Source organism: Papaver somniferum, chromosome 7 (genome assembly GCF_003573695.1).
Source record: "Papaver somniferum cultivar HN1 chromosome 7, ASM357369v1, whole genome shotgun sequence".
Taxonomy (NCBI): Eukaryota; Viridiplantae; Streptophyta; class Magnoliopsida; order Ranunculales; family Papaveraceae; genus Papaver; species Papaver somniferum.
Window position 1 is genome coordinate 206,956,307 of NC_039364.1, and position 72,089 is coordinate 207,028,395.

Below are 72,089 nucleotides of genomic sequence, written 5' to 3' on the forward strand. Positions count from 1 at the left end.
TTCCCTCCCTAAGACCAACCTTTCTCCTTCACTTTGTGACCGAAGCAAGCCTGGAACGACCATTTCTTGGTTTAGGCCAGGATTGTACAGATTGATCTCTCGAATCAAAAATACTCCCGTACAGTGCATTGTTTAAGGTTTAGATTCGTTTCTCATCCACACACCCGAAATTGCCAAAATCAGCAGAAACGGTTTTCACCCACAAACAATTGGCGACCACAGTGGGATATTAATCTCTCTGTTGAAATATCAATTTCCAATTTCCAATTTCATTTTTCAATCCCGATCTCAAGATGGTAGAACTCAGGTCCGTATCAGCAACAAACCCTGAAAACACTAGCGCTGAGATTACTCTTGGTATTAACGTTTCTTCCAGTGGCATTAATACGCCACCTGTCAACACAAGCGGTGCGGAAAACGTTCCTTCAGATGTTACACCTCCAGTCACTAGAGCCAGAGCCGCTGCCGCCACCCCCAATGTTTCTTCAAGTGTGACACCTCCAACAGTCACCAGAGCCGCTGCTACTCCACCATCAGGACGAGAGACTGGGCGAGACGATCCCTTATTACCATTGCTGATTTGATGGAAATACAAGAAGTTTTTGCTAAGGCTCAGACGGACATGTCCAAAACTCAAAAGGAGCGAAACAATGAACATCCGAACGATTAGTCAGGGGATTCAGAATTCGGGCGTTAGATTTTCATAAACCAAATGTGACCGAGCATCAATTGGTGGAGTTATGCATTAATTCTTTCTGGGGACTCTGTTCACAAAACCATGTAATCTATAACGGAGCATGTGTGTGAGACTTTTTATTTCTCCAAGGTGTAGCGCCGAGATATATTTTCAAGCTCTCAGCCGTGTTGCGTTGGCACTTCGAACTTCGCTCCAGGAGCCTCTTCAACGTTTCGGTCCAGAAGCTGTTCCGCTTCAACGTCTCACCTCCAGAAGCCGCTCCTCTTCAACGTTTCGCTCCAGAAGCCGCTTCAACGTTTCTCTCCAAGATCCGCTCCGCTTCAACGTTTTCTCCAGAAGTCGACACTTCTCCCTGTCAAGGATCGTGATCACAGCCAACCAAGGTTTGTAGTTGTGGCCACTTTTTGATCCATCCCGCCAAACCTCGTGGCCGTGGACAATTTACTCGCTTAGCATCCAGCCAATCCCTTTGCTTCCATGGACGCCCATGCAATTTTAGCCAACCTATTTTGGTTACCACGACGATGCAGTCTCTTCCGATCACATCTGCTGCCAAGAACTGTTGTTGATCGTTTGTCAGAGCTTTACCATAGCAACAACCACTACAAAGGTAATCCATACTTCTCCATATTTTAGTTTCACGTGGAATAAGTAATACAGTCACCAGTACGGATGCAAGATGATGTATTTATCGTGGTCAACTCACCGATCATACAAGGTAGAAACATATAAACCACACTTGGGGACTGAGGCTCTACATGGGATCCCCTCACTGTCAAAGCTCAGAAGACACGGTCAACCAAAAAGTCATAGCCACGACAAGGTCATCCACCCTTCAAAGGTATAGCGTAAGAATATCATCACCTCTCTGTCTAGAAGGCGCCTGCAACACTTTACGAGGCCGCGGTGGATCCCAAGCCTACTCAGAAAAAACAACTTCAGTAGCCAAAGAGAAGTGCGACTGTGGATCGCTCATCACGGTCCATCCCCGACAACAATCAAGCATTCGTGAGATAACTCCAGAGACGCGGCTGAAACATTTTCTTGAAGAGACATAGGGAGCCACGATTAACGACATAACTCTCTCACTTCCACCTCTTCGTTATCCATAATGTTTCGTCCATGTGATATTCCAAGCATCCCATCATCACATCCAGGAGAGTATGATAAGATTGTATCAAATCCCATAGGCGTGGATTCAAGGCGGTGCAATTAAAGTATGCTACACTTGGGGACTGAAGCCTCCTTCATGTTTAGAATCTTAAACGCAGTCACCATCTTGCCAGTGAATGCAGCAGAAGCACATCTTCCACGAGAAAAAAGGCTCAGGATAATTACACACGGGGACTACCAGAATGGGATGCCTTCACTGCCCTCAACCAGGTTATTTCCGATTTCAACATCATCACTGTCGAAGTTTTACGAGCCGCAAGAATTTCTCAACATGAAGCCGTACACGTGCATCAAAGACCCAAAAAGCACGCCACAGAGATACATTAACATATCCGGCCACGCCATCGGATCTAACAGAAGTATAATTGGAGATTTCTCACCACATCCCATTCCATACAATAGTCCAAAATTCAAGAGATGGTTCAAAGGATGTTGCTTGGAATGAAGTCCTGGTAGCAGCACATCTACAACGAAGCGCCTCTCAACTCATCTATTTCGCCCAATGGTTCCAGAAGATTTCGACCATACAAGCATCCACGGCATATCATCGTCGCAATCACAAAGTCCATGCACCAAATAACCTAACGTCAAGGATGGACCAACAACGCAACCACAATCTCCAAGATTAGCCCTGACATGATCATTGCCGAGCATATATTTCATCCATCCATCCCAAGAGTGTAATGGAGTTTGGTAAATTTTAAAATCCATTGGAGAGGTTAAATACTCATTCTTCTGGAGTTAGAACCTTATCACACATTCTGGAGAAGATCGATGGTACTTTTGGGTGGCTACATGCGAGAGTACCTACTTTGAGTTCTCCTGGCTCGCCTTACTCCTGATTATAACTATTGGATATTGCTTTGTTGCCGTTAATACTCGCTCTAACACCGCGAACAAACGACGAAGAGAAGCCAGACGCTGCAGACGAAAGCACAGAGCCGGACGAACAACAAAACAGAAGAGAGTCGATACCCCTTTTCATACGAACGCAGTTTCTAGAGTTTGAACAGAATAAGGATTCCTTATTGCTCCATGAACGTGAATAGATGACTAGGCGCACCACACTCATGATTCATAGTCGAATAAGTAGTGTGCCAATATCTCCGCTCCATGACCGAACCAGCAGCGCGCCAGCACGAGGAACACCAGTCGCTCAACCTACAACTCTCCATGGATCCAGCACTCCGTGGTCAAGCCAACTCTCCATGGCTCTAGCACTTCGTGGTCAATCCAACTCTCCATGGCTCCAGCACTCCGTGGTCAAGCCAACTCTCCATGGCTCCATCACTCTACGGTTAAGTTAACGCCAACGCTCCAGCATTCCGTGATCCATCCAGCAAGCCTTCCAAGTGCCATTTCCACCGTTTCACGTACTGAAGCCATCAGCGCCATCATCACCATTTAGTAGCCAAAATTCCAGCGCCATCATCACCCTTTGGTAGCCAAAGTTCCAGCGCCATATTTTCACCATTCCATGGACTGAAGCCAGTTTCCACCATTCCGCGGACTGAAGCCAGTTTCCACCATTCCAAGCTAGTCGCGCCATCCGCCACTCCAAGCTATCCGCGCCCATCCGCTACTTCAAACAAGCCGCGCCATCCACCATTCCAAGGTATCCACGCCATCTACCTTTCCTAGACAACCAGCGCCCGTTTCGCGTGCCAAGTTGCAATGTCACCTCTGCTGATCAATAGCCAAAGCTGCAGCGCTGATGCCAATACCCCATGGCCAAGCCGAATTTATGCAAAACCACCAATACAGGGATCACAGATTCCTCATTCCTTCCGCTAAAGGTTAGTTGAATTTCCTCGGCAATCTCTTCACGTCTTGTCCTTTCGATTTTACTCTTGTCTGTCACCATCTCATGCTTACCCCGCAACAACGCCGATGTTACGTGCTAAGCAAGGGATTTAATGTTGATGGTGGTTTTTAGCTTAGGGTTGAAATCGTAAAACCTTACATCTGATGTAACGTCACTCTGTAAGGAAACGGTGCCGTGAGTGCTAACCTCTCCCCCGACATATTTATTGAGCCGTTCAATATACTTACATGAAATTTATCCAGACTGGCGAATGTAGCAAACATCCCAGATGTTCTGTAAAGTTCGGCGCCTCGCCTATATTCAAGTTCCTTTGAATTCCTTCTATGATATGTTCTCCGGCTGAACCCTTAATGTTGATATGCATGACAATTTGTGTTCACTCGCAGCAGAGTAGCACGAATTTCCAAATATCAAGGATAAGGTATTTGCATAAGGTATTAAATCAGAAAAAACATGTTGCTTTCTGGCAATAAACTTAAAATAACTCTGCGCCAACACATAAAATTCAATCAATTACCTTGAATAACTTGCAAAAGTTAGGGTTTTTATGCCTCGCGCAGTATATCAAACCTTGCTCGTCGAAATTAAACCTAGGCAAACTAGGTAATCAATCCTCCATGGATTAGCAGGTGCAAAACCTTGCTCAAAATCAGAAAACAGGGAGCCGCAGCAGCAAAGGGAGGCGTGGCCACGCCTTAGGCCAACTGGCGCCACTTGTCATTGGTCACGCCCCTTCCTAAACCGGCCCTATTTCTCTCGACCAATCGTGTCACCTAAAATTAGCCACACACACATAAGTTGTGGCTGGGCCCATACTTGTCGGCCCCACTTCCCATCGACCAATCAGGTCGCTCTAAAGCCGCCACACTCTCACCAGAAGTGTAGCCACTCCATGCTTGGCCGACCCTCTTTTAATCGACCAATCAGGTTTCTCTAAAGCCGCCACACTTTCACCAGAAGTATAGCCGCGCCTTATGTTTGGCTGACCCCTTTCCTTGGCCAATCAAGCCACTCTGAACTTGCCACCATACATTAAAGGCCAAATGCACCCTGACGCGCCACCATACTGGCAAGCCAAACGCGCCTTACCACAATAACATATTGATCGGCATGCCAACATGCCACTCTGACGCGGTAACATGCCACTTTAGCCTTGGCCACGCCGCCAAACCCTAATTCTTACCACGGTGCCCAATCCTAGCCTTGGCCACGCCACCAAGCCGTAATTCTTACCACGACGCCAAATCCTAGCCTTGGCCACGCCGCCAATCCCTAATTCTTACCACGGCGCCAAATCCTAGCCTTGGCCACGCCGCCAAGCCCTAATTATTACCACGGCGCCAAATCCTAGCCTTGGCCACGCCGCGAAGCCCTAATTTTACCACGATGCCAAATCCTAGCCTTGGCCACGCCGCTAAGCCTTAATTTTGGCTACGGAGCCAAATCTTATCTTTGGCTATACAACAACGCCACAGGCGTGGCCATGCCACAGCGCTACTTGCATGCCGCCATGCCACGGATACTAGCATGTCGCTATGCCACGGCTACGCCATTGGCATGCCACTATGCCATGGCTCCACCAGGTACTACTATGCCAATGGCGTCACTTCGCTATACAACAAGATGCGGCCATAATCAATGACCACTCTTCCTCATGAGATGCAATCTTAGCCATCCAAGTTCGCCACTGAACTGACGGACTTGCGGCAAGCCCCAGGCAACCCGCTACGCCAGGCGCCACTATGCTAATGGAGTCACTTTGCTACACAACAAATATGTGGCCATAATCAACGACTACCCTTCCTCATGAGATGTAATCTCAGCCATTCAAGTTCGCCACCAAACTGACGGAGTTGTGGCAAGTTTTAGGCGGCCGATCAAGGCAAGCCTAATAGCATCACATGCTATTTTCCTATGGCAAAGTCTCTTGACTTTGACTTGCCACACATAGCAACCTGTTACACGTTTTCCACGAAAACACCCGAGACATCAAACATGTCACAAACTGGGGATACTCATCAGGGTATTGGTCTGGCGGTTTACAGCGTGCGGCGTGCAATGCACCTGTTACAAGAAAGTGTCATGAAGTAGGACAATTAGTGGTGGTGAAAAGTAACGGTGTAAACAATTCATTACCTTCATCATGGAAGCGTAATGACTGATGGTTACACGAATTCACTTCCCTCATCATGGAAGCATAACGTCTGACGGTTACACGTTACTCTATTCTTCCACCACTCAATCGTTTCCACTTCTTGCGAGACCAGGGTACGTTTCAATATGACTTGTATAAATAGGCTTCACCTATTATCACCAAAAACAAGTTTTGGCCGGCAACAATACAGTATCTAGAAATCACCTGGTAGCTTTCCATTCTGCTAGCCAGTTCTACTTTCAGATACAAGTCATAAACAACCACACCTTGAGAATCAACGATTCTGGTCTCAACAGTCTCTTCGCTTCCCTCCCTAAGACCAACCCTTCTCCTTCACTTTGTGACCGAAGCAAGCCTGGAACGACCATTTCTTGGTTTAGGCCAGAATTGTACAGATTGATCTCTCGAATCAAAAGTACTCCCGTGCAGTGCATTGTTTAGGGTTTAGATTCGTTTCTCATCCACACACCCGAAATTACCAAAATCAGCAGAAACGGTTTTCACCCACAAACATCAATATTACGTCACAAATTACACACAAATCAGTGTAATCAACGTCACACCGGGACAACTTAAACTCGGTGAAATTCTTGGAATGATCCTTAGCAATTTTGTCAAATTTTGTGACTGCAACTATGTGTATACCAAGTCAAGCCGAGGCGAACCGAGTCAGACCAAAATTTCTTGTTCAAATCTCGGTAAGTTAGTCCGAGTTAGGGCAAAAGTCTCATTGAAATCACGGATCGCGGAAGTTACATGGATCGTCTCATTTGGACGCCAAAATCGAATATGTTAGCTAGATGTTAGCCGAGATAGCTAAGAATGACTACATTGATACAATTACCTAATAGTGCGTTTGGATACTAGAAGCAGAAATAGCGTAGAAGTTAGAAGCAAAAATATTTTGCTCCACAAAAAGTTGATTTTTCTGCTTTTAGAAGTCGTTCTGAATTTTCCACTCAAAGTAGTTTTCTTATTTTTTAACTTATTGAAGTCGAAAAACTACTTCTAAATAGGGATGCACAAGAACCGGTTGAGATGACCTGGACCGGAGTGGAACCGGAAATACCGGACCGGGACCGGACCGGAACCGGTGTAGCCGGTACAGACACCGGTACTGGAAGTTGAGAACCGGTCTACACCCGTACATACACCGGTTTTTGGGGAGGACCGGAGTTGAAACGGACCATAAGTACCGGTTAATGTGTGCCGTAAGATCTAGATATAGATTTAATCTCAACCGTCCTTACTAGGTATAGTCTAATAGACTATCGAGTTCGAGAATCAATTCATTCATCTTATTCTTCTTTTTTTCTCTCGAAGAGCAGCAACAACATCTCTTCTTAACTCTTCTCTCTGTTCGATACTTCGATTGGTTCTTCTTCCTCACCATATCTGAGTCTCAGGTAACTATTCTGCATCTTCTTGTTCAATTTGTTTGAATCTTCATGGATTGATTTAGGGTTTGAATCGATTTGAAATTGATTAAGGGTTTGATTGAATATTGTTTTGTTTGAGATTGATTTTGGGTTTTTAGGGTTTGTTTGAATATCGTTCTGTATGAGATTGATTTGGTGTTTTTAGGGTTTGTTTGAATATCGTTCTGTATGAGATTGATTTGGGGTTTTTAGTGCGTCTGGCTTGAACTTCTCTTTTCTATTCTTTTTTCATACTAGCGGAGTACCAGTGATGCCCTCGATTTGTAATTTGGTGCTTGAGCTTTTGAATGAAAATACATGGCTGTTTCTAAACCCTTTTAGTCTTGTTTCATTGCTTTTGAAAGCTTTTACAGATTCATTTAACTAGCAGAGTAGCAAATGCAGGGTACTCTACATCTTCTGACAAATTAGTAAATTACCATTATTTAATAATGACTGAAATTTGATAGTCTGAATTTTTACCTCAATTATTGTATGTTCTTGCTTTTCGACAGTTACTCAGTTAATGTTTTTCCTTATATTGCATTATTTTATCTCAGTCTAACATTGTGTTTGTATTTTATGTTTGTTAGATTCCACATCAAATGCAACTCCGACTACAAGTACAACTCAACACATAGAGGTTGGATCATCCTCTCAAGATGCATCTCACACAAATGATGAAACTGAAACTGCAACTCCAACAAGTACAACTGAAGCAGTTGAAGTTGGAGATAGCAAAAAGAAGCACGGCAAAGTGAGATCAAGTGTTTGGTTGGAAATGACTAGGATAAATGATACTCATGCTGAATGTCATCATTGCCACAGAAGATAGGCTGCTCACAATGAAGTAAATGGCACTGCTGGATTACAAAAGCATTTGAATAGATGTCCATAAAATCCCAACAGCAAGGTTGGTAGCTTTCTGTGTAGTCTTTTTTTAAGGTTGTTTTCTTATGTAACAACTTCCTTAAATTTATTCTTGAAAACTTTGTTCGAGACAGGACACAATAACTATACATAGGAGTAGAAACAACTTTCTTTGTATGCATATGAAAGTAGTACTGATTGCAATCTCTTAAGAAATGATGCATTTTTGAAGTTGTTGATGTGGGGATGCTGAGTATGTATTGTGGGGATAAAACTGAATGGTATATATTGTTGTTGTTGCAGGCAGGAAGGTACATAAGGAGTTGGTAGTTGCAGGTAGTGGCTCAGCTTAACAGAAGCAATGCAGTGAAGAAGTGGTGCTTTGATGACTGGATGGATGAGTTGGTGAGAAAATGGTGCTTTGGTTCAGCTGAACAAAGCAATGCAGTTTAGCTGTTTAAGTACTTAGAATAATCTAATTAGTATTATGAACTTATGGAAATTGAAAATATGCAACAGAATGAACTGTTTTTAATATTATGAACTTATGAAACGTTGAACTTATGGAAAATTGGAAACGTTATTTTTAGTATTTTGAATTGTTTCTTTTCAGGTAAAAAACCCGGTACCGGACTTGTACCGGACCGGTACCGGAGTACCAGTACAACACCAGGTACAAGTACAGGTATCGGTACTCAAATTTCAGTACCGGTCAACACCAGGTACAGGGACCGGTTCCCCACCAGGTACATGGACCGGTTCCATAGGAGAACCGGGCCGTACCGGAGTATGTGCAGCTCTACTTCTGAATGTGAATGTGTATCCAAATATGCCGTACGTGACCGGGAATGAGAAAAGAAAAGAAGAAGCAGACCAAAAATAAAAAAAAGAAAATAACAGAAAAAGGAGTGGAAGAAGCCCATGGGCATAAGATATAGACGTGCTACAACGTCTCACCAGCCAGTAGTCACTACCCTTTTGCATAAGGATTGTCGAAAAAACTCTACAATCATGTACCAATCACTCTGTCTTGAAGCCACGAACCTGTTCAACGTCAGATCCATAAACCACCATATTTTCAATTAATCAAACGGTGTACACTTAAAAGAGCATTACAAATATTACTCTTTACGTCTTATGAGGAGGTACCAAATTATCTTCTGTATAACCAAATCTAGGTTGGGTACCACCACAAACAAAATACAATCAAACCCAAAAAAAACATAACCAATTTCAATCAAACCCCATAATAATATCTCCTGAATTTCTAGAGACAGAGTGAGAAAAACAAGAGAAGTCGTCAGATTTCAATGGTGATGAATTCTAAAAGAATCCATTATCAACTATATTCATGAAGAAGTTGATGAGTAGTGTTGTAATTAGTTGAAATGGATGAATTCATATCTGAAACTAAGAATGAGTTGTTGAGTTATAGTTTTCGCTTTGAATTTAAGTTAAATTCGTTATCGATACCAAGAATATGATCCTAACCCTAGAACCCATATCGGATCTCACCTGTGGATCCACTCAATTTTACTTTCAATGGATGCCGCTGCATCTCGTCCTGCTGTAGTTATTGATAATGGAACTGGGTAATTCTTAACACCCATAACCTGTTTGATATAATTTCTTTATGGTTTTCTTTCTTTTGCCAATTTGTTTTTGCCCGTTTTTCACTGAATTGTTTGTCTTAATTTTCAGCTATTCTAAAATGGGTTTTGCTGGTAATGTAGAACCGTGTTTTATAATACCAACTGTTGTCGCTGTAAATGAGTCGTTTCTTAATCAACCAAGAGGTTCAGTTAAGGGAAGTAATTGGTTAGCACAACATAGTGCTGGTGTGATGGCAGATCTTGATTTTTATATAGGGGAGGAAGCTGTATCAAGGTCGAGATCGAGTAGTAGTTATAACTTAAGTCATCCAATTCAACATGGTCAGGTTGAGAATTGGGATGCAATGGAAAGATTTTGGCAACAATGTATATTCAATTACTTAAGATGTGACCCGGAAGATCATTACTTTCTACTTACAGAAAGTCCACTTACTCCACCTGAAAACCGTGAATATACTGGAGAAATCATGTTTGAAACGTTTAATGTTCCGGGTCTTTATATCGCTGTTCAACCAGTTCTTGCTCTCGCCGCGGGTTACACCACTTCCAAGGTTGGTATTGTTTGATTTTTAGTTGTTTTAGGCTTCATATTTGTTTTGCAAAGTTCTATTTCCTTTAAGTAGTGTTTGCAAAAATGGAGGTTCAGAAGAAGTTTATCATAACTAAAAAGGTAGATAATCATATGTCCTGTATATTGAATATGAATTCGAATTAGAACCTGAAAATTAACCAATAGGCAGCTCTATTTGACAATTCCAAGTTAATTGTATAGTATATACCTCAATGATGAGTCTGAATTTACTAGGATGTAGCAGCATAGAATACATTTTGCTAGGTTATGAAATTGCCTCTTTCAGCTTAGAAAAAGGTAGTTTCAAATGATCTGTGTAAGTCAAATGATATGCAAACATTGCCATTCTTCTTAAGAAAAGGTAATTTCAGATTATGTTCGAGTCAAATGAGATGTGTAGAGCGTTTGGTGTGCGGGAAAAATTTGCATGATGCAAACGAGCAGAAGATGCCTTAATTGCGTAGAAGCTATTATAAAATTTGATTGAGTTGCATCTTGATCTCTAAGAGAGAGCATGAGGTGGTGAAGCTTTTGCAGCTACCGAAGGAAGATGGTATCTGAATAGTTCTTTCTATGTACAACTAATTGACAGCTCCTGTTGGATGGTTTAGATCCTTAACATGCCGGACGCACTTACATACACCCTTTCTTGTTATGAATCTCGTATTCCCTGCTGTCTAAAGCTGTTAGCAGTTTCTTGTTATGATCTCGTCTGCCCCACTGTCTAGAGTTGTTAGCTGAATGGACTGTTTGCATAGCAGTCTTGTTGTCGAAGTGCGTAAAATTTCATATGCGTTGACTTATGTTTATATAAAGCTCTACAGTCAAACCTGTTATTGCTTTCTAGTAGATTAAGGTATTTTCATTTGCGCCATGCAAATTTTCCTGGATAGCAGGCAGAGTCTTGTAGTTATCCTGCATTAATAGGATTAGCTTGAAAAATGGATATAGCAAGCTCAAATTAAAGATGAGTTTATTCGTGGGATTGCAAAGATACCGAGCGTTGGAATATTGAGTGTTGGCCCTTTTCAGTTGGGATGCATCATGTACTTCTCTTCCAGTTTTCTTTGCCCTGGGAAAGTGCTTTATGGTTGGGTTTTCCTGGCTATTCTGTTATAGTTTTTATTTCATGTTTGTACGACTTATTAAGTAATTAGGTCCACGCTTTCAGAAATTTAAGATTGTTGATCAGAACTGACCTCCTGTTCGTGTATGTGTCAATCTGTTGTACCTAGGAAATGGTCATTATGTTATACATTGACGAATACCTCCTTCTCAGTGTGAAATGACAGGAGTTGTAGTGGATGTTGGAGATGGTGCTACACATATTGTGCCTGTTGCAGAGGGTTATGTTATCGGGAGCAGCATTAAATCTATACCTATCGCTGGAAGGGATGTTACCCAATTTATCCAGCAGCTCATGCGGGTAAGTCGGCAGAGTCCCAGATTTATTACGAGCTTGTTAACATATGTTTGCTTTTTTTGATAGAGAATGTAATCGTATATGGAATTCTGAGTTTGATGGCATGGTTAACAATATATGGCTGCTTTTATTGTCTTCAGGAAAGAGGGGAGCTTATACCACCCGAAGACGCATTTGAAGTAGCTCGGAAGGTTAAAGAGAACTATTGCTACACTTGTTCAGATATAGTCAAGGTAAGTACTATACACTTCTTTTATTTACCAAAGAAGGATTTTTTTTATTTATTTAGCCGTTCTGTATTCAAGGAGGCAAATGACAACTTTTACTGCATGAGATGTGGTGTTCAGGGAGACACCAGTTTGATATTTTATAGCATTGCTTGTTACATAAGAAATATTGGATAGAGATCAAAAATAGAGCTCCTTTTTCTTTTGTTTCTTTAATATTTTTGATAGACATAAATTTAGAAGAGTACTTTATGATAGTTCACAATCATCACTGGGTCAGGAATATAACAAGCACGACAAAGAACCATCGAAGTACATCAAGCAATGGAGAGGGATTAAACCTAGGACAGGAGCACCATTCTCTTTTGATGTTGGCTATGAACGCTTTCTCGGCCCTGAGGTTTGTTTTGCCTACATTTTTCTTCTTGTCAATGTTGAGAATATCTTCACACCAACAGACATGCTCAGCATAAATTCTTGTTCTCCTATTTGCTTTTTTTTTTCCAGTTAGATTCAGTGATCAAAAAATTGTTATCGAATGCAGATTTTCTTCAATCCTGAAATATATAGTAGCGACTTTAAAACTCCAGTACCATCCGTGATAGACAAGTGCATTCAGTCTGCGCCAATTGACACACGAAGAGCACTGTACAAGGTATGGTAGTTTAATTTCCTCTTTGGATAATCCTGAAGCAAGGTGGTTATTGTGAATGTCACATGTTGGGGATCTCTTGGTAACCAATCTAATTTGTTCTAGTGCGCCACCAACTAAAGTGGTGATGTTCCAGTATTTTACATCTGCTACAGTTCCTGATATTTTAAGAACTTCATACGATAGTTGAATCTATTTAGGTTTTCTCATAAAATGATGGTTAACTCCTTGTCTCAGAATATTGTTCTATCTGGAGGATCTACCATGTTCAAGGATTTTCATAGAAGAATACAAAGAGATGTAAAGAAGATTGTAGATGCTCGGCTCCATGTGTCTGATACAAGGCTTGGTGGAGAAATTAAAGTAAGTTTTATCTTTTGTTCCTGAAAGATTAAAAAAATTATGCTCTTTCTTATGGGAAAGATCTGATTTGTGAATTGCATTATACAGTCACAACCAGTGGAAGTCAATGTAGTCAGCCATCCCATTCAGAGGTTTGCAGTTTGGTTTGGAGGCTCTGTTCTGGCATCAACACCTGAGTTCTATGCAGTATGTTCTCTGCATTCATATTGATCCATTCTTGTTAAGATAAGTTTGCAAGTTTTACTATTATCAACGATAAAACTCAAAATCAATGTTTTCCACAGGCTTGCCACACAAAAGCAGAGTACGAGGAGTATGGAGCAAGTATCTGTCGGACGAATCCTGTTTTCAAGGGAATGTATTAGGTATAAAAGGTGTCTAGTTTCTCTGAGGCCACTAATCTACTTCGGGTATCAATTGATGCATATCTAACATGTACTCTCAATCATCTAACATAGAACCATGGTTAGTTAAAATTTTAGTTGTTCCAGTTATACAAGTGCATTCAGGAACACCTAACTATTAAGTGCTCCTGTTGTAATTAGATTGTTAAAAGATAAACATCTGGGTACCCTTAGTTTTCGACCTTCCACATCCACAATCTTAGTGAATTTGATTGATGTTTAGTTTTCTTTTAAATTTACAATTTGATTTTTAAAATGTAATTGTATATTTAATTTTGTCGATCTTTTATGCATTGTTGTCTGGATATCTTTCTTTCTTGGGTCTGTTGGGAACTTGTTAAGTTTGGGCAAGTTTGAAAACGAGGTCGTTCTTTTTATGGATGAAACAAATTGCTGGGAAGAAATGGTGTCATATTTGTTATTTTATTTACAACATTACCTTGTTAGCATCTGTGGTTGTGAAGGCGCAATTGTAATGATAATGGAGAGTAACTTTGGATGATATAATGTTATCTTCATCTTCTTGGGAAGGACTTCTCACTGCAGGAACACTCTGTTTTGCAATGTGTAATGTCGGAGGAGGGCTGGGAAACATTTTCCAAATCTTGTTCTTTAGCTTGTACCTGGAAGTGGACGGCCAATAAACTCATCTTTAAGAGCAAATACCCAGGCTCAGGAAAGGCTTCTGCTATGCAGTTTCCATGTAGTTCAAGTAAATACTCACATTTTCTTTCTCAATTCACTCCCGCTTGGAACTTCTTGACGTCAATTCTCGACAACAAGAACAACCGATAAGAAGTGAAACGAGATCCCTACAACATATTAGGCGTTTGTCAATTTTTCTGTGTTTATCATCAGGTTTGTTTTCAAAATGTATAAATGATGTGTTAATCCTAATGACGGACTGAAAATTGATGTGTTAATCCGAGTGCTCAAAATGAGTCAGGAAAATACATAAAGTGCCAGAAAGAAAGTGGATTTCATTATAATGAATGTGAAAACCTCCAACCATGGCAAGTGATACCACAAGAAGGGGTTGCTCAGGGACTAATTTCTAATCTCTTTGTATAGGCACATAGTTCTTTTCAGAACGATGCTACAAAACTGAGTTTCTAAATGATTAAATTCTCATTATTAGGGAAAACAAAAACCACCCCAGCAATAACATTTTTCTTTCAAGGAGCTTTATCAAAGGGCTCCGTGTCGTTGTAACAAACATCCCACACAGCATCCATGGCCTCCTTTGAAGCTACTCCTGAGCAATATGGGTTAGCAGCCATTGACTTCATAACTCTTCTTCTTACACATTCCTTCAGAGAAAATCATACAGGGGAGGTTAGTCATGACCATCCACCCTCCTAACTCTTTTACTTGCATATAATCATAATTTTAAATTTTCAAAAAGCACCAAAGTCATAACATTAAGACTAGGATATAGATCAGTGTAACTGTGCAAACACTCATCTCTTACATACTATATATATCCATTGCGTTCATATTTTTTATTTAACAAAGAAGCACCCAACCATAGATCAAAAGTGTAGTGCTGTCCAAGTATATGCTGAATTTACTAACCACAAGGAAATTTAGCAAGATCATCGAACACGAAAGCAAATGGATACACAGTTGAACAACGTAGGATTTGCTGTATCTCAAACAACATCAAGGCTCAGACTTGACGTGTATGAAATTATACTTTCATTACATAACAATGATAACATGCTACAAGAGAGGCTTTTAAAGTGATACTATTCTAGCCTAAAACCAGTGCATGATTTATTTAAAATTATTTTATATAGGAAAGAAGGAAAACTCACTTGTTCTTGACCTCGTAACTTCATGAACCCACGCAGGAACTCAAGCTTATAGTGGCAATTACCACTTAGATGTCCAGCCCGAATCTATAGGTCATCAAGAATAAAAGAAGTTATTTCAGATATTATAGATGCACTCCACAACCCATTGGTACATATACAATTCAACACGGCAAGAATATCAGGATGGAGTTTACCTCACTGCACGCATGATGAGCGCAATCAGTCCAATCTAAATTTGCAGCCCTACAGTCATCATAAGCATGAATCAATTCATGGATAACCACTTGATTCACATCATCTTGCAAGTTCATATGGTTACTACATACTACTATCTACACCCACAGAAAGAAGCTAATTAGCAAATAAGCAAGCACTTAATGTGCACATCTAAACAAGGTTACAGAACAAAAGTTAACTCAGACGACAATACAATCATATGAATAACAAAAATTAGACTACTTTAAATCCTCAATTTATGCCAAAACTACTCAAACTTGATTTTGTTAGAAAAAACGCTTTAAAATTACCAATTTTTCCATGGACTATGTTTTGATCCCTAGACCTATTGCCCATTAATTGTTTTTTCTTTTGAATAGATAAAACAATAGTCCCACATTGACTAAAATCTAAAGAGTTATAGACATAAATACCATAGAATTGGCTATAAGGGCATGGCCCTTGAGTCATTAGACTTTTGTGCTTGGAGGGAAGGCTTAGACTAGGGCAAGGTTGCCTTTACCGTACGCGCGGTGCTTCGCATAGAAGCACGCCGCCGTTCGGTCGGTTCGGGTGTGGGTGAAATTTTTGGATCCTATCTTTTTGCTGAAATTTTTGGTACGTGTTTTCCACTCAAGTAGAAGAATCATCTCTTCTGTAAAACACCACAGAGAAACATCTCTTCTACTCTCCCTCTGTTTTTCTGTAAACATCTCTTCTACTGTTTTAAGTTCTGCCAAGCTCTAAGGGTACCCTCATTGTATGCTACATTGAGGGGTACTAACTGTAGTTGTATCCTGGAGGTGACTCGCCAACTGCTGTAGCATCTCAGAGGAGTGGCATGCGATATTGCCTTTAGGACAGCGTAGTTTACGTGCCTCTACATTTTCTGTGCAGCAACATCAACAACATTATTTTGAGCTAAGTATCTTCTTCTCAGTTACATTATTATTACTTTCTCCAACAGATTTCTTTCTTGCCTCCCCAATTTTGAATCATGGAAATCACCCTAACTTTTCTCAATTGTATAATTCAAACTTCAATCCAATGTAGTTACATTCACAATTAACTGGAAACTCGAAGGAGATTGTTTCACTTGCCCCTTTCCCACGAGAATATCCACCACCAATCTTATTATCACACTTGATAGCTTTAATGAAATTCTCCCTAATAGCACAACCAACTTTCTCAAGATTCTCTTTCAGAAACTTCACTGTTGGAGCTGTTTAAAACAAATATTATAAAGAGTTAAATCTCCAAAACCAAAAACCCCATGAAGAGATAGAGAAAGAGAGTTACTTCTGAGGCTTTTTTCGGATCATATCTTCACATTCTTCTACAGTTTTACCTCCATATGGGTTGAAATTTCCAGAACCACCACCTGCTGCGGAGTCCTCCATCTTCAGACGCCAGAAAAATTCGATATTTGTTTAGTCAAAAACGCATTCACAGTGAATCATCAACCTAATTTTCAGTCCCTCGGTGTTTGTTTTTTTTTAATTATAACACACCGTTGAAAACATGGATAACCTATAAATGAGAAGTGGCTTGATACTCGGTACACTGTGAAAAAAACAATGTTGGGTTGAAGTTAAAGTGTTAAACTACTCATTTTGCAGGTAATTTTAAAGTGCACTTGATGGAGACGTTAAGGTTCCAGTTGGCGCGCCTAAATCGGAGGTAATGTTGTGCAGTGAAATGGAGGAGTAGTCGAACGTCAAGGGCTGCACTCAAATATTGGGTATTTGACATGGATTCAATTACACGACATAAGTACTTCCTAGTTCCTCTAACGGGCTTTCTTGAATACTCACATATGGATTGAATGTCGTTTTGTACTACGCCCGTTAACTACACAATTGACAAGCCAAATTTCTCCGGATGCAATTCCGTGTTCATCATAGCAATCTTAATTCTATCAATCTCAACAATCTTTACTCAACTTTCATTGAATTACTAAGATATTTCATCAACACAATCATCGGTCTAAGCATCTATTATACAACATTCAATACTACAGATATTCAAAGAAGAAAAAGTATCAACGTAATAACTATCAATAACATCAAAGCTCCATCTATTGCAAAACATCTTCATTACAATCATTCTAGTTCAAAGGAAACAGTACTACTGCAGATAATTACAGAAATTTTGAAACACAACTGAAAATTTCTATTAACCGTCTTCAAGCTTTTTACATCAAAACTGAGTTTAGGAACAACTATTTCAACTTAGTTTACCAAAATAGAACATCCAAAAAAAAACCTTTCCCATACCACTACTACAACTTCTTTCAAACAACAGAAGTTGATTTCTAAAACCTTCCTAAATAACCGGTACCAAAAAAATCCGAAAAGAAAACATATCCATCATCACACTAATACCAACAAAATAAACTTCACCAACAATAACAGGAAGATAAAGAAGTCAAGGAGCAAGTACTAGTAGGATTAGCTAGCAAAAAACTTGTTGATCATTATTAAACTTCTTTCAAAGCTTAACTATCCTTCTCCTGCTAATACCCCAGGGGAGATTATTAAAAATCTTCCCCATCGTAGATCCACTCGTCCTCTTCATCACTGTACTCACTCCCTGAAGATGCAGGAGGTCTATAACTGTCATCAGAATCTTCAAAAGCATCTGAATCAACCTCATCACTCTCGTCCTCCAACAACTCATCAGTTTCTGTTTCTTCACCCTCATGCATGGTTCGAGAAAAGATTGAAGGGTTGACCTTCTCCTGCAAATACCTGCGATAAAGCTGGTCCTCCTGATACTTTCTCATCATCCTCTTTTCTTCAGCAACATCAGAATCTTCTTGACTTGAATCAACCTCCTCAAAAAAATATTTATGGTCGTCATCCTCTTCTTCTGATTCGGTCTCAGTTGCACTTCCACACCTTTTACAACCATACTTCTCTAGCCTCTCCTCGTGCTTTCTATCATCTCTTTCCAACCGCTTTTCCTTCCATGCAGCAAACTCAGCAGCATTGTTTTCTCTTTCTCTCTTATTCTCTGCCTCTCAGAATCGTCAATCCATCTCTGCTTGAATTTAATTCCTCAACCTCTCCAACTCTCGATCATGTAAGGTTATTGCTACACTCTTTGCAAGTTCAAAAGAAGCAGTGGTGGAGAAACAGAAAGATTTTGATTACCAGAGTTTGCCATTTTCAAAACCTCTATTTTTTCTCCTAATTGTTTCTGTTTCTGTCTATAAAGTTTATTATAATCTTTATCTTCTAATAATCCCTATTTATAGACCCCTAATCAATGTCATTCATAGCCATTTAAGAGTTTTGGTCAAACATCCCGTCTCTTGGCTATTCACGCCTATTCAAGACCCTTCGCACCTTCTCCAGAAGCATCATTACTCCATGCAAATTACTTGTCAAAACCTAAATTCAGACGTTTCGTTATTCAATAAACCTTTCAGAATTGTCACTAAGAAGAGCATGGGTGTTCACCTAATTTGCATAGGGCTAATTGTGCACTAATAAAAATCTTTGATTTTTTTTGCAGATCCAGGATTGGCAGCAATTGTTGAGAGGCTATATTGCTAACCAGGGACATTGGCTAGGCATAATGCAATGCTGCTTCGGCACATACCAAATCATCCTTTCAAAACCTTTCACCAACTTGTTGTCACTGACTTTGGTCAACAAAGAGTCCCTAAAAAGTCAAAAACTCTTCCCGCCTTAAACAGTTACCCACCACCCAATTCATAAATATGGATGCCTTAATCACATTTGGCAGTTTCCGTAAAGAAAAACAAGACAAATGCATTTATTCTTTAACAACTTAATTTTGCATAGTGCTGGCCTATGCAATATTTGGCTATCATAAGTTCTTGTCTTGCGTCATTGAGATTCTTATCATGCTAACGACATTTCATAAAACCCACGTGAATAATTGTACCACATAACCAAGATTATCTGAAAGTTGAGGAATCGTCTGGATACAGTACTACCAAGAGCAGTCATGTGTACAAAAATAACATAGTTTCTCAAGTTATTACCCCCTTCCAAGAAAAAAACCAACTTTCCTCTTCAGATATTTCCCATTTTAAGGTTCAGTCTTCAACTGAGAAATGTCTCAGATACTCCCTGACCATTATTGTGTCCTATCATCTTCATAACACATGCTCCCCAGTCACTTGGCATTATCTCATCCAGATACATTTATATAAAATTCCTTTAACCAATTACAACAAAAATCAACCTGAACCTATCATCTCTATCACCCTTCACTACTTTATTTATATGGAGAATTCTATTTCAAAAAGCCACAGTAATCCTTCTCATATGGATGTTCAAAATCTTGCTTCCCTCATGGCTGAGAAACTCATTATACATGCTTCTCTCACTGCACCTGTTTTCGTTGATAAAGAAGTTGTTTTAGCTAAAGATGATAACAATTGGAAATGGTGTATGGTTGGATATATCTCCAGTAAATACCAACCTCTTCCATTAGACATCATATTTGTTCTCAATGGCCTCTAACTCAAACTCCAACTGTCACAACCTTCAGTGGTCTTCGAAACAATGTTCTGATAAGATTTCTAGCTGAATGTGATTTCAACAGAGTTAATGAACAGAGACCATGGTTTGCTTGTTGTTGATGGTGGTTTTTAGTTTAGGGATAAAATTGTGAAACCCTGTATTTGATACGCTGTCATCCTGCAAAGGAATAAAAGCCATTGAAAGTAATGAGTGCATAAACATCTTCGCTCACAAATATATTGAGCAATTCAATGTATTTGTATATATGTATATATAAAATTCACTCAGAATGGTGCATATAACAACAATCCCAAATATTCTATGAATTTTATTTTCCACCGGCATTATTCACTAATGCATTGACCTGCCTAGTATTTTCCTATGCTATGTTCTCAGCTGAACTCTCAATATTGGCATGACATGACGATTAATGTTCACTCGCAACTGAGTAGCGTAAATCTCCCGAAGTGTCAGTATTGAGACCTGCATGAAAACACTCACGTAGGCTACACCACTCTCTATAAAAAGATTGGCGTGTTGACACACTTTTAATTAAAGGTTAGCGCGATCGACACGTTTAAATTCCTTAAGAAAAATTTAGACTGTCCATGTCAGTCTTAGAAAACGATCACGTCCACACGATTTGGCCACGCAATTCAACAAGCCTAGCCCACTCCTAGCGGAACTAGGCGATCATCATGATGACCACTGGCGGGCCCACTAGCATCCCAGCCAGCCGGAATCCATTTAGTTCACCTGCAATGCCTCCAAACGCTAACCAAAACATAGGTGATCGCGCTGTTGAAAGGATCAAACGAGCTAAAACCGACCATAACGGTCTCAAATGCATCACATCCACCCAACTTAGCTAGCCTAGTTGGACGGTCTAGATCTTCCTTCGAATGATCAAAGAGATGCTGACGCGTTCACCGGCGACCCAACTCCATACCTGGTTGATCGAACTACACATAACAATCCAAGAGCGTGTCAAACCGTTTGCCCAAAGTAGGGCGATCACTCACTCTTTAAAACCTAACTTGAGTCAGCGACGCTAAACATTTGCCACAAATCGATCATGGCCGCCCATCTTTGCCAGCCCAGTCGGACGACCTAGATCTAGTTTCAGGCGGCCAATGAGATGCTGACAAGCTCGCCGGCAACCCATCTTTATGTATACTCAATCGACTTGTCCAAATCAGTGACAAACACCCCAAACCGTTTGGCCAAAGGTAGGCTAGTCACACGGCTTTAAACCCTAAAAAATCAATCAGCGGAGATGTACAACTACCGCAAATCATCTTGTCCATCCAACTTTGCTAGCCGAGTCGGATGGTTTAAATTTATTTTCAGGATGCCAACAGGGTAACGCTATGATCATCGGCCACCCCTCCTCCACAGGGAACGATCGACCAAGTGGTAGCTCACCCATAGGGTCCTCAAACGATCGCCCAAAGGTAGCTGGTCACGCTACTTTTTAAGGTCTTTTAATACGCGACTAATTTGGACAAACCTAAAACAACGATTCTCCATGCACATCGATTGTTTTCAGCAGTTTATTTAAAAGCGATGCTTCCTTTGCATCAATTATAAACGATGTTTTATAAACATTGATTCCACAAATAATTTTATTATTTGACCTAAAAGCATTATGTGTTGCTTTTAACAGCAAGTCTCACGACTTGACCCGTTCATTCTAGACATAAAACATATCACAAACTGGGGGATGCTCACTGAGGTATTAGTCTGGCGGTTTACAGCGTGCGGCGTGCAACATGCCCATTACGAGAAAGTGTCAGGAAAGGACGGACGGTTAACATCAATGGGAGTAGTGGGTGAAAGTGTGACCATATTTCCCTCATAATGGAAACGTGGTGATCACCACCTTTTACACAACCCCACTTCTCCACTACTTAATCGCCTCCACTTCCTACGAGATCAAGGGGTGCTCGAACATGACTTGTATAAATAGGTTTTCGACCTATTTCGACAAAAATAGACACAAGTGTTATCAACAAAAGTATCCAGAAACCATATTATGATACAAGTCATAAAAAAATATCCACACCTTCATAATTCAACATTCTGATCTCAAACACCTTCTTCGCTTCCCTCCCTAAGATCAACCCTTCTCCTTCACTTTGTGACTGAATTGAATCTGGAACGACCATTTCTTGGTTTAGGCCAAGTCTTACCGATTGATCTCTAGAATCTAAAAGTACTCATGTCCAGTACATTTGTTTAGGGTTTGAATTCGTCTCTCATCAACACACCCAAATTTGCCAAAAATAGCAGAATCAATTTTTACCCCAAAACACTTGTGGTTTCTTAATAGTTTTGAGAGTTGTCCCACCCATAGATTGGACAGCAAATTACCAAGTTTCTTTCACTGAAGAACTACTGTGGTTCATTCTTTGTAATGTTCCAAATGAATGTAATGAATTTGAATATTTGAAGATCCTAACTTTCAGGATGGGAGAATTGATAGAAGAAAATGCTCCTTATGGGAATCACCCTCTAAAGAAGAATGTAAAAGTCTGTGTTCGTATTTTAGTTCAAAGAGCCTTACCTGCTGGTATCCCCTTAATCACTGGAGGCCGTGTCCAGCCATTTCTCATAGAATGCATATATTACAAAGTCCCAAGAAATTTCTGTACTTACTGTCTCATCATTGATCATAGAGAAGCTAACTTCCCTCTCTGGATTGCTAAGCGTAAATCAATAAAGGATTCTGGTACTTCATCTTCTAAGTATTCTCTGCCTCAAGTTTCTAGGCTCATGATGCCTTCCACATCTACTTCTTCTCCTACTCTTACTGAAGCTGTCAAGACTAGCCCTGATTCTTTGATGAGTAATGCTGATATCATTCCAGATACGTAAGATATTGTTCTCAATATGCTAATTGATGCTAAAGGAAAAGAAGTAATGAAGGTCCAAAAAGAGGTTAATGCAAAGCAACAGTTCCTAAAGGATAACTATCAGACAGGTCCATTTGTTAATAGGTCAGCTACTTTCAAAATCCATAATGTTGGTCCAGTTCTACAATAGTTAACTGATCAAAGCAATGGTTTTTCTGTTATTCTCAAGCTTGTTATCAGTCAGAAAGAAAACTTTGCTGACTCAATTCTTACTCCTGAGCCAGTTAAGTCTGGACCGATTCGAACTGCTAACTCATCTAGAAGATTCAAATCGACAGTTGTTCCTGCTCAAAATACTAGCATTTCTATAAAGGAGGTGATTTCTTTAGCTGCAGAGCATGATGCTCTTTTTAATCTCAAGAGGAAAATTAATCTTAGAGCTGATATCAGGAAACAAACTAGAGATAGCACCTCAGCTCTAGCCAGTGTTATAATTGTCCCTGAACCTATTGATACCTCTGATCCATATTATACCAATTTGTGTCCCCCAATCACCAAATTGGGAGAACTCCCCAGTATCAACCTTACCAATTGTTTTCTCAATACCCATCCTTTGATCAATTCGTTTGGTTGTTACAATGTGCCTACTGATACTTCCTAGAAAGTAATGGTGTCTGCAATAATTCTCCTCACGATGCTGCTAACTTGGATCTCAACTCTACTCGAAGGACCTAATCCTAATGGTGACACGACTGATGCTTAGCTTAGTGGTGGTTCTGATTCCTCCACTTAGGTGAACTCTTCTAATGCTCCTCCTCAAAATTCTTCATATGACGCTTCTCAAACTGCTTCTTCCTTCTCTGTTAACAATGTCAATATGCTATGTTGGAATGTTATAGGTCTAGGAAAGAAATCTGCTATGAAGAACTAAACATTCTCTGTAAGAATATCAACCCAGATATTGTTTTCCTATCTGAAACTAAAATGAAGAATGATACTGCTGCTAGAAGACTGAAAATATGGGGTTTACTAGTACTTTCAATGTGCCTAGTGTTGGAAAAAGTGGAGGCTTGGTCTTGGCTTGGAAAAAGGAAATCACTCTAAACATTTTATCTTCCAACATGAGTGGAATATATGTCACATCCAATGATATTATCCATTCTAAACTCTGTCATGTGCATTTCATTTATGGGGAACCTAATAGTAGTCTTAAAAATGCTTTCTGGGATAGTCTTAGCCAAATACCACTCATAGATCCTATGGAACCTGACTTCTTTGTGGGAGACTTCAATGCCCTCCTTAGTACTGAAGATAAAAATGGGGGCTTAGAGGTTGATGATTCTGACTTTCATAATTTGAGGAATTTTTGTAATGTTATTGATTTGCATGATCCTGGATATTCTGGTCCTAGATTTACTTGGTATAATATGTAACAAGATCCTGACCTTATTCTTGAAACATTAGATAGATGTATTATGAATCACTATGCTGAGTGTCTTTTTCCTAAACTTTGTGGTAATCTACCTAGAGATTCCTCAGATCATTGTCCTATACATATTGGTTTCAACTTTGAGGATAATTTTTTGCCAAGACCTTTTCACTTTATGGCCATGTGGATTGAGGATCCTACCTGTAGAGATATAATTGCTAACTCTTGGTCTGTCAATGTGGTGGGATCTCCTGCCTATAAGCTTAAGGCTAAACTTTTGAATACTAAGAAAGGCCTTCGTGATTGGAATAAATCCTCCTTTGGTAATATACAAACTAATATCTCTTCTACCTGAGAAGAACTTGTTGGAGTCCAAACTTCCAGTCCAACTGATTCTAATTCCATTTCCAAACTTAGAGCTAGATTGGAATATCTCTATAACTTAGAGGAACTATACTGGAAGGAAAAATCTAGGGAGGTGTGGCTTATGGAAGGAGATAAAAATTCTATTTATTTTCATAGAGTCACTCTCTTCAGAAGAAAAATAAATGCTAATAGTTGGATTAATAACTCTTCTGGTACTATTCTAACTGATATAATAGTATTGGAACCTCCTTTGTAGACTATTTTAAAACCCTTTACTCCTCACACCCACAACAGTTTCAGGATGAGATTCTTCAAGATCTTTCTGTTAAATTTTCAGATACTGAAAACTCTCATCTAAATACTCCTTTAACTGCTGAGGAGATTAAAAATGTTGTTTTCCAAATGGGGGGTAAAAAAGCCCCTGGCCCTGATGGTTTTACTGGCCTGTTTTACCAAAACCATTGGGATATTTTTGGTGAAGCTGTCATTGATATGACCCAAACTTGTTTTTGAACTGGGCATATAACTAAAGTGTTTAATCACACCAACATTGCCCTTATTCCTAAAGTTCCCCTTGCTGAGTTGGTCTCTCAATTTAGACCTATATGGCTTTGTAATTTATTTATAAGATCCTCTCTAAAACTCTGGCTAATAGATTGAAGCCTTTTATGACAATATTATTTCCAAAAATCAAAGTGCCTTTGTTCCTAAGAGGAGTATTTCTGATAATATTCTTCTAGTTAATGAGGCTATATATGTTGTTAATCATTATGTTAAAACTGAAGGCATTGTTGCCATAAAACTTGACATGTCTAAAGCTTATGATAAACTGGAGAGGTTTTTTCTTAAGAAAGATTTAAGTAAGATAGGTCTTTCGGACCATTTGGTCAAACTTATTCTTCAATGTGTTTCCCATGTCTCATATTCTATTCTTCTTAATGGTAACTCTACAGGGCTTATCAAACCTGAGAGAGTCTTAAGACAAGGAGACCCCGTGTCCCCTTTGAAAAAGCGGGGGTCTAACAACCACACCCAATATTTCGCTTAACAATCTGTATGGACTAACTCCAATATACTTTCAAGAGAATCAAATAGAAAGTCAGACTCAATTTTAAGAAAAGTATATCAAAGAGTTATATCTCAATTTCTCAACTCAATCTGCAATCAAACAAATAGGAATTTGCGAGCCCGATTGAATATAAGAAATAACTTGGATGGTATCAAAAACCAATATCCAAGTGTCAATAAATTTAAATCAACAACCAAAGGTTGGATTCACAATTGATTGAACTTACGCACCACCTGTGATATTTAAATTATATAAACAAATATAATGCGGAAAAGAAATAACACAGACACCAGAAGTTTTGTTAACGAGGAAACCGCAAATGCAGAAAAACCCCGGGACCTAGTCCAGATTTGAACACCACACTGTATTAAGCCGCTACATACACCAGCCTACTCCAAGTTAACTTCATACTGGAATGTAGTTGAGCCCTAACCAATCTCACACTGATCAAGGTACAATCGCGTTCCTTACACCTCTAGAACCACGCCGGATTCTGCGCACTTGATTTCCTTAGCTATTTTCACCCACAACTAAGAGTTGCTACGACCCAAAGTCGAAGACTTGATAAACCAATCTTTCTCACATAGAAAAGTTTATTGAATAGATAAATCTGTCTCCCACAGATACACCTATGAGTTTTGTTCCGTCTTTTGATAAATCAAGATGAACAAGAACTAATTGATATACCAGACTTATATTCCCGAAGAACAACCTAGAAATATCAATCACCTCACAATAATCTTAATCGTATGGTATCGAATCAAGATATTGTGGAATCACAAACGATGAGACGAAGATGTTTGTGACTACTTTTTATGTTGCCTATCGAGGATTAAATCTCGAGAAAATCATAGAGAAGATAGTACTCAATCACGATAGAAAACAGCAAGATCAGAACACACAACTACAGAGAAAATAGTTGGGTCTGGATTCACAATCCCAATGAAGTCTTTAAGTCGTTAACCTACAGGGTTTCGTGAAAAACCTAAGGTTAAAGGAGAATCGACTCTAGTCGCAACTACTATCACACAAGAGGTGTGGGGATTAGGTTTCTCCAGTATGCGAACGGGTACGTATACCTTCCAAACTCAGCAGAAATTCCCGGACCTGAACCTCACGCCAGTACGCGTACCGGTATGCGTACAAGGTTCCCGGACTTTCACTAAACCAACCAGTACGTATACGGGTATGCATACTATGGTTTCCGGACTTGGATTACATATATGCAAGCTCACATACTGTGCTTATATCCAATTGTTCTAAACTCCAATTCAATCATTGAAACGTTCTCATAAGACGACAATAGATGTCTCACACAAACTATTATCTTCGAAGCAATTTTGAAGTGATCGAATGATCAATACAAAACATTCCGAGTCTACATCAAATGACTGTCTCACACAAATCATGTAAGATGTTACAAGGCGATTTTCACATGATCATCTTTTGACTTTCGTCATGAATATTAGATGAACTTGGTTAAAGCGAAAGCTTACCGACACATATTTCGAGAACTATGTAAGCGAGTTAAACTAAGCTCGAAATATCAAATGTGCATAATTGAAGTCTATATAGCTATACGAGTTTTGTCTCAAATTAGAGATAGTGTAGATAGACTTTTGAGTGATATATGAGTTCAAGTCTCCACATACCTTTTGTTGATGAAGTTCCACAAGCTCCCCTTAGTAGTTCTTCGTCTTTAATCGATGAACTCATGAAGTCTAATGCTCAACTACATTTTCTATCCTAATCCGAGACTTAGCTATAAGTAAACTAGAGATCGAGACTTGTAGTTTTGGAAACTAAACTTGACAAACAATCTTGAGATAGCAACGCTTGCGAGTTCGACCGAGCAGTGCTCTAACAACCTTATTTATATATTATTTGCTATGAGACTCTTTCTTCTTATATTGATGCTCTTTCTAGGAAAGGTTTGGTTGAAGGAATAAAAGTGTGTAAAGATTCTCCTGCAGAGTACCTTATTTATATATTACTATTTTAAAATACTACTTCTTCCAGACTATCAAAGAGTACCTTCAGAAGTACTGTTTTGCCTCTGGACGAGAAATCAATTTTTGATAAGTCTGGAATTCTACCTAGTAAAACAATTCCTGAGCCTTTAAAGAACCATCTTTCTGATATTTTGGAGATAAAAGATAGGGACTTAGGAGAAAAATATCTGGGCACCCCTACTGCTTTTCAAGCCTCTAAAATCCAAACTCACATGGGGATTCTTCAAGCTATTGATGCCAGAATCTCTATTTGGCTTCATAAGCTTCTGTCTCAGGCTGCTAGAACTACTCTTATTAAGCAAATTGGGCAGACTATTCCCATTTACCAAAAAGGGGCTTTCCTAATCCCTAAATATCTGTGCAGAAAAATGGACTCCCATCTCTGCAAGTTCTGGTGAGGAGAAATTCTTGACCCAAAAGATAGGTGAAAAAGCGGGGGTCTAACAACACCATCCAATAATTCGATTAGCAATCTGTATGGACACACTCCGAAATACTTTTGCTAGAGAATCAACTAGGCAGTCAGACTCAATCTAGATTAAAGTATCTCAAGGAGTTAATATCTCTCTCTTGATTTGATTTTTACTCAAGCTAAAAACAATAGCGAGTCTTTATCAAGTACAAGGAATAACTTGGACGGTACCAAAGACCAATACCCAAGGATCAATCAATATCAATCAACAACCAAAGGTTAGATTTCCAATTGATGATCACGAACGCACAACTGTATTATTTCAATTATATAAAATATAATGCGGAAAAGAAATAACACAGACACCAGAAGTTTTGTTAACGAGGAAACCGCAAATGCAGAAAAAACCCGGGACCTAGTCCATATTGAATCCACATTGTATTAAGCCGCTAAAGACAATAGCCTATTACAAGCTAACTTTGGACTTGACTATAGTTGAACCCCAATCAGTCTCCCACCGATCCAAGGTACAATTGTACTCCTACGCCTCTGATCCCAGCATGATACTGCACACTTAATTCCCTTAGCTGATCTCACCTACGACCAAGAGTTGCTGCAATCCAAAATCGCAGACTTGATAATAAACAAATCTGTTTCACACAGAAAAATCTATCAAAGGATAAATCTGTCTCCCACAGATAAACCCTAGGTTTTGTTCCGTCTTAAAATATGAAATCAAGGTGAACAGGAACCAATTGATAATCCGGTCTTATATTCCTGAAGAACAGCCTAGATTAATCAATCACCTCTCCACAATCCTTCCTGACTACACAGGCGGTTTGTCTAGGAATCACAAACAGTGATACGAAGAAGTTTGTGACTTCTTTTTCTTGCCTATCAGAGAACTCTCACGATCTAAAGACAATCAAAGAATGTACTCGTACGATGGAAGATGCAAGATCAGATCACACAACTATGATAAAAGTAGTATCGGTCTGGCTTCACAATCCCAATGAAGTCTTTAAGTCGTTAACCTGGTTTTAGAGAAGAAAACCAAAGGTTAAAGGAGAATCGACTCTAGCGAGCGCACTAGTACCACACAGACGTGTGGGGATTAGTTAAGCACAATGCTAGATGTCTCCTTTATATATCCTTCAAATCAGGGTTTTGCCTTAGTTACAAAGAAATCCATATTCACCGTTAGATGAAAACCTTATTTAGATTCAAGCTAATATTTCTCAACCGTTAGATCGAAAACTTAGCTTGTCACACACACTTGGGTAGACGTTTACTGGGTTTATGAAAACCATGCCCAAACGTGTACGTCTATGTTGGTTCAACATAGTAACCCAAAAGGTTAACCATATGAGAATTTCATATAACCTAGTTCTTCTTCACCATAACTAGTTCAATTGACTCAAATGAACTAGTTAAAGAGTTGTTCAATTTCTATGAGATCTTATGTAACTACACAAGACACAATTGAAATAAAGATGATTCGATTCGATTGAATCAGCTCATGAATTTTATAGCGACGGTTTGCATAAAGCATTCCTTAGTAATTTAAGTTTCATGTTCAGAGCACATTTTTAGATCATAACCTCTTAAGCTCACAAACAAGTTCGCGGACTTAAGACAACCGGTGGAGTTTTCCAAACTCAGCAAAAAATCTCGGCAAAGAGACTTTCGCCAGTTTGTGGACTAGGTTCGCGGACTGAGTTCGCGGACTTACACGCAAAAAAATTTTTGGAAAATCCCAGCAGAAATTCTCGGTACAAGAGCTTCCGTCAGTTCGCGGACTGAGTTCGCGGAATGGGTTCATGGACTTGGCAAAGCCAATTCCTCTGGTTTCTCTCAATCAACAAAGTTCGAACACTTCGGATTAAGGAATACATGGTTATGTAATCTAAACTCTCATTCCAATCATTGAGACATTCTCAGAGGACGTTATATATACGTTATTCACAGACCATTTCACGTCATAGAAATTCTCAAAGTAATTGAAACTTTTCATGACTTTCGTCACTAGGTGAAGATAAACTTGATCAAAGCGAAACGCTTTACCAACACATGATTTCGAGATATAGATAGGCGAGATATACTCGGCTCGAAATATCAAATGTGTATGATCGAGTCTATATAGCATACGACTTTTGTCTCATAAGAAGTAGGAGATAGAAGAGATAGACTTTTGAGTGATAGATAAGTTCAAGTCTCCACATACCTTTTTGTTGATGAAGTTCGACGGTTCCTTGAGTAGATCTTCGTCGTTGTATGATGAATCGCCATGAAGTCCTTGATCTCAACTACACTTTTCTATCCTAGTCCGAGACTTAACTATGTAGGATAGAAATCAAGACTTATAGTTTCGATCACTAACATTGATAAACATGCTTGAGATAGCAACGCATGCGAGGTCGACCGAGCTATGCTCTAACAATCTCCCCCTTTGTCAATTTTAGTGATAAAACTATTAATACATATGGAATACAAAAAAGATAAACTTTAGTGGCTCCTATTCCATAGTCTAATCTTCAACGTTCCCTGAAATCTTCGTCCTTCCAAGTACTCCAATGATCCCAAAGGTTGTAAGTTTAGCATCACCGTTATTGAAGATCCGTAGCTATAACAATGAGAGAAATCGAGATTCTCGATCATTATTATACAGTGTCACAGTATTATTATGTAACATCAAATTCTAATTGTATCACGACTTTAACAATAATACTATGGTGATATGTATCACTCCCCCTTAGTGAATACTCCATCTCGATCATGGAAACCACTCCCCCTTACACAATGATCCAAAAACCATATGTATTTGTAGTGTGAACTATAATATTTCTCCCCCTTTTTGTTAATAAAATTTGCAAAGGTACAAGAACGGGATCATAATGAAATTTCCACAAGAGACATTTCATAGACTAAAAGAAAAATACATACCAATTTAATTTAGATGCAATCATAAAGCCGAAGCTAGATGCATTTATCAAGGAGTTTTAAGATACAAGATAACCCCTATAAAATTCCACAGCCGCACACCCCGCAAGATATTACCATTAAGCACAAGTTCAAAAGAACTCTCCCCCATTTGATGTCATTCCCGAAAGAACAACAAGAGCGACCTTAATTTCGAGAGAAAAAAAGGATTTTTAAATTGGACACCAAAAACCATAAAAATGATTTTCTATATCCAAAACTCAACCAAATTAATCACAAGAAAACCCATGATTAATTTAATTGGAATATGCAACTAAATCAAACCACAAAGGTGATCAATTTAATTGAAGGTGCTTAACATAAGTAAACTTACGGACCTACGACTAAGGTAATCATACGGAGACGACTAACTTAATCGTTCACATACTCAACATAAGAAAAAACCTTACGGAATATACGACTACATTAACCAATAGAACATGCTTTGTATAGCCTTTCATATACTCAACACAAGAACTTGTGGAATATATGAAAACTCAACTAGACTAGTTACAAGAGAACTTATAATTAATCTAATTGGAATACAAACAACCAAAATAATCAAAAAAGTAATCAATTTAATTGTCAAAGGATTTGCTCGACAAAAGAAGACTTTCGGAGCAAATAACTAAATAACCAACCAAGATGATTAATTTAGTTCATAATGCTCAACATATAGCATCTTATGGAACAACCAACAAAGCCAATAAGAAAAATCGACTTAGTTGTATCGTGCTCAACATAAGACACACAATGGAGCCTTCACGGTAAAACATAACAAAATGGATCAATGAAGATCAATACCGTGGATAACATACAAGGATCTATTCTATTTTCCATCATAATGACATAATAGACTTTATCCTTGTCAAACAAAAGATTTTATCCTATTTTCCATCAAATTCATGACTGCATAGGCATAACTTTTGTAATTGTCAAAAGTCCATTCGTCCTTTCACTAATACGAATACCAATTCATGAACGACTTTACTTTTGACAACATATGGGACCTTCAAGTTCACGGATGCAAACAATACATATCCCATAATCAAATTGCAATATCACAAAATCATAACGATCAATACTGCAATAACATCATCCTACAAATATTTTTAGAATTTAAAAATCAATAAACCTAAAAAAATAACAAAAGAAGATGAAAACAAAAATATCTATGTGTAGTCACAATCATCGCTATTGAATGCACTAGTTATTCTTCCAACTAATCCAAAAAGAAGATATACTCGGCAACAATTAAGACAAGCTAGAAAGAGTCAGACTCCATTGTTTCCCTGACAGCAAATAGGGATGTGGGCAGTACAGGATCCTCTCATGACCTGGAGTCTTCGAGCTTGTGAACGACAGCCTTCTCTGCATCCTCAGAGAGATGATTCTCTTTACGAAGATCATTGGTTTGTGATTTTATGAGACCAAGGTCATACACAACCTTTTCCAACTCAGTTTTCACCATATCAAGACCTTTGAGAGTATCAACAAGCTGTTGTTTTGCTTCCCCAAAGTACTTAAGAAAGTCGTGAACAACTTCAGCAGAAATCATATCATCCTTTTCAGCATCTTCATGAGTATAGGCAAAGAAACATGAGGCATTGGGATGATCTTTATCTACAAGTGTTCTATTCCTCTTGGAATCAACCTCAACACCTTTGTCAAGAAATCCTTTTGCTAAACCACCATAGCAAGACGAGGAGGAAGACATTCTTTGAAAATCCAAAAACCACCAGAGGTACACGTACGTGACTTGTAACCCTAAGAGGTTGTATATTTTATCCTTGGGGACAACAATTTAGGGTTTCAAATAAACTGTTGACTCGGGCAAGAACGGAATCCGTTCGAGTACAACAAATACCCAAGAACAAAAGTCCTTCAAACATATGAGAACAGGTCCTAAAAATAAATTTTAAGGCAGTATGCAATAATTTGACTTAACCAATACTTGATCTTAGCGGATCTGTCAACACGAGTTTAGCTATGGACGATAAGAAAATAGATTTACTTAACAGATGCAAGCAACAAGTATACTTGTTTTAAACACAACTTACTCAACAGGATTTTATATGAGTAAGTTCTCGAACCTTGTGATTAATTAGCACAAGTACGAGCCACAGGCTCATTACGAGGTTTATGTCTTTGGTTAAGTTTGTTTTTCCTCTTAGTCTTATAGAGGGATCCTGTTTGACATGAGAAATTGTCATAAAATTTACTGTCATCAAAATAAGAGACATAGTTAGAGTTCTTACCAGAAATTCCTTGACATGAGGAAGTAGATAATATGTTGACAAGCTCTTTAATATCTTTTCTTATCTTATCAATCTTCCTTTCTTCCGGAATGACTTTCTCAACAGGAACAATGTTGCTTTTAGAGACAAAGCATTGAACTTCCTTTGGACGATGTTTATTAAGACGTCTATTCTGCCCTTGAACATTGGAGGAACTCACTGTTCTGACTTTCCTAGTTGCATATACAGGATAGGTACGAAAACCAATTGTCTCAATCATATGGATGTCAGTCACACCTTTGAGAATCAAATCTAGGGTGTGTTGAAGTAGAACTAAGGAGTCTTTATTCAACTTGGAGTTTCTCTTTGTCTGACATAACACTTGGTATCACAAACAAGACATACATTTTGATCATATGAATGATTGGAGGATGCAGTCTTAATATCATCGTCAGAAGAGTTGTCTCTTTTACAGGATGTCCTAAGTTCAAGATTGGAGGAAACATTAGCAACATATGTACTTACTTATGAAAGAAAAGCATCAAAAGTTCTTGGTGCATTAAATTGCTTTGGACATCCTTGAATGGAGAGTTTATTCAAGCGGCGTTCAATATCCAAGGCATCTTTTTCGAGGCTAGCCTCAAGAGTCAAGCATGAAGACTGATCTTCAGCGTTTCCATGGACTTTGCAATCTCTTATAATACCAAGAAGAACATTGACATGGTGTTTTAACTGATTTATTCTAACAACTTGAATTCTAACAAGATTTAGAATCATTTTACTATCTTCAGCTGTATCCCATTCATTAGAAGAGAAGGTCTCTTTCGAAGGGTAGTCATGAGCACTCATGTCATTGTCTGTCTGTCTCGTCGAAACACAAGGTTTCTCTATATTCGAGATTGAACTTTTCTCTTTAATAGATTTAGACGAGAGAGAATCTTTATCGCTACAAACACGGACTTGTTAGGTCTTAAACGTGTTTGCCTGCTCTGATACCAATTGAAAAAGCGGGGGTCTAACAACACCACCGAATAATTCGATTAGCAATCTGTATGGACACACTCCGAAATACTTTTGCTAGAGAATAAACTAGAAAGTCAGACTCAATCTAGATTAAAGTATCTCAAGGAGTTAATATCTCTCTCTTGATTTGATTTTTACTCAAGCTAAAAATGTAGGATCAGAATCTCGCAACGACAATATTTCAGCGAAATTATCAACAACACAATACAATAGCGTCGCAGAACAATTTCAGGAAGAATAAAATAAATGACGTCAGCTAAGATCACGAGAAACATATGATAGTCCTGCGAAAATTAGAGAGTTTGCGAAATTAACATTTGTAAGGTTGTGAGAATGTCGTAGATCATACCCGAAAATAAAGGACAGATTAGCTGTCATCCACTATGTATTTCCTTATAAATAGTCGTTGGAGTTGTAAAGAGAGGGGAAGATCTTTTTTGAGTAAGAAACAAGTAAATAGGAGAGAGAAAGTCTAGAGCAGAGATCATTCTTGATTTCTTTATATTTTCTTGTAAGAACATTCAAAGATTAATCAATAAAATTAAGAGTGTAAACCTAAAAATGAGTTGATTAATAATGAAATCATATGAGGGGTGTAGTGTAGGATTTCCTGCAAATACATAATGGCGCTAGAAACAGGGACTGAAGATCGAAAGTTGAAGATTGTTGTTAAGAATATTCAAATCAAGAAAGTGATTAAATAAATCAGTGAATCAATTAGAAAAAAGATGAATAGAATTAATGAAGATGACAAAAGATTGGAGTGTAATATGATAACAGAAACGATGATTAATGAATTCCATGAAAACATCAAAGGAAGAATACATAAACGAAATTTTGAAGGAAGGAAAGTTATGGCGGTAGAAAAGACATCACCCTTGAAAGATTGGGAAAAGCAAAAAATTATATTCATGGCGGCAGAAATACCAAAAGAAAGTTTGAATCACATATCTTCGTTGGTTATCACAGTTCCTATTACGCGAAAAGAGAAGGAGACAACAACAAAATCCACAGGAGAATGGATATCGAACAGAACTTTAATCGATACAGGAAGTTCAGTGGATATAATATTTTATCACGCATTCCGGGGAATGGGATTTAAATATGAAGAAATGTCCAGTTCAACATATTTTGTTCACGGCTTTGGAAAATCCACAACAAAACCTAAAGGAGAGATAGTGGTACGAATTCCACTTGGAGAAATCGAAACATATGTAACGTTGTGCGTGGTGGATATGGAATCGCCATATAATATGTTATTAGGAAGACCATGGATACATGCGATAAAAGCTGTGGTATCAACGTTGCATCAATGTATTAAATTCCCCACACCAAATGGAATAGGTGAAATCAGAGGAGATGTTGACAATCCGAAATTATGTTATCAAATTGAAGTAAAGCATTATGAAGGACAAGCAAAAAAGAAACAATTTCGCAGAAAGTTGGCAAAGGAAGCAAAGAAAGAAGAAGAATTTAGAGTATATATGATAAGTGCAAAAGAAGGCAAAGGAATACCCAGCGAAATTTCGGAAGAAGGAGAAAGACCTATGAAAACAATAAAAGAACCAACACCAATGGGAGAACCTAAACCCAGTTACACTGTCGCAGAACCAACAAAAGAAATAAACGTTGGGACTATAGAGGAACCTCTAATATTGAGAATTGGAACCAAAATGGATATGAAAGAAGAAGAAAGAACTGTTAACTTGTTGCGAGAATATAAAGATGTTTTCGCAGGAAGCATGGATGAGATACCGGGAATAGATCCATCAATTGCATGCCACAAGCTGGAGATTAACAAAAATGTGAGACCATTTAAACAGAGAATAAGAAAAATTGGAACAACTTACCATTCCCAAATAGAAGAAGAACTACAGAAAATGCTTGAGGCGGGAATCATAAGAGAAGCTAAATACCCAGAATGGATAGCGAATATGGTCATTGTCCCAAAGAAAAATAAAGGAATCAGGATTTTCATAGATTTCACTGATTTAAACAAAGCTTGCCCCAAAGATAGTTTTCCGTTATCAGATATTCCTCAAATGGTGGAATCCGCGGGCAATGATAGGGTATCATCTTTAGATGGGTACAAAGGGTATAACCAAATCCCTCTCGCTGAAGAAGATCAAGAACATACTGCTTTCTTTGCCCCTAGAGGTCTATATTGTTACACGAAAATGCCATTTGGTTTGCGAAACGCGGGAGCGACATACCAAAGGAAGGTAGAGAAGGTGTTCGCAGAATGGATACACAAAACATTAGAAGTATATGTGGATGACATGTTAGTAAAGAGTAAAGAAGCTAAATACCATGTACAAGACCTGAGGGAGATTTTTGAACAAATGCGGCAGTATAACATTCTGAGAAGTGTACTATTGGAGTTGCATCGGGAAAAATTTTAGGCTATATTGTATCAAAGGAAGGAATGTAGGTTGATCCATAAAAAGTGCAAGCAGTTCGTGACATGCCAACACCAGCAACAATAAAAGATGTACAAAAGTTGAATGGGCTTCTAGCTTCGCTGGGGAGATTCATTTCGCGATCATCAGACAAATGCAAATACTTTTTCGATATACTCAAGAAGGGTGCGAAATTTAAATGGACTGATGAATGTGAAAAATCTTTTCAAGGAATCAAAGAACATCTTATGAATACAACTATTTTACAAATATAAGAATCAGGAGAAGAATTATTGATCTATCTTGCGGCGACGTCGCATGCATTAAGTGATGTGTTATTGCGAGTAGACGCAGGAGTGGAGAAACCCATTTATTATATTACCAAAACTTTTAATACTGCCGAGAAGAATTACTCAAAGATTGAAAAGTTAATATTAGCATTAGTTTATGCATCATTTAAGCTCCGTATATACTTTCAAGCACACAAGATAAAGGTTTAACAAAAGTACCAATTGAATCAGTGATGAAGAATTCTAAAGATCAGAAGAGTGGAGAGATGGAATGCACAAGTAGGCCACTTTGATATTAAATATGAAATTTGTCTTCACCAAAATCACAAGTTGTTGCAGATTTCTTGGCAGAATTTCCTTTAGAAGAAGATGAAGCAGTAGAAGAAATGATGGATGTAGAAGAAGAACATGGAGATCCAAAAGATTTATTAACAGAACCAAATAGATGGGAGATATTGGTAGATGGATCATCAAATGGAGTTGGAATTGTTTTAATTTTGCCAGAAGGAATAAAAATGGCTTTTTCATTCAGATTGGAATTTGCATCCACTAATAATGAAACAGAATATGAAGCTGTGATACATGCCTTAAAATTCGCAATAGAAATGAAACTAGAAAATGCAAGGTTACATAGTGGGGATGATGGAAATCATAGTGGAGGAAGATCTTTGGAACATAGAGCAAAAATGCAAGGTTATTACTGGCCATATATGCATGAAGATGCAAAACAAATATCAAGACGTTGCGAAGATTGTCAGCGGCATGGAAAGAAAATACATGCACCTGGAGCACCATTTTCATCTTCAACTAGTGTGTGGCCTTTTGGAAAGTGGGGCTTAGATATTATGGGGCCATTTTTACCAGGATCTGGACAAAGAAGATACTTAATAGTCGCAACAAATTATTTCACAAAATGGACATAAGTGAAGGCAGTACAGCATATTCGCGACAAAGATATCTTTACATTCATATTCGAAAATATCATTTGCAGATTCGGAATTCCTGCACAGTTGGTATCTGATAATGGGAAACAATTTGAAGGACAGAATATAGAAATGCTACTTAATGCATTCAAGATAAAATGTGGAAAAAACTCCTTTGTATCCACAAGCTAATGGGAAAGTAGAAGCAACAAACAAACAATGCATAGATAAAGAAGAAATTGGAAGGACATCACAGAGCATGGTGCGAACAAGTGCATAATGCAGTATGGTTATAATACAACTAGAAGAGAAGCTACTGGAATGTCACCTTTTTGTTTAACATACGGAGTTGAAGCGGTGTTACCAACAGAAGTTGTTATTCCGACAACAAAAAGAGAAGCTTGGGAGAAAAATCTTAGTGCGGCTTGATTTTAAATAAACTTGATGAATTAGAAGAAAGAAGAGAAAAAGCTTTACAACATATGGAGAATTATCAGCGAAGATTAGCCCGAGAATATAATAAACGTGTCAAAATACGCGAATTTCAACCAGGAGATTTAGTTCTGCGAGAAACACCAATATATCAGCGAGAAAATGGTGGAAAATTAGCGAAAAAATGGGATGGACCTTACATCATTAAGGAGATAGTTGGAACATGAGCTTATAGATTAATGGATCCAGAAGGAAGAGATGTTGGTCATAGATTAGACAGACCATGGAACAGGTTGTACTTAAAAAGATATTATCCGTAAGAAGCTTTGAGAAGTTATGGATTCTGAAAGAATAATTGCAAGATTACTCATATCAAAACAAGATCATGATGTGCGAAATTTTCGCAGAGATAATCACAAACAATGACATAAAAGAAAGGGGCGAACCTTTATGGCGTACACCCTAGTTCGCGAATAAAATTTCGCAAGAGGCAAATGTAAGACCTAAAGTACGTCATATTAGGGGGTACCTGTTGCATGGCTCAGGGAAAGGCTACACCGCCACCGGAACCTGAGTCATGGAGATTTGGGGTCAATAAAGCCCATCCGGGAGAGGCACCTTGGATTCTCAGCTTAAGCATATGACTTGGGTTGGGCGACTAAGGTAATAAGGACTCTCCCAAGGAGTGCAGATCTGATCAAGGCGCCGAGGTACACGGTTGAGTCAAGAGTGCCAGGGACGTTTGAAGCGTACCTTGCCATTCTTGACAAGTCTTGGCTTATACTGCACTCGGCCTGAAGAAAACCCCACTTAGGGTGCAGTCTCGTAACCATAAGCCCTATAGGTAAAAGGGATAAGAGGCTGCGAAAACAACTGGTTGTTGTTAAGACTGGATGGGAGGAGCTAACCTTGTATGGTAGAAGTACGCCTCCTTGAAGGGGCAACCAGGGGGAGATAAGGGCGGCACCCTCCATTAGGGAGCTGATAAGTGTCTTAAGACGCAAATGTCATGAGGCTTTTTATTCGCAAGGATATTAAGGCTTGTCATATTTGTGCAACAATCCTGAAGAGGCAATAATACAAAAGAAAAGGATAAGACGAGATCAATGGGTTTTCGCATGAAAGTGCGAAGACGTCCTGCGATTTCGTCGCAAGACGGCAATGTCATGGGGACTTTATTTTCGCAAGAATATTTAGGCCTGTCATATTGTCGCAACATTCCTGAAGAGGCCATAATACAAAAGAAAAAGTTAAGGCAAGATCAATGGGTTTTTGCATGAAAGTGCAAGGACGTCCTGCGATTTTGTCGCAATGACAAGAGGTGGCATAATAAGACCTTTAATTAGGAAGGCAAAATAAGACCATATGACAAAATATTTATAAGTATTCGTAACAGATTATTTTTTGCAAGAAAGATAATGAGAGGCAAGTATGGGAATCAATACACAAGAAGCATTATCTTTCTCATCAACAAAATATTAAAAGGAAAAGTTGACTCCAAAGTTGGTTGAAAAATGTAACTCGCAAAAGTGATAAAAATAAGACAGTTCAAGAAGACAAAGCTAGATAAGAAGCTCAAGCTTCAGTATTAATTTCAGTAGCAGGAGATAACAGAAATTCTTCGCCAATATTCTCGCAAGCCTCTCCTTCATTTCGGTTTTGATCTTCGCCTTGACTAGCATCTTGATTATCGCCAGCAATTACTTCTTCAGGAGAAATTTCTTTCTCATTCTGATTAACACCAGCAGATGCTTCTTTAGAAGGAATCTCTTCTTCATCTTCCAAGAAATTATCCTCTGCACCGCTTTCGTAATCATAATCACTATCAGCAGGACGAGGAACTTCATCATCATCTACTTCTAAAGGATCAATTGATGTAGGAGGAAGAGATTTGGACAATAAAATGTCATTTACAAGGACTTCAGCCCGGAGATGAACTTGGCGAAGAAGTGCTCTCTGATGATTCCTATCTTGAATATCCTTAAAATAAGCAAGATAATCAAGTCTTCTTTCTGCTCGGTCGCGAGAACCAGTAAGGTAGAGACGAGCAATGCATTTTCTTTGCGAATTTTGGCATATTTAGCCTCCAAAACAGAAATGGAAGAATGAAGATTCTTCTCAGACTCTGCGAAAGATAGAATACAAAATTTCATTAAGATAAGAATTCAAGAGATATGACAAAGAAAAGATAATTAAGGCAGTCAAACTATTATGACTACCTTCCTTTTGCGAAATAAGGTGTTGAATCAAGGACAGACAACTATTCTCCCAACGGTCCATTGCGTCATCAAATTTATCTCCAACTAAACCTTTAAGTCGAGACTGAAGATTTTTCTCTTTAGAAACAAGAAAGGCATTTTTCTTCGCAAGAGAAGAATAAGATTCTTCTAATTTGGAATATTGATCTTTAAGCTGATTCGCCTTTACACTTAAAGCTATTCTACCTTGAGTGAGTGTATCTCTTTCAGCGATAGATCTGTTACTTCTTTAAGTTCATTTCGCAAAGAGTGAAGAGATTGCTATTGGTCATCACATACTTTTTGAAGAATACTAAGTTGTTGCGAAGATATCGCCATCTTGTTTAAATAAGTTCTCTTCTCTTGGGATAAGGTTTTATTCTTATCTGATAAAGTTTCCATCCCTAAATTAGTTTTAGTTAAAGAATAAGAAAGACGAGATACTTCATTACTTAATAAATCTTGTCTTTGAACTAATTGGGTATTTTCATTGGTAAGATTATTTATATGATCAAGAGAATATGAATAGAGGTTATCTAATTGGTTATATTGATCCATCAAGATTTCTTTATCAACACGGGATTGTTCAACAGAAGATTCAAATTGATATCTCTTCATTATTCGTTTCTGGTTTAAAGCTTAACATGCGAAAGAGGGATTTCAAGGATAATTAAATATGGGAAGGATAAAACCATTAAAAAGGCAAATTAAAGACACAGATAATAAAATCATACCTCTCAATTCATCATTCTTCTTGCGAAGATTGTCACGATCCAGCAAAACATTCTGAAGCTTATGATTTTCGAGACGAAGAGCATTAGATTCCTTTTCCAAAGCTGTCTGCGAAGCAGCTCTGTCAGAACCCAAATGCTTGCTCAGAATTTCGCAAACATTAGACTTGATAGGATCAATAGAAGACTTCTTGACATCATCCAGAACTTCAGATAAAACTTTGAAGGCAATATCTATCCCTTCCACGGTTTCTTTCGAAAGAGGAAGAGACTTAGGTAGAGAACTGGTAGAGATAGAAGGTTGAGAAACATTCTCAATGGGAAGAGAAGAGGTTTCATTCACAGCAGGATCAACAGGGAGAGTGTCAATCATTGAAAGGTCAGCTGAAGAAATGAAGTCTGAGGCAGCTTTTTTCGCGAATTGGAGATAAAGGTTTATCTTTCGAAGATTCCGCAGGAGATTTAGAAGAGATGAGTAAGTGGAAGGGAACAGAAGTTGGAACAATTTTAAGGTGGCGAGATTTCTTGAGAGGTTTATTAACATCTTTATCACCCTGCGAATTAAAATCCAGATAAGAAACAGAGGAAACAATATTGTTATTAGAAAAGAATAGTGTTTCTTACTACCTTCTCATTCGAAGACTTTCTTTTATGCGCAACAACCTTATGCTGCGATTTGGGAATGTTAGGGTTTTGAACTGTAAATCTAGTGTTGGAGGCGCTTTTGCTGAAATAACAAGAGTATGGGAATCACATAAACAACATCAAATAAGGCAATAAACAAGATCAATTTCAGTAAAACTCATAAAGAAGAAAAAAGAAAACTAACCTTGATGAATCCATGGAAGACAATAGCAGGGAGATTGTTTCGAAGAAAATTACAAACTATGAAGAATCTGTAGAAGAAATAGTATGAAGATGAGGAAGAACTTAAAAAGATTGAAGAAGAAAGAAGAAAAGTTGCAATAATGGAATTTGCAGAAGAACGATGAAGTTGCAGAGAAAATAAAAAGAAAGAACAAGAGAGTGAGAAGGAATATATATAGAGGGAATTTCTCCTCGAGAAATAAACACGATTAATACGGAAAGATATAAGCGGTTAAAAAGCAACGGTTACAGAAGACGTGTCAAGAAATAAATGGAAGAAAGAATACGTGTGATAAATGCAGAATATGAAGAGGAGAACATCTGCGACATTTCTCACATCATTCTCTACTTTGCAGAAAAGATATGAGAAGAGGAAAGATGTAGGATCAGAATCTCGCAACGACAATATTTCAGCGAAATTATCAACAACACAATACAATAGCGTCGCAGAACAATTTCAGGAAGAATAAAATAAATGACGTCAGCTAAGATCACGAGAAAGATATGATAGTCCTGCGAAAATTAGAGAGTTTGCGAAATTAACATTTGTAAGGTTGCGAGAATGTCGCAGATCATACCCGAAAATAAAGGACAGATTAGCTGTCATCCACTATGTATTTCCTTATAAATAGTCGTTGGAGTTATAAAGAGAGGGGGAGATGTTTTTTGAGTAAGAAACAAGTAAATAGGAGAGAGAAAGTCTAGAGCAGAGATCATTCTTGATTTCTTTATATTTTCTTGTAAGAACATTCAAAGATTAATCAATAAAATTAAGAGTGTAAACCTAAAAATGAGTTGATTAATAATGAAATCATATGAGGGGTGTAGTGTAGGATTTCCTGCAACTACAAAAAACAATAGCGAGTCTTTATCAAATACAAGGAATAAGTTGGACAGTAACAAAGACCAATATCCAAAGATCAATCAACAACCAAAGGTTGGATTTCCAATTGATGATCACGAACGCACAACCTGTATTATTTCAATTATATAAAATATAATGCGGAAAAGAAATAACACAGACACCAGAAGTTTTGTTAACGAGGAAACCACAAATGCAGAAAACCCCCAGGACCTAGTCCAGATTGAATCCACAATGTATTAAGACGTTACAGAAGCCTACTACAAGCTAACTTCGGACTGGACTATAGTTGAACCCCAATCAGTCTCCCACCGATCCAAGGTACAATTGTACTCCTACGCCTCTGATCCCAACAGGATACTGCGCACTTGATTCCCTTAGATGATCTCACCCACAACCAAGAGTTGCTGCCACCCAAAATCGCAGACTTGATAATAAACAAATCTGTCTCACACAGAAAAGTCTATCAAAGGATAAATTTGTCTCCCACAGATAAACCCTAGGTTTTGTTCCGCCTTAAGATATGAAATCAAGGTGAACATGAACCAATTGATAATTCGGTCTTATATTCCCGAAGAACAACCTAGATTAATCAATCACCTCTCTACAATCCTTCCTGACTACACATGCGGTTTGTCGAGGAATCACAAACAGTGAGACGAAGATGTTTGTGACTTCTTTATCTTGCCTATCGGAGAACTCTCACGATATCAAGCCAATCAAAGATTGTACTCGTACGATAGAAGATGCAAGATCAGATCACACAACTACGATAAAAGTAGTATCGGTCTGGCTTCACAATCCCAATGAAGTCTTTAAGTCGTTAACCTGGTTTTAGAGAAGAAAACCAAAGGTTAAAGAAGAATCGACTCTAGCGAGCGCACTAGTATCACACAGACGTTTGTGGATTAGTTTTGCACAATGCTAGATGTCTCCTTTATATAGCCTTCAAATCAGGGTTTTTCCTTAGTTACAAAGCAATCCATATTCACCGTTAGATGAAAACCTGATTTAGATTCAAGCTAATATTTCTCAACCGTTAGATCGAAAACTTAGCTTGTCACACACACTTGGGTAGACGTTTACTGGGTTTGTGAAAACCATGCCCAAACGTGTACGTGTATGTTGGTTCAACATAATAACCCAAAAGGTTAACCATATGAGCATTTCATATAACCTAGTTCTTCTTCACCATAACTAGTTCAATTGACTCAAATGAACTAGTTAAAAAGTTGTTCAATTGCTATGAGATCTTATGTAACTACACAAGACACAATTGAAACAAAGACGATTCGATTCGATTGAATCGGCTCATGAACTTTATAGCCACGGTTTGCATAAATCATTCCTTAGTAATTTAAGTTTCATGTTCAGAGCACATCTTTAGATCATAACCTATTAAGCTCACAAACAAGTTCGCGGACTTAAGACAACCGGTGGTGTTTTCCAAACTCAGTAGAAAATCTCGGCAAAGAGACTTTCGCCAGTTCGCGGACTTACACGCAAACGAGTTTTTGGAAAATCCTAGCAGAAATTCTCGGTACTAAAACTTCCATCAGTTCGCGGACTGGGTTCGCGGACTTGGAAAAGCCAATTCCTACTGTTTCTCTCAATCAACAAAGTTTGAACACTTCGGATCAAGGAATACATGGTTATGTAATCTAAACTCTCATTCCAATCATTAAGACATTCTCATAGGACGTTATATAGCCGTTATTCACAGACCGTTTCACGTCAGAGCAATTCTCAAAGTAATTGAAACTTTTCATGACTTTCGTCACTAGGTGAAGATAAACTTGATCAAAGCGAAACGCTTTACCAACACATGATTTCGAGATATAGATAGGCGAGATATACTCGGCTCGAAATATCAAATGTGTATGATCCAGTCTATATAGCATACGACTTTTGTCTCATAAGAAGTAGGAGATAGAAGAGATAGACTTTTGAGTGATAGATAAGTTCAAGTATCCACATACCTTTTTGTTGATGAAGTTCCACGGTTCCTTGAGTAGATCTTCGTCGTTGTATGATGAATCCCCATGAAGTCCTTGAGCTCAACTACACTTTTCTATCCTAGTCCGAGACTTAGCTATGTAGGCTAGAAATCAAGACTTATAGTTTTGATCACTAACATTGACAAACATGCTTGAGATAGCAACGCATGCGAGGTCGACCGAAGACCAATATCCAAGTGTCAATCAATTTAAATCAACAACCAAAGGTCGGATATTCTAAATGATTGAACAATGCACAACCTATGATATTTCAATTATATAAACAAATATAATGCGGAACAGAAATAACACAGACACCAGAATTTCGTTAACGAGAAAACCGCAAATGCAGAAAAACCCCGGGACCTAGTTCAGATTGAACACACATTGTATTAAACCGCTACAGACACTAGCCTACTCCAAATTAACTTCGGTCTGGACTGTAGTTGAACCCCAATCAATCTCACATTGATCCAAGGTACAGTTATGCTCCTACGCCTCTGATCCCAACAGGATGCTACGACCCAAAGTCGAAGACTTTAATAAAAAAGTCTGTATCACACAGAAAAGTCTAAGGTAATAGATAACTCCGTTTCCCACGAATATACCTACGAGTTTTGTTCCGTCTTTTGATAAATCAAGGTGAACAGGAACCAATCAATCAACTGGTCTTATATTCCCGAAGAACAGCCGAGTATTATTGATCGCCTCATAATAATCTTAATCGACGCAGCGAAAAAAGATATTGTGGAATCACAAACGATGAGACGAAGTGTTTGTGATTACTTTTCTATCCTGCCTATCGGAGATATAAAATCTCGAGCCAATTATTACAATGGTACTCGTAATGATAGAAGATGCAAGATCAGATCACACAACTACAAGAAAAGTAGTATCAGTCTGGCTTCACAATCCCAATGAAGTCTTTAAGTCGTTAACCTGGTTTAGAAGAAGAAACCAAAGGTTAAAGGAGAATCGACTCTAGCTATGTAACTAGTATCACACGTAAGGTATGGGGATTAGGTTTCGCAGTTGCTAGAGTTCTCCCTTATATAGTTTTCAAATAATAGTTTGCAATGAATGTTAGCTTGGTAACAGAGCATTCAATATTCACCGTTAGATGAAAACCTAATTAGATTCAAGCTAATATTTCTCAACCGTTGGATCGAAAACTTAGCTTGTTATACACAAATGAAATGTTCAATTTTGGGTTTACGAAGCGTTCCCAAACATTAACACTTGTTGGTTCAACAATAGTTAACCAAATGGTTAACTATATGATTACTTTCATATCAACCATATTCTTCTTCACCATAACTAGTTCAAATGACTCAAATGAACTAGTTAGAGAGTTGTTCAATTGCTTAGATCTTATGTAACTACACAAGACACAATCGAAGCCAAAACGGTTTGATTCACTCGAATCGGTTCATGAACTTTATAGCCACGGTTTGCAAAAGCATTCCTTAGTTTAAATAAACATGAGTTCAAGAACAACCGGTTTTAGATATAACCTGCTCAAGTTTGCGGACTGGGTTCGCGGACTTAAGCTCATGGAAGGAGTTCACAAACTCCAGCATAAATTCTCGGGTCGAGAACTTCCGCCAGTTCGCGGACTTGGCTCACGCCACTTCCATTTCTCTTGATCAACAAAGTTCGTAAACTTTGGTTCAAGGAATAAGGACTTATACATATATGTGTTTCCACAACAATGCTTATATCCTACAAATGGTTATGTAATCTAAACTCTCATTTCAATCATTGAAATATTCTCAGATGACGGATATAGCCGTTATTCACAGACCATTTTTCGTCAAAGCAATTTTCAAAGTGATTGAAACATAACATGACTTTCGTCACTAGGTAAAGATGGATTCGGCTAAAGCGAAAGCTTACCAACGCATATTTCGAGAAATAGATAGGAGAGATAAACTCGGCTCGAAATAGCAAATGTGCATAATGAAAGTCTATATATCAAAACATCTTTTGTCTCAAGAGTAGGAGATAGAATAGATAAACTTTTGAGTGACAGATAAGTTCAAGTCTCCCCATACCTTTTAGTCGATGAAGATCCATCAGTTCCTTGAGTAGTCCTTCATCTTGTATGATGATTGTCATGGAGTTCTTGATCTCAACTACACTTTCTATCCTAGTCCGAGACCTTTAGCTATGTATGCTAGAAATCAAGACTTATAGTTTTGATCACTAACATTGACAAACATGCTTGAGATAGCAACGCATGCGAGTTCGACCGAGCAATGCTCTAACAATCTCCCCCTTTGTCAATTTTAGTGGAAAAACTATTAATACATATGTAATACAATAAATAAATAAATTAACTTTTGTAGCTCCTATTCCACATGCCTAATCTTCAACATTACTCGAAATCTTTGTCACTTCCAAGTACTCCAATGATCCCAAAGGTTGTAAGTTTAGCATCATCGTTGTTGAAAATCCGTAGCTATAACAATAAGAAAACAATAGTTCTCAATCATTGTTATACAATGTCATAATATCATTACACAGCGTCAAAGTCCAATTGTATCACAACTTTAACAACAATACTGTGGTGATATGTATCACTCCCCCTTAGTCAATACTCCATCTCACATGGAAACCACTCCCCCTTACATAATGATCCGAAAACCATATATATTTGTAGTGTGAACTACATTTTAATTCTTCCCCTTTTTGTCAATAAAATTGGCAAAGGTACAAGAACGGGATCCTAATGAAATTTCCGAAAGAGACATTTCTTGACTAAAAGAAAGCAAAAATATCAACTTGTTATTTAGATGGAATCATAAAGCCTAAGCTAAATGCATTCATCAAGGAGTTTATAAAGATACAAGATAACCCCTATAATATTCCACAGCCGCAGGCCCCACAAAGATATGGCAATTAAGCACAAGTTCAAAAGAACTCTCCCCCATTAAATGTGATTCCCTAAATAACAACAAGAGCGACCTTAATTTCGAAAGAAAAGAAGGATTTCTTTGGACATAACAAATCACATACAAGTTTGAATTTGAATCTAAAAAGTTCAATTAAATGAACCACAAGAGAACCCATGATTAATTTAATCGACAAATGCTCAAACATAAGTGAACTTATGGAGACTTAAAAAATACAATTAGATTAATCACAAGAGAACCCATAATTAATCTAATTAAAATACACAACGAAACTAATCACAAAAGTAATCAATTTAATTGGTCATGCTCGACATAAGAAAACTTACGGAGCAACAAATAAATAACCAAACAAGATGATTAACTTAGTTGAAAATGCTCGACATAAAGTACCTCACGGAACAACAACATAGCTAATCAAAAATAATCAACTTGGTTGTTTAATGCTCAACATAATACACTTTACGGAGCCTCAGAGTAATACATAAAATATGGATCAGGGAAGATCAATTACTGCGGAATACTCAAGGATTCATTCTATTTTCCATCACTATTTGCACAATGACATACAATAGACATAATCCTTGCAAAAAAAATATTTTAACCTATCTTCCATCAAAGATTGACAATATAGGCTTAACTTTTGTATTTGTCAAAAGTCCATTCATTCTTTATCAATACATGCATATCGACTTACGAAAGACTTTACTTTTGACAAGATATGGGACGGTCAAGTTCACGGACGTAAACACACATATCCCATAACAATATTGCAATATATAAAACCATAAAGATTCATACTGCAAACATCATCTTCCAAACAAATTTAGAATTTAAACCAATAAATCTAAAAACATGAAGATGAAAACGTTGGACATAGCTATGTGTAATCACAATAATGGCTATTCCAAACTCTAGTTATTCTTCTAATAAAAACAAGAAAATAGAAGATTTACTAGGCAATAAGACCTTTGAAGAATTCTTTATCGTCCCCGAACTCATTGTCGTCAACAACCATTGGGACATAAGGTTCATTAAGGTAGGAGTTTATATCAAAAAACCTTTTCGGCTGATGTTGTCGAACCTGGGCCTTATGAATCTCATGAGTCTTATACAAAAAAGCCTTTATTTGTTGAATCTCCTTTCGCATATCCTTCAACTCTTCAAGAACACCAGAAAACTTCTAAGAGTTTGAAGGAACGGCTCTTGGCTTCCTCACATTCCTCCTTTTTATTTTCAAGGTATGAGATAATGGAGATTTATCTTTTTCCTTCATGATTGATGGCTTAACAATCACATTAACATCCTTTCCATCAGAAGACATCATGCTTGGAGTATCCATAACGTATGGGTTTGTGAGAGGAAATCACAAATTGAACTCAACAACTAGTCTTGAGATTAAAAGATGTTTTGAGGAAGGAAAAAGGAATGCAGGGTTTCGAAACCTTTAAACATGTTCGCACACGTCCAACTCACAACCCTATAAAGAGTGGAATTGTCGATAATAACCCTCCTTTGATAGACATGACGAACAAGAACTAAGAAAATAAGAAAGAAAACTTTTCCTAAAGCCTGAGAGGTACTAAATCATTGTCTCTTTTGATCAGGCACATGAGATAAGATTTCCAAATCAACACAATCAAGTTGCGTTGCGGTGAACAACAATTTGTCCACCATTTTCTTCTTGAGAGGAATCCTCACACTCCTGTCTATCAAACCGACTCGACCATACTTTCTTCTCTAATGGTCTTGGTTTATCCTTGGAAACTAACTTCTTAGACGAACATAAGATCCTACATACCTCAGCGGTCTTCTGAGAAAGTTTAAGCTTCCTTGCTAAATGATTTGGTCTTCGCTGAAGTTTGTTGACGTGCCTCAATTGGTGTTTGTACTTGTAACACCTTGAAATTTCATGACCCTTTAGAGAACAATACGAACATGTCAAACTAGGTATAAATCAGGCTTCTGAGATGTGCATGCAGCTAGACACATGGTGGAACCTGAAACATTACAAACAGAGTTTCCAAGAAATGGGTCAATTTTCTTCCAGATTAGTTGGATTATCTTCTGAAAGAATATTGAGATTGATGTATGTATTGCTACAATTATCAAAATCAATATTTTCACAAAGAAGTGCAACACTTGATTTCTCGTCTTCATTAGAATCATAGCTGTCAGACATTTCATCAAGAGTTGCAGCAAGACCTTTGTTCCCAGTGTATTTTCTACGATTTAGACACTCGTTTGCAAAATGACTAAATCCTTTACACTTAAAGCACTGAGGCATATCCTCATCATCAGTCTCATATGTTTCCCTGTTTATAGGAGGAATACGATTATGAGGTTTAACTGATACCTTAGGCTTATCTCTGGAGAACCGTTTACTTCTCTTCAACAAAAGATCCCTAAACTGTCTTGTGATCATCGAGACTGACTTGTCAAGATCTTCATCTGATGAATCTGTCTCAGAATGATCATCTTCAGAGATATACACTTTTTTACTCTTATCAAGTAATTTAGTGTCCTTTTGTGCTTTGAACGCAACATCCTTAGTTTTGGATGAATGTTCGTGATCAAAGATCTTAAGCTTCCCAACCAACGTATTTCTGGAGAGATTATCAAGGTTATTTCCCTCAACGATGGCATGCTTCTTAGAATCGTATCTGGATGGCAGCGATCTGAGAATTTTCATCACAATGTCCTTTTCAGGAATAATCTTTCCCAATGCAAAGGATACATTAACAATTTCAGACACTTTGTGATTAAACTCATCAAATGTTTCTTCATCTGCCATACGAAGGTTTTCCCAATCGGAATTAAGGTTTTGAATCCTAGCTTCCTTTTCACTGGAATTACCTTCGAATACGGTTTCCAAGATATCCCAAGCTTCTTGCGACTTAGTGCAATTAGTCACATGGTGCTGAAGATTTGGGGTAATGGCATGTATGATCGCATTTAAACTGTCGGAGTTTTGCTTTGCAGCAAGTATCTCAGCAGGGCTATATTCACCAATAGGTTTGGGAATGTTTACATCTCCAACTGCCACAACGGGAGGATCATAGCCATTAACAACATATACCCATGATTGAAAATCACGCGCTTGAGGAAAATATCGCATAACAATTTTCCACCATAAGTAATTAGAGCCATCGAAGACTGGTGGTACGTTAATAGAGATAGCACCTCTGTCCATATAGTCAGATCGCTACAAACACAGACTTGTAAGGTCTTAAACGTGTTTGCCTGCTCTGACACCAACTGAAAAAGCGGGGGTACAACAACCACACCCAACAATTCGATTAGCAATCTGTATGGACAAACTCCAATATACTTTCTAGAGAATCAACTAGACAGTCAGACTCAATCTAGATAAACTTATATCAAAGAGTTTATATCTCAATCTCTCGGTTTGATCTTTAATCAAGAAAATAGAAATCTGCGAGTCTTTATCAAAGAGAGATAACTTGGATGGTACCAAATACCAATATCCAAGTGTCAATCAATTTAAATCAACAACCAAAAGGTCGGATATTCTAATTAATTGAACAACGCATAACCTGTGATATTTTAATTATATAAACAAATATAACGCGGAATAGAAATAACACACACACCAGAATTTTGTTAACGAGGAAACTGCAAATGCAGAAAACCCCCGGGACCTAGTCCAGATTGAACACACACTGTATTAATCCGCTACAGAAACTAGCCTACTCCAAATTAACTTCGGCCTGGACTGTAGTTGAACCCCAATCAATCTCACACTGATCCAAGGTACAGTTTTGCTCCTACGCCTCTGATCCCAGCAGGATGCGACGTACTTGATTCCCTTAGCTGATCTCACCCACAACTAAGAGTTGCTACGACCCAAAGTCTAATACTTTAATAAACAAATCTGCATCACACAGAAAAATCTACGGTAATAGATAAATCCGTCTCCCACGAATATACCTACGAGTTTTGTTCCGTCTTTTGATAAATCAAGGTGAACATGAACCAATCAATAAACCGGTCTTATATTCCCAAAGAACAACCTAGTATTATTGATCACCTCACAATAATCTTAATCGACGCAGTGAAAAAAGATATTGTGGAATCACAAACGATGAGACAAAGTGTTTGTGATTACTTTTCTATCTTGCCTATCAGAGATATAGAATCTCGAGCCAATTATTACAATCGTACTCGTAACGATAGCAGATGCAAGATCAGATCACACAACTACAAGAAAAGTAGTATCGGTCTGGCTTCACAATCCCAATGAAGTCTTTAAGACCTTAACCTGGTTTAGAAGAAGAAACCAAAGGTTAAAGGAGAATCGACTCTAGCTATGCAACTGGTATCATACGTAAGGTGTGGGGATTAGGTTTCCCAGTTGCTAGAGTTCTCCCTTATATAGTTTTTAAATCAGGGTTTGCAATCAATGTTAGCTTGGTAAAAAAGCATTCAATATTCACCGTTAGATGAAAACCTGATTAGATTCAAGCTAATATTTCTCAACCGTTGGATCGAAAACTTAGCTTGTTACACACAAATGAAATGTCCAATTTTGGATTTACGAACCGTTCCCAAACATTAACATTTGTTGGTTCAACAATAGTCAACCAAATGGTTAGCCATATGATTACTTTCATATCAACCATATTCTTCTTCACCATAACTAGTTTAAATGACTTAAATGACCTAGTTAGAGAGTTGTTCAATTGCTTAGATCTTATGTAACTACACAAGACACAATCGAAGCAAAAACGGTTTGATTCACTCGAATCGGTTCATGAACTTTATAGCCACGGTTTGCAAAAGCATTCGTTAGTTTAAATAAACATGAGTTCAAGAACAACCGGTTTTAGATATAACCTGCTCAAGTTCGCGGACTTAAGCTCATGGAAGGAGTTCACAAACTCCAGCAGAAATTCTCGGGTCGAGAACTTCCGCCAGTTCGCGGACTGAGTTCGAGGACTTGGCTCACGCCACTTCCATTTCTCTTGATCAACAAAGTTCGCAAACTTTGGATCAAAGAATAAGAACTTATACATATATGTGTTTCCACAACAATGCTTATATCCTACCAATGGTTATGTAATCTAAACTCTCATTTCAATCATTAAAACATTCTCAGAGGACGGATATAGCAGTTATTCACAGACCATTTTTCGTCAGAGAAATTTTCAAAGTGATTGAAACATAACATGACTTTCGTCACTAGGTAAATATGAATTCGGCTAAAGCGAAAGCTTACCAACGCATATTTCAAGAAATAGATAGGTGAGATAAACTCGGCTCGAAATAACAAATATGCATAATGAAAGTCTATATATCAAAACGACTTTTGTCTCAAGAGTAAGAGATAAAATAGATAGACTTTTGAGTGACAGATAAGTTCAAGTCTCCACATACCTTTTAGTCGATGAAGATCCACCAGTTCCTTGAGTATTCCTTCGTCTTGTATGATGATTTCCATGGAGTTCTTGAGCTCAACTACACTTTCTATCCTAGTCCGAGACCTTTAGCTATGTAGCCTAGAAATCAAAACTTATAGTTTTGATCACTAACATTGACAAACATGCTTGAGATAGCAACGCATGCGAGTTCGACCCAGCAATTCCCTAACAACTGTAGCAATACATACATCAATCTCAATATTCTTTCAGAAGATAATCCAACTAATCTGGAAGAAAAAATTGACCCATTTCTTGGAAACTCTGTAATGTTTCAGGTTCCACCATGTGTCTAGTTGCGTGCAAATCTCAGAAGCCTGAATTTTATCCTAGTTTGACGTGCTCGTATTGTTCTCTGAAGGGTCATGAACTTTCAAGGGTGTTACAAGTACAAACACCAATTGAGGCATGTCAACAAACTTCAACGAAGAGCAAATCATTTAGCAAGGAAACTTAAACTTGCTCAGAAGACCGTTGATGTATGTAGGCTGTTATCTTCGTCTAAGAAGTTAGTTTCCAAGGATAAACTAAGACCATTAGAGAAGAGAGTATGGTCGAATCGTTTTGATAGACATAGGTCTATGGATTCCTCTCAAGAGGAAAATGGTGGACAAATTGTTGTTCATCACAACGCAACTTGATTGTGTTGATTTGGAAATCTTGTCTCATGAGCCTGATCAAAAGAGACAACGATTTTGTACCTCTCAGGCTTTAGGAAAAGTTTTCTTTCTTCTTTTCTTAGTTTTTTGTTCTTCCTATCAACAAAGGAGGGTTATTATCGATAATTCCACTCTTTATAGGGTTGTGAGTTGGACGTGTGCGAACCTGTTTAAAGGTTTCGAAACCCTACATTCTTTTTTTTCCTTCCTCAAAACCTCTTTTTATCTCAAGACTACTTGTTGAGTTCAATTTGTGATTTCCTCTCACAAACCCATACGTTATGGATACTCCAAGCATGATGTCTTCCGAATGAAAAGATGTTAATATGATTGTTAAGCCATCAATCATGAAGGAAAAAGAAAAATCTCCGTTATATCCTACCTTGAAAAGAAAAATAAGGAATGTGAGGAAGCCAAGCGCCGTTCCTTCAAACTCTCAGAAGTTTTCTGGTGTTCTTGAAGAGTTGAAGGAGATGCCAAAGGATATTCAACAAATAAAGGCTTTTGTGTTTAAGAAGGCCCTGGTTCGACAACATCAGTCGAGAAGTTTTATTGATATAAACTCATACCTTAATGAACCTTATATCCCAATGGTTGTTGACGACAAGGAGTTCGGGGATGATAAAGAATTCTTCAAAGGTCTTATTGCCTAGTAAATCTTCTATTTTCTTGTTTTTATTAGAAGAATAACTAGAGTTTGGAATAGCCATTATTGTGATTACACATAGCTATGTCTAACGTTTTCATCTTCATGTTTTTAGATTTATTGGTTTAAATTCTAAATTTGTTTGGAAGATGATTTTTGCAGTATTAATCTTTATGGTTTTATATATTGCAATATTGTTATGGGATATGTGTGTTTGCATCCGTGAACTATGACTATCCCATACCTTGTCAAAAGTAAAGTCCTTCGTATGTCGATATGCATGTATTGATAAAAGAATGAATATACTTTTGACAAATACAAACGTTAAGCCTATTATGTCAATTATTTATGGAAGATAGGTTAAAATCTTTTTTTTTCAAGGATTATATCTATTGAATGTCGTTATGCGAATAGTGATGGAAAATAGAATGAATCCTTGTGTTTTCCGCAGTAATTGATCTTCCCTGATCCATATTTTATGTATTATTGTGAGGCTCCGTAAAGTGTCTTATGTTGAGTGTTGCACGACCAAGTTGATTATTTTCATGATTAGCTATGTTGTTGTTCCGTAAGGTACTTTGTGTCGAGCATTTTCAACTAAATTAATCATCTTGTTTGGTTATTTAGTTGTTGCTCCGTAAGTTTTCTTATGTCGAGCACGACCAATTAAATTGATTACTATTGTGATTAGTTTGATTGTGTATTTCGATTAGATTAATTATGGGTTCTCTTGTGATTAATCTAATTGTATATTTTGAGTCTCCATAAGTTCACTATGTTGAGCATTTATCGATTAAATTAATCATGGGTTCTCTTGTGGTTAGTTTAATTGAATATTTTGGATTCAAATTCATACTTGTATGTGATTTGTTATGTCCAAAGAAATCCTTCTTTTCCTTCGAAATTAAGGTCGCTCATGTTGTTCTCTCGGGAATGACATTTTATGGGGGAGAGTTCTTTTGAACTTGCGCTTAATTGCCAAATATTTGTGGGAAATGTGGGTGTGGAATATTATAGGGGTTATCTTGTATCTTTACAAACTCCTTGATGAATGCATTTAGCTCCGACTTTATGATTGCATCTAAATAAGATGATATACTTTTTCTTTCTTTTGGTCAAGAAATGTCTCTTTCGGAAATTTCTTTAGGATCCCGTTCTTGTACCTTTGCCAATTTTATTGAAAAAAAAGGGGAGAATTAATATTTAGTTCACACTACAAATACATATGGTTTTCAGATCATTAAGGGAGAGTGGTTTCCATGTGAGATGGAGTATTGACTAAGGGGGAGTGATACATATCACCATAGTATTGTTGTTGAAGTTGTGATACAATTGGACTTTGACGATGTGTAATGATACTATGACACTGTATAACAATGACTGAGGACTATTGTTTTCTTGTTGTTATAGCTATGGATTTTCAAGTATTGTTGTTGAAGTTGTGATACAATTGGACTTTGACGCTGTGTAATGATACTATGACACTGTATAACAATGACTGAGGACTATTGTTTTCTTGTTGTTATAGCTATGGATTTTCAAGTAATGACTTAGAACCTTTGGGATCATTGGAGTACTTGGAAGTGACGAAGATTTCGAGTAATGTTGAAGATTAGGCATGTGGAATAGGAGCTACAAAAGTTAATTTATTTATTTTTTGTATTTCATATGTATTAATAGTTTTGTCACTACAATTGACAAAGCGGGAGATTGTTAGAGCATTGCTCGGTCGAACTCGTATGCATTGCTATCTCAAGCATGTTTGTCAATGTTAGTGATCAAAACTATAAGTCTTGATTTCTAGCCTATATGGCTAAAGGTCTCGGACTAGGATAGAAAGTGTAGTTGAGCTCAAGACTCTATGACAATCATCATACAAGACGAAGGACTACTCAAGGAACTGGTGGATCTTCATCGACTAAAAGGTATGTGGAGACTTGAACTTATCTGTCACTCAAAAGTCTATCTACTCTATCTCCTATTCTTGAGACAAAAGTCGTTTTGATATATAGACTTCCATTATACACATTTGCTATTTCGAGTCGAGTGTAACTCGCCTATCTATTTCTCGAAATATGTGTTGGTAAGCTTTCTCTTTAGCCAAATTCATCTTTACCTAGTGACGAATGTCATGTTATGTTTCAATCACTTTGGAAATTTCTCTGACGAAAAATGGTCTGTGAATAACGGCTACATAACGTCCTTTGAGAATGTTTCAATGATTGAAATGAGAGTTTAGATTACATAACCATTGGTAGGATATAAGCATTCTTGTGGAAACACATATATGTATAAGTCCTTATTCCTTGAACCAAAGTTTGCGAACTTTGTTGATCAAGAGAAACAGAATGTGGTGTGAGCCAAGTCCGCGAACTGGCGAAAGTTCTCGACCCGAGAATTTCTGCTGAAGTTTGTGAACTCCTTCCGTGAGCTTAATTCCGCGAACCTAGTCCGCGAAATGGAGCAGGTTATATATAAAATCGGTTGTTCTTGAACTCATGTTTATATAAACTAAGAAATTCTTTTGCAAACCGTGGATATAAAGTTTATGAATCGATTCGAGTGAGTCAAACCGTTTTTGCTTCGATTGTGTCTTGTGTAGTTACACAAGATCTAAGCAATTGAACAACTCTCTAACTAGTTCATTTGAGTCATTTGAACTAGTTATGGTGAAGAAGAATATGGTGGATATGAAAGTAATCATATGGCTAACAATTTGGTTAACTATTGTTGAACCAACAAATGTTAATGTTTGGGAACGGCTACATAAACCCAAAATTCGACATTTCATTTATGTGTAACCAGCTAAGTTTTCGATCCAACAGTTGAGAAATATTAGCTTGAATCTAATCAGGTTTTCATCTGACGGTGAATATTGAATGCTTTGTTACCAAGCTAACATTGATTGCAAACCCTGATTTGAAAGACTATATAAAGGAGAACTCTAGCAATTGGGAAACCTAATACCCACACCTTACGTGTGATACTAGTTGCATAGCTAGAGTCGATTCTCCTTTAACCTTTGGTTTCTTCTTCTAAAACCAGGTTAACGACTTAAAGACTTCATTGGGATTGTGAAGCCAGACCGATACTACTTTTCTTGTAGTTGTGTGATCTGATCTTGCATCTTCTATCGTTACGAGTACATTTGTAATAATTGGCTCGAGATTTATATCTCCGATAGGAAATATAGAAAAGTAATCACAAACACTTCGTCTCATCGTTGGTGATTCCACAATATCTTTTTTCGCTGCGTCGATTAGGATTATTGTGAGGTGATTGATAATACTAGGCTGTTATTCGGGAATATAAGTACGGTTTATCAATTGGTTCTTGTTCACCTTGATTTATCAAAAGACGGAACAAAACTCGTAGTTATATTCGTGAGAGACGGATTTATCTATTGTCGTAGACTTTTCTGTGTGATACAGATTTGTTTATTAAAGTATTAGACTTTGGGTCGTAGCAACTCTTAGTTGTGGGTGAGATCAGCTAAGGGAATCAAGTACGTAGCATCCTGTTGGGATCAGAGACGTAGCAGCATAATTGTACCTTGGATCAGTGTGAGATTGATTGGGGTTCAACTACAGTCCAGACCGAAGTTAGTTTGGAGTAGGCTAGTGTCTGTAGCGGCTTAATACAGTATGTGTTCAATTTGGACTAGGTCCCGGGGATTTTATGCATTTGCCGTTTCCTCGTTAACAAAATTCTGGTGTATGTGTTATTTCTTTTCCGCATTATATTTTGTTATATAATTGAAATATCACAGGTTGTGCGTTGTTCAATCAATTAGAATATCCGACCTTTTTGTTGTTGATTTAAATTGATTGACACTTGGATATTGGTATTTGGTACCATTCAAGTTATCTCTCTAGTATTTGATAAAGACTCGCAGATTTCTATTTGCTTGAGTATATATCAAATCGAGAGATTGAGATATAAACTCTTTGATATAGGTTTTATCTAGATTGAGTCTGACTGTCTAGTTGATTCTCTAGAAAGTATATTGGAGTTTGTCCATACATATTGCCAAGCGAAATATTGGGTGTGGTTGTTGTACCCCCACTTTTCACCTTTTATTTCCTGGATTGTGGGAGATGATCAATTTATTGACCCTTGGTGTGATAAATGGATTCCATTTTTGGGATCTGCTACACCTAATCCTCTTGTTCCACCTAATCCAAATATTAAAGTATCTTATTTTATTAATGTTGTCACTAGATATTGGGATGTTACTAGATTAAACACCCACTTTGATGATGCTTCTGTTAAGAAGATTATCACCATTCCCTTAATCCAGCTATGCACTCCTGATAGGAGGTCTTGAGAACTTTCGAAGAATGTCAGATTTACCTCTAAATATGCTTACTTGGGACTCAGAGGACTTAGGCCCTCCCCAAGTAGTACTCTTTCGAAGTGCATCTGGAAAATTAGAGTTCCTTACATGATTCAAGTTTTTACCTGGAAACTGCTAGAAATGCCCTACCAGCTAGGACTGTTTTGAATACTAGAATGCCTATTGATGAACGCCGTTTACTCAACAAAATAATTATATGTGTCCCACTAATTAACAAGTAATAAAGCGGTAGTAATGATCGTTCCCATGAGGAGTAATGCAGTTGATATGTTATCTAAATTAGCAAAAATATAAAAGAAGGGTAGTTGGTTGATATAAAGAAGAATAAAAAGGATAATAATAAAAAGATGTTGATAATTAAGAAATCCTTCGCCGTTACTAACCGTTAACTCAATAGTGTACCCGTTTATCTCTTGCTAGAATCAATTGTCACCAACCGTCGAATAGCAGGTACGCTTAGCTATCCCCAAAATTCCTGTTGTCACTGGATACAGAAACGTTCGACTACCAGATTCTATCCAACTGAGCCGCCCTGAGGTACGCTTACAAGGTGTAACTCAATCGAATTCTTTAGGGTCAATAAATTGCTCCACAGAATACCTCCGCAAGGTCTTGCGACTTCTACTTGGGTAGGAGATAAACAACAATTGGATCGCTCAACTCTCTACTAGCAATAGAATGATCAATAGACTAATCTAGTTACCCACCCAAACCAATCTAAGAATCAATCATAAACCTTCGATATAGTAAAAACAATCCACAATGATTAACTTTAAAACTCGAAATAAACTTGTAAATAATTGAGCTTCACAATTAGAACTTTGAATTCATCCATAACAATCAAAAGAATATCAACTCATAAAGAAGTTTTATAAGAAGAGAGAAAAAGAGATAGTTCTCCCCCCTTAGGGGGGGAAAACGGTGAATAGAATATCCCCCAAATTGTATTTAAGCTTCCATATATATAGAGTTTTTGTAGCCTTTTCTTGAAGAAATTAGGAAACCTAGCTAAGATAGGAAAGTGCACCTTCTTTAAAAATTGTGTCCCATGCATCACACTCCAGTCCAAGTAGTTTCCAAACTCGCCACAATTCCAAATATAACTGCCCACCAAAGTCTGACCATGAATAAGAAATAAGCAGTGCCAGTGGACCTTGTGCAAATGCCTATTAAGTTCAGCCCACAAGGTTATCATCCATGCCCAACTGTCATTCTTGGCTTGTCAGTTTTGTGAAACTGACATCCCATTTCCTTGCTCGCCTGACTTTACTTACGGTTGACTTTCTCACAGTAAGCTCATGCTTCTTCTTCCGAATGATATTCTCTTTGTTCAACATCTCCATCAACCTCCGACTTCATTAACTCCGTTCACAGCATCTCGAACCCGATCACCGATCATTACTGCCATCACTCACGTAACCATGGAAGCAACACATATTATTCTCTGTCTTTCCCTGATTTACTCGAGCTCCAACCTTTTCAGACTTCATCGTCAATGGCTCCTAATACCACCAACAGATAACAACTACATAGATGTGCTCCACTTCTTCCTCTTAATCATCATCCATGGCAGAAACGACAGAACCACCAAGGCTCCAAAATCCTCTTCTTCATTCCCTGTTCTTCAAACTCCATCCATGAAGTCCTTCCCGAGCATAGCAACATCCATCAACAACTTCCAATAATGGGAAATTGGGAAAATGCCCCATATTTCGATGCCCCATAGGAAAAATGCCCCATGAAAAAAAGTTATGGGAAAATGCCCCACCGTCACCTTTTCCATCCAATCTTAGTTAAATGGTCAAACTGGGACACATGCGGATTACATGTGCGGGTATCTCTGTTATCAACGGCTGCAAGCATGCATCTAATTTTCCTACTTTGTATCTCAAAGTTCATGAATGGTCATGATTTCCAATAATTAATTAAGTGTTTCCTGGAGGAAAAAGCAAAACTAAATGAAAAAGAAGAAGTCTTCAGCCTTAAAACTCCCCAATTTTATGAACCTTAAAAATAAAATTTCATCTGTGGAACCGTAATCATTGCAATCAAAATCAAATGTTTGAAATCAGTAATAAATCAAATTCTTCTTAAATGCAAAATTGCTTGAGCAGTTTCGCAACCCGATTGATTTCTGTTTGAATTCAAACACAACGCTGGAAGAATCTAAGGAAGGTACCAACTACGGATTTTAACGGTTGATTATCTCGCAAGGTAGGAAATCAAATTCTTCCATCAAATGTTTGAATTCTGATTGATTTCTCTTCTTCTTAACCTATACCTATGTAGAATTCAATAATAATACAGTAGGTATTTTAACTGTTGATTCAATGGAAGGTTTAGAAGCTGGAGATGATGAAGAAATCTGACGATGTTAATCAGCTAAGTGTTTAAACGATCAAGAAGAAGGTCAGCATCAAAATCACAAATTGGACATGTGATTTCAAATGAATCGAAATCATTAATATCATCATCACTGTCATCAGTAGTAGGTGTGGGGGAAGAAGGCAATAACAAAAGAGAGCTAAAATCTAAGGTTTAAGGAGGAGGTCAAAGAATAGGAAATAGATGCAGTAGGAAGAGGTGGTGGATTACCAGGGGTTGACGAATTGTTGTAACATTCCCCATCTTCTTTTTTTAGGTTTAATGAAGGAGGAGACACGTGACAGAAGAAGCTATTCAGAGGAGATATTGACTAGTTTGACCATTTAACAGAGATTGGATGAAAAGTGTAACGGTGGGGTATTTTCCCATAAATTTTATTTGGCGGGTCATTTTCCCAACGGTGTATCGTAGTGTGGGGAGTTTTTCCAATTTTCCCTTCCAATAATCGTCCAGTCTCATCACTGCCATTGGCAGAGAGTTCATCGTCACCACAACTTGACTCCACCATTCACTATTTCTCTTACTCTCAGCTGCAAACTCCAAACTCAAGCTTCTCCCTCGGTCTTCTCAGCACAACTCCATCTCGTCATCCAACTATTCACGTCTTCACCATCACTTCCAGCACAACACCTACCATCACTCTATTGAAACCCGAGCTGTTCATCACTACTCTTCAGCTGAGCATCAACTTCCGTTCATTATTACTGCCAGCATCCGCTCCGTTCTATTCCACTAAAACTTAGGCGTCCTATATATATATATATATATATATATATATATCAGCTCCAATGGAAGCAATGGTTCTTCCCTGTTAATCTTACTCGACCAAGCTCCATCACATAAACTGCTCCATTATTTCAGTACCACCACAGACTCGAGCTCCATTTTATCATTGTTCCATCACCGAGGATCACTATTCTTACATTAATCTCATCTGCATATCCTTTCCATAATCTTCTCCCTTCAGTCAATCTGTATGCCAACCAGAACCTCTCCCTGTAAAATCAAAACTCAAAACCAAACCGAACCAATCACATCTTCCCCTGGTCCGTATTCTTAGCTTCAAATCCTGTCTCAACCCATCGAACACGGCCCTTGGCAACAGCGTCTCCTCGGCTCAGTGTAAATGTATAAAGAACTGAATTGTGTAGGAAACCAGTCCGGACTCCGGACTCGACCTAATTTCTCTGGTGTTAGATTAAGGCAAAGAGGATGGTGGCAATGAGTAATTTGAGCGGGTGCCTACTGTAAACTCGTTTAGAATCAAATGGCTGCCTTCCTTGACTGCTCTTAGTATTTCATAATGGATTTCAGCTGGTTGCTTCTTAACGCCCAAATAACTGCCAATAGTGATTTTCCATGCAATGATAATTCTGCCTCTTCTTTTTGGTCAATTGGACGATTTGTTGTTCTTTTCGGGTTTAAGCTCCAAAATTCCCATAAAATATAAAAGAAAGCTAATAATACAATTTTACAAGAAAACTAGCTAAAAAAGCATAATCAATCGATACTTAGAGAGGTGTTTTTAGAAACATATCACCTATGCAAACTGTTAATTGTTCTAGGTATAACGACCCTCATGAATCTGTTATGCATGCCTTGGTCCTTTGTCCCTTTGCCAGTCGTGTCTGGTTTCTTTCTTCCTTATATGCTAATACTCAGGCCTTTAGTAATAAATCCGTTTTGGATTGGATGACGTTCTGGCTTATTGATCCTGTCTCTAGGATTCTTGATGAATCTCAATGCTTATTTTTCTCTATCCTTTGGTCTCTCTGGAAAAGTAGGAAATGTCCGGTTTTTCAAAATATCAAGGAAAATCATTTAGTTGTCTTGCATAGAGCTAGAGCTATGCTTTTAACTAGGAAACATGTTCTGCATATTTCTCCCAATATATCTATTGTGTACTGTGACAAATGGATGCCCCTCCTATTGGTTGGATGAAATGCAATATTGATGGTGCCTATGATGATTTATCTGGGAACAATGGTGAGGCTATGTGATGAGAGATTTTTCTAGCAAAGCCTCATTTTGTGAGTCTATAGTTTTAGAAGTAGATTCTGCTGAAAAAGATGAAGCCAGAGCTATTTGGGAAGTTTTGAAGAAAGCTATAGAGCAGAAGTTCACACATATCATCATTGAAAGTGATGCAAGGAATCTAATCGAATAATTTTCAGCTGGCAACTTTGATGGTGATTCTAGAATGGATGCTATTTTTAAGGACATTAAGTTTTTCTCTTCTACTTTAGTTGCTTGTGTGTTTACTTTTCAACCTCGTTATTGTAATTCTGTTGCTCACGAGCTTGGTCAATGGGCTAAATCTCACCTGTTCTCTATGTACTGGTCTGTACCTCCAGTTTGGCTTTTGCCAACTATTGAGAGGGATTATTAGCCTTTTTGAAGACCGTTGATGAAAAAAAACAAAAAAAACTACACAATTGACCAGTATTGACCACTTATTTTATTTTTATAATCAAATATATTTTTATTTATTCTTTACAAATATCATTTTTTGGTTATTAAATATTCAGTTTTTTTGTTTTCTTTTCTTGGTTTTCGGTTTCGGTTATTGTTAATATTATTTTATTTTCTTATTTACGTTTAGTTTTAATTTTTCATCTTCTTTTCTTTTTCTTTTTTGATTTTTTTTGTTTATTTATTATTTAATATTTTTCAAATATTATCATTATAAAAAAAGGACAATATATTCAAGAAAAAGAGAAGTATTATATTCTTGTTAATTCGATCCACCAAGATTCCACATAAGCACATGAAATTGGGTGCAAACAACTAATTAACATTACTAACACTGTTAACAAATGAGATAGACACTGGGAGAGTTAGCTATCTTAATGCTCACGGTTTTCCAAGTACTATAAATTAGTATACACGATTGAGTGGAGAGAAAAGGACTGTTCGTATTACTTCTCTTATTGTTGTTTCATAGTTCAAGTACGAACATTACAAAGTGGGTATATATATAGACCCTTGTACACAAGACAATACTTGCCACGTCCACTAAAACGTGTCACAAGAACATTTCCAGTTGATGTCTTGACTAAGTCAAGATACCTTCTTCATACTTATCTGGTGGTCAACCACCGACTGTATATAACACTCCTCCTTAGGTGACCACCGATCTAGAAATGTTATTTATAAAATTTTGTCGATAAAACCCAGTGAGATAAAATTCGGGTAAATGCAAGAGCGCAAATTTTGGATCCTTTAGAGTGATGATGACCGTCAATGATTTTTTCTTCTTGTCAAAGCTGCGCCAGGAAAACCATTTAGGACAAAACCCGAATGCTAGAAGCTTGCAACAATATTGACGATGCAACTTGTTTGGCTTCGTGTAGAACTTATCAGGAAAACCCGTGTGCGGTAAAAACCTGACTTAAGAGTAAAGGGTGATAATCTGATTACTGATTGCGTCAAAAATTCTATGGATATCCATGTCTTTAAATCCTGATCATCGTTCTAAGATTGTTATCTCATTAAAAACCTCGTCAGGAAAATCCAGAGGGACAAAACCTGAATGTAGGAAAACATGAGTACCCAGAACAATGATAAATCCGCAGATGTTGCCTCGTTAAAACCTTGCCCGGGAAAACCCAAAGGGACAAAAACCAGACGAAGGAAAAATAGTACAACATTTCGAACTGCAGATAACAGTGGACTCGCGTGCCTCATTAAAACCTTGACAAGGAAAACCCAATGGGACAAAACCTTGACTAAGGAAAAAGAGTACACGGCGTAATGTCCAACATACCCAGTATCCATAGTGTTCTGTGGCTTTACTCCCCCTGATGAGTAGGCATCTTAGTTGATCATTTTGTTCGATAGTATTGCATAGAGATCACGAGCCATCATCTAATGACTTCAGCAGCTTCAGCTTCCTTTAGTTGAAAAACTTGGTCTGATCTATCTTTGTGCAATTTCTTAATGATCATCTTGTTGTGCCATCCTTTTATTCTCCACTAGCTTTGTCTGAACAGTCATAATCGATCGGAGGATGAACAAGTATCTTTTACTACCAGACTATTATCTAGGAAAATGTTTAGCTGTTGTAACAAACCTGCCAAAAATCAAAACTTAAACAGTATGATTAGCTTTTCTCCGTGGGAGACATTCAGCGATCTTTCATGCAAAACATCAAGCTTAATGGTACCACGAAGATGAAGAGGTTTCTTTCGGACCAAGGCCTCGATATTGGTGCTGGGTAAAACCAGACTTACATGTTCACTACAAACCCAATATCAGATATTAACATATTTTAACTAATGTACCATTACCACAGAGTGATACATCCCCTTTGTTGAGATGTAAACAATCAATCTTAAAAATTAAGAGATCGCGTAGCTGAAATTGTGCCAGCTTGTCCATTTAAACATGTCTAAACCTTTAAGGTTGACGAAATTAATTGACTTCCAGCTACAATGCTCAACCAACAGATTGAGACCTTGTTTTACAGAGAATTCATCTCGAACTCCTGCTTTAAGCATTTTTGTGCTTTGAAGAATTCTTCAGGAGTTCCAATAAAGTAGATGTTGCATAAACAAATCTAGTAAATGCACGATTTATGAGCATATAAGATGGTTTACATATCCTGGATAACATAAACATTCACTTAGACGATTGATTACTTTCGTCCTTGTTGAGTAAATACATATGACATGGTGATTCAACTGATAGTTAAAAACTTCAGGAATTTATATGTAGTTTTCTGTATCTAGTCTTTCATATAGATCCGCAGTAACCACATCCACTAGATGCACATCGAGTCCTTAAAAGACTGCCAGACAAATACCAAAAAGGTAGTTGCATCCATAACAAGGAATATGTTACAAAGCAATCCATCTCAGGTTCCTGTAAAAAACTTTGTGCCATTAGTTGACTTTACTTTTCTCACAATGCACACTCACCCACATGTAGCAACTATGGGTTACATTATCAGATGCCAGAACTACAAACACTCACATGTGTCCAAGAATGACACACATTATCGAGTGTTCATAATGGAATTCCAAGAATACGCAATTTTGCGAGAAATCATCATTCCGCTTGGATCTCTATTTCTAGTTTGACCAAACATTCAATTGACGACATTCGCCTATAGAGAGTGGTTTAAAACCAACATCATCTATGGCGGTATCAGGGGATACCTTGAGTATGTCACCAACAATCATTGTATTACGATCGCAAATTTCTGTATTACATGCATGCCTTATGGAAATCCTCTCATTTTGAGGTTTCATAGCCTTTGCAGAGACATTCTCTTATTAAGAGAACAATACTCAGAGAAATTAGATCTTCCACTGATAGTCTCTTTGAGAGCACTATCTTTCAATGATTGTGACTGGCTCTTCATTTTAAGAGGTGCAGAATATTTCAAGTCAACTAGTCATCCACGCTCAAGGTGTGTTCTAAGTGACACACTTGTTACTACATTTACAGCTTCTCAAGGAAGAATTTTGATTTGCGATCTCTGAAGATGTCAAATCTTCGGCATGTCTTTCAGTGATGAAAACATCAAGATGAGATACATCCTGGTTTATCTTTGTGAAAACCGGGATACTTCACGCCGTTTTTCAGGCGATAGCCTTTCCTTCCCCAAACGGTGGGAAGAATTTCTCATCAAATTTGCAAATCTTGTAATAGGGTAGTAACAGCAGTGGAATAAAACACGTCTCAAACAGAAAAACATGACAATGGTTACATGAGTAATAAGTTCTAAAACGCTTCATGAATGAACGAACAAACCATTCAATGAATGCAAAAGAACAATAAATACTCATCATCAATGCAATGGAAGTACGTCTTTCAAGAGAAAATAAGCTCGGGATAATTACACCTGGGGACTTCTTGGATGCCTTCACGTCTCTTAACCGGTTTATTTCTAATATCAGCATCATCACTATTAAAGCTTTACGATCCGCAGAAAATTCTCAACATGAAGACGTACATGTGCATGTGCATGTGCATCAAAGACTCCAAAGTACAAATCGGAGATGTTTTCACGTGTCCAGCCACGCCATCGAATATGAAGTGTAACTGGAGACTGCTCATCGTATCACATTCCATACAACCATCCAAGATTCATAGGATGGTTCAAAGGATGTCGCTTAGAACAAAGTCCTTGAAGACTTGATAGCAGCACGTCGGCAACAGAACGCCTCTCAGCTTGTTTACTTCACTCAAAGACTCCGGAAGATTTTGCCCATACAAGCATTCCAAGCATTTCACCATCGCAATCAGAAGGGCAAGAATGAGCCTATGAGATAAAGGGTCAGAATGAACGCAATTCCATTTCAGTCAATGTTCAGGAGTTTAAAGAAGATTTTCGTTGCGACTCAGCAGTCCGGACTCCAAGCAACTTAAGTCAAGGCCTCTCGCAATCGAGTGCAATGGAGTTTAGCAAATTTCGAAATCTACCTGGAGGAAATTGACGTATGATGGGAGGACGATCACTGCAAGCCTTGATACTTCATTAAGCGTATCTTACTCAAAGACCTAGCTGGCCTCTATCCTGGTAACATCTATCTACCTTGCCTCATAAGTTTTATATTTAACCGTCACCATCCATTGCTTACCCCGCAACAATGTCACTGTTACGTGCTAATCAGAGGACTTAATGTTGATGGTGGTTTTTTGAATAGGGCTATGTATTTAATGCGATGACGCCCTGCAAGGGTATAAAGCCATTTAAGAAGTGATGAGTGCAAAAACCCCTTCACTCATTGAGCAACTCAATATATATATGAAATTCACTCAGAATGGTGCGCGTAGTAGCAATTCCAAGTATTCTGTGAATTCTATTTTCTGTCAGCATTATTAACTAATGCATGACTCGCCTGATATTTTTCCGTGCAATGTTCTCAGCCGAACTCTCAATACTGACATGACATGACGATCAATGCTCACTCTCAGCAGAGTAGCATGAATCTCCCGAAGTACTAGTATTGGGATCTGCACAAAAATACTCACACAAACTACATCTCTCTGACAAAGAGATCAATGCGTTCACACACTTTTTTTAAAATTAGCATGATCGAACACGTATTTACTCCTTAAAGAAAATCTAGACTGTTAATGTCGGTCTCAGAAACGATCACGGCCACACAATTTGGCCGCGCGATTTAACAAGCTTGGATTACTCCTAGCAGAACTAGGTAATCACCCTAATGACCACCGACGGGCCCACTAATCACTACATCAAAACCAGGATTTTGTCACAGTGTAAGCTGTCACAGATTATATTTCAGTCACAGATACACCTGTGATAAGTCCTGCAACAGTTATAACTGTTACTAAATTTTGTATTTGTGATAATTAGGAATATTAAATTCTTTTTTTAGTCACAATAATATTTGTTGATAATTTCGAAACACCAACAATTATAATCTAAAATGATGATTCCACCCAAAAATTTCACCACATCTAAAACAGCCCCAAATTTACCACTTAAGAATTGGATTGAAATTAGAGTTTTGATTTGGGGGTTTTGTTAGGGTTTCATTTGATTTCATAGAATTTTTTTTACGTTTGGTTTGATTTTCTACAAACTTTATCAGGTAAAGTTAGGGTTTGCAATTTATTTTCTCTATTTTTCAATGTTTAAGGTAGGGTTTGATTTTGTGGATAGGGTTTTAAGTATCATTTGTTTTTTCTGTTGTTGTAGCAATCAATAGAAGAACATTCAACATCTTTACTTGCATTTGTTGAAGATCCTTAGGTATAACTTCTCCCTCATTTTTCAATTTTTTTGTTAACAAAGTTATAGAAGTAATAAGATTTTTGTTGATGAAGTTACTAGAAGTCAATTGGTTTTACTCTCGTTTTAATGAAGCAATTAATCCAGATTTTAAAAAATTAAGTTTCAGGGTTTTTGTTTAGATTATGTATGGTGATGGGATTGAATTTATTGTTCAGCATATATAATTATAAAGGTTTCTAAATGATTACAGGTTGATACTCATGTGCTCTGTGCCGGATGCAGAACAGAAATGGTCTCTATCCAAGTTGTAACTTATACCTTTGTTGAATGTTTTATCTTTTGTATTTTGCAGTCATGTGTTTCTAAGCTATCTTGCTTGTGCTTCCCAGGGTGTTGCTGATCATTGAAGCCTAACTTGTTTATATCTTGAAGAGTCAGTAACAAACCCCCAATTTCTTACTCATATTATTTTTTTCGTTCAATTTTTCATCAAAATCTGAGGTTTCTTTCTTTGATTACATAAGTATGTCTAATTTATTTGTATTTGGTCTCTGAAATGTTTGTTGTGTTTTTGTTTTAGGTGATTCAGGTCTTGGAATCGGCAGTTTATGCAGCTAATAGGTCTAGGGATTTGAGGTGATATGATTTATTAGATTAGCGTTTTAGTTGTTCTCAAAATCTATGCTACCAGATTGTGTTCAGATAACTATGTTCGAACTACATTCAGGTAGTATGTAGTGGTGATGAAACAAAAGAGTAATTTGTTTCACATGATACAAGAGGGGTAGTCTTGTTTTGGTGATAAATTATTGGTAAAGCTAAGATCCAGGGTGTTCTTTTGAATTGGCTCTTAGCTTTGTGAATGTTGGAGTTGTTCTGAGTTTTCTTAAGTGCTTTGTACACTGTATTGTATCATTGCCTTTGAGTAAGCTGGCTATTCGGCTGATTTAGTTTGGTGTGCCATAGAATCGTCAGTGGGCTTCTGTGTGGAAGTTTTATTTTCGCTCCTGTTTTATTGGTTTCTAATTGATGTGCAACTTTGCAGATGTGGGTGCTTGGCAATGCGTTCAAGAACAAAGACATGCAATTTTTCATAAGATGCAGGTGATAATATGTTAGAGAGTTATATTTTATATTTGCACTTACACATGTTGCATTATGATTCCATGTGCTAATTTAAATTTGAGTATTTGTAGGGAATAGGGCCAGTTTAGCCCGGCATGAGAGTTGCCAGTTGTTAGCCATTCTAATATAGGGGTTGCAGATGAACTGAGGGATAATATTGGTGTGGATGCGCTCTTCATCATGTAGATTGGCTTGACCAAAAATATCAGTTTTGGGTGAAGAACTATGGGTTTCTTGAGTCATTTTAGTGTAATAATCAGATATTAGGCTTTCTTAAAGTACTTCTGTATCTGTGTACTTCATATGCCTGTCTTTTAAACTCACGAGGTTACATTTGAATATTAGGAAGTTATTTTCATCCAACACATGTAAAACCTAGCTGGCAGCTACCGCCGATGGTTGATTGCAGTCTCTTATTTACCATGCTTTTCTTATTTTTTCTTATTTCTTGTAAAGGAAATGCTACTTTGTTCCTTCAACTTCTTCCATTGCTAGTTTCAGGCTGTCGACTAATAATTGTTTCCGGTTTGCAGGTAACACCAAATCTATATGGTAATTTAGTGGCAAATACAGCTGCAGTTATTGCTGGAGGTACTTGTGTCATGCTAGGAGGTAGGCTATGAGGATTCAGTTATCTAACTGAATTATTCATCTAAGGTGATATCTTTTAGAATAGATATCGTGTCTCCTTCATTTTGTTTAAATGCTATTTTCTTTCTGAGCATCACTAATTATTGAGGGTAATCTATTCGATATGTGCAGCTAATTTACTTTGTTTGGACAATTCCAGAAACGATGATCTTGACAAACTTGTCATCAATGAACTGTTGGAGGTGAATATATGTGTTAGCTGCATTGGTTGCTGGACTAGTGAAACTTTGGCAGGAAATTTTGTTTGTTTTGTTCTGTAACTATTTCAATATCGTAGATTGTGTGTAGTTAAAGTAAAAGTGTTGGATTGATTCTGTTTCTCAAATATATAGAGAAATCTTTGGGCGCCAAGTCTGAGGCATATACAACTTTGGAACACAAGCTCGTAAATCTGCCGGACAATGTAATCGTGATTGGGTCCCATCCCAAGATGAACAATAATGCGCAGAAGGTGAAAATAACAACCATCTTATTGTTGTTTTTCTTTTTCTTGTAACGCTGTAATTTGATTTTACTTGTGTATAATTCCGTTCACTTTCTATTATGACTTGGAATGTGATTGCAGTCACATTCGGGTAGTTCTATATTGACTTCCAAAATTGCAGTACTTCCCTTGTTATACCTGCTGAGTAATATCTGCTGAAGTATTTTAGGAGGCCATGATGTCTGATTGCAAAATTGTTGATGGTTATGGCACCTGCAGATGCAGGGAAGTACTTTGCTTGCTCTCATCATTTGACTTGGTACCATAACATGGTGATGAATGTCAACTAACTGCTGCATTTGCTACAAAAAATGCAAAAGCTTCGACATTTCAGGTGATTCTCTTTTTGTTCTTTTCAATTTAAGTGCGGCATTTGCTAATGGAATTTGTATATAATATATTTGGCAGTAATTATTCTGTAACACAACTTCACAAAGAATTTGTCTTGCATTGAGTAGAAGTGGCTTATATGAGTGAAGTATGGCATGTTATGTTCCTGATATTCCTTTTTTAGAAGTGGCTTATATGAGCTTCACATCAAGTAGTAGTGAAGTATCATCTAAGATGCACTTCTGTCTGTGTTTTGTGTCATTCACTAATATTTATGCTCAATTTTTATTGTTGGACCGGTCAGGCGTATTAGATGCCAATGCTGAAACTGGTGCAGCTAAAGAAAAA

General features: G+C 37.7%; 2 protein-coding genes and 1 pseudogene across 2 annotated transcripts; 2 read left to right on the forward strand and 1 right to left on the reverse strand.

The window, feature by feature from the left end:
- The first annotated feature begins 9,356 nt into the window (after positions 1–9,356).
- LOC113299451 (actin-related protein 3-like) lies at positions 9,357–13,791 on the forward strand. The gene is made up of 9 exons (XM_026548468.1): positions 9,357–9,730; positions 9,840–10,302; positions 11,602–11,748; positions 11,886–11,978; positions 12,253–12,372; positions 12,517–12,627; positions 12,862–12,987; positions 13,075–13,173; positions 13,272–13,791. Exons 1-9 carry the CDS (start codon positions 9,681–9,683, stop codon positions 13,350–13,352), a joined length of 1,290 nt encoding a protein of 429 aa, XP_026404253.1. The 5' UTR covers positions 9,357–9,680; the 3' UTR covers positions 13,353–13,791.
- A 775-nt stretch (positions 13,792–14,566) lies between these two features.
- On the reverse strand, positions 14,567–16,872 carry LOC113293639 (annotated as a pseudogene).
- Positions 16,873–23,797: 6,925 nt separating this feature from the next.
- LOC113295855 lies at positions 23,798–28,052 on the forward strand. Its single transcript, XM_026544184.1, has 5 exons — positions 23,798–24,207; positions 24,307–24,530; positions 24,830–25,056; positions 25,229–25,410; positions 27,662–28,052. The coding sequence occupies exons 1-5, from the start codon at positions 23,798–23,800 to the stop codon at positions 28,050–28,052; spliced, it is 1,434 nt and encodes a 477-aa protein (XP_026399969.1).
- The last annotated feature ends 44,037 nt before the right edge of the window (positions 28,053–72,089 follow it).

Excerpts from the sequence above, each read along its gene's own strand:
- LOC113299451 (XM_026548468.1), top strand. The coding sequence starts at position 9,681 with ATGGATGCCGCTGCATCTCGTCCTGCTGTAGTTATTGATAATGGAACT. Across the intron at positions 9,731-9,839 it reads GTTATTGATAATGGAACTGG|CTATTCTAAAATGGGTTTTG; the intron begins GTAATTCTTAAC and ends CTTAATTTTCAG. Across the intron at positions 11,979-12,252 it reads CTTGTTCAGATATAGTCAAG|GAATATAACAAGCACGACAA; the intron begins GTAAGTACTATA and ends TCACTGGGTCAG.
- LOC113295855 (XM_026544184.1), top strand. The coding sequence starts at position 23,798 with ATGGGGTTTACTAGTACTTTCAATGTGCCTAGTGTTGGAAAAAGTGGA. Across the intron at positions 24,208-24,306 it reads AGATTTACTTGGTATAATAT|AGATTCCTCAGATCATTGTC; the intron begins GTAACAAGATCC and ends TAATCTACCTAG. Across the intron at positions 25,411-27,661 it reads GCTTATGATAAACTGGAGAG|ACTATCAAAGAGTACCTTCA; the intron begins GTTTTTTCTTAA and ends TACTTCTTCCAG.